The sequence below is a fragment of the Musca autumnalis genome, unplaced genomic scaffold (assembly GCF_047663935.1).
Source record: "Musca autumnalis isolate F117 unplaced genomic scaffold, ASM4766393v1 scaffold_5, whole genome shotgun sequence".
NCBI lineage: Eukaryota > Metazoa > Arthropoda > Insecta > Diptera > Muscidae > Musca > Musca autumnalis.
The window spans coordinates 158,010,401-158,082,489 of NW_027412088.1; the positions used below are offsets into that span (position 1 = coordinate 158,010,401).

Genomic DNA, 72,089 nt, shown 5'->3' on the forward strand with positions numbered 1-72,089 from the left:
GTTCTTTTTTCCAGGCCACAAAATTGCAGATAAGAAGGCATTCATGCCTTGGCTTTCAAGATGATTATAATGATGTTCTATCGACTTGAAGTATGTAAATATGCAATAACTATCAAACACACACACGTATGATGCATATGTAAATGTTTAAAGTCACTTATGTAAATATTTTGGTATTATGTATATTTGATGAAAATAAATCTTTACCTCATAATTTATGTACTTTCGGTCTGATGGATGGATGGATGAATGCAAAGTGACTACTGACAATATCATTAAATATGAACGACTCAATTTTAAATATCCAGTATAAAATAGTTTTTAAAGATTAATTTTAAAAATAAATTGACAATTTAAAACTGTGACAAAAAACGTATTCGTTTGACTTAACAATGCTGTATCCGAGTGTAGAATTACATTAGGCAATTTCCCTTGCTGCAATTGTCAGTTTTTCGGTGAGAGAGGGTGTTGAGAGGCAAAGGATTATCATATGCCTCACCTCTCTCTCCATCAAACTGACAATTGCAGCAAGGAAAATTGCCTTATATAAATATGGTCTTATTCTCTCTCTTAAAAATTGCTTTCAGTTTTGCTACTTTTTGGGGTAAGGACGCTTTGCAGGTTAAAAATTGTGACCTCGGGCACGTAAAGAAACAAAACTGTGGACAAGTCGTAAAAATAGTAAAAACTTTTTAGTTCTGAAACACAACTTCTACTATTTTTGAAATTGCTGTCAAAATTTATTACCGGCGTTCGCAAAACAAATTGAAATACATGTATTTTGTTTTTGTTTTGCGCACGCACGCTGTAATTTAGGTAATGGCATAATCCTTTAATGTAAAAAATTTCTAAAATAGTACACTTTTAGAGACTTGTAGAATAGTAGTGGAATTCTGTAACTTATTTTTCGAGTTACCGAAACTTTAAACGCGTGTTCCTCTAAATGACATTTTTGAAGTCGGTGCCAACGATAGCTTGAAAATGAATTAACCGATCTTCATATGATGTGGCGAGCTTATTAAATACATAAAAAGCTTGTCCTTAAGCGAGACAGATTGTTTTAATTTTTATTTTAATTTTGTCATTAAAATCGAAATGTTGGAACTGACAGTTTACAATTTTTTTAAAAATGCATTTTTTAAAATTTTGTTTCACTAAAAGGCAAGACTATTAGGTTCTTAAAACGCCCACAAAAATATACGAAGATCGGTCCATCCATTTTCGAGCTATCATTGGCACCGCAAAGCGCTTTAACAAAAAAGAGTAAAAAAACAAAAAAAAAGGTGACCATTTACCGCAAGACTATGCAATATTTTTCAAGAAAAAATTCCAAAGTCCGTGTTTATACTTTCAAACTGGAAAGGCAAATTTTCTTCTCAATTTCTTTTAAAATTTCCTAGCAGTTTAGACACGCAAATAATATTTATGTAAATTTTCTGATTCTTCTTAACATTCATTTTCTCGTTTGATCATTCAAAGGCAATACTAAGGCGATATTACTTATAGAAATTAAATTAAAGTCCATTAAAAATTAAATAAATACATATGTATATTAGGGCTATAACCAAAAAAATACCACCACATAGCCGTGTACAGCATGGAAAACTATTATGAAATACGGCGTCAAATTTTCTCTATCGCGAAAAAAATTTCCGCACCAAATGCATTGAAGTTCAGAAATGCATTTTTTAATTTTAGCTGTTACGACAACATATTTGCTTTTAATTAAAATTTTTATTTTTTGGTAATCTAATTTAAAATCATTATCAAAGCGTTCTGGACCAATTTGTTCTCAAATCGCGCCATTTCGGAGCATATTAGGAACTTTTGATACTATTGCAAATTTTGCTTTTTCTTTATAAACTCGTGAATTTTATGTTTATATTTTTTTTACCTACCGGACAAAAGAATATGGGGTCATTTGCAACGAAAGTTACAGGCTGTTTTTGTTGACTTTGCCTGTGAGAATCGTATATGTTTTTTACAAAAATACAACACCAGTATCACGCACAGTGCAAAATATGAGCACTTTACTTTACTTTACTAATAACTTTTAAAGGAAAAGGTGTAGATTCCTAAAATTTTGCACAAATGTTTATTATATTAGTGAACAGCGTGGGGCTCAAATTGGGCCACATAGACCCGCGGTTTCCTGTAGCGCTCATGTAACGGTGGCTGCCGTTTTTACGTTTTACATTCATTTTCAATCGATTTTGATACAAATTGGTATATTGAGTTTTCAGCGGATAGAAAACTTATGTACAAAATATTTTCAATATAGGTTCGCGTTTTGGAATAGCCTCCACATGCCGGGTTCCCTCATATTGGGTATTTTAAAAGTTAAAGACAAAAATTGCAGCCGATTTTGATGCAAATGTAAATTTTAAGATGTTAGCGAATAAAAAAACCTCCTCACACAAAAGCTGTCAACATAGGTCCACTTCTGGGTGAAGCCCCACAACCCTACACATCTATTAAGGAGTAAAATGTCAATATTTGTTATTTTCATTTGTATCTATAATGTTTATTGGTCCATTCAGCAGGTCTGTACCATTAATTTTGTTAATAATGTCTTTCAGGTCAAGTTCAGGTCTGCACTGCATTAAAATTTTTAACGTATTTTGGTATTTGCACCGCAGCATCTAAAAATGTTGCACTATATGTAAATCACCAACATTTAGAGGTCAAAACTATGAAAAATTGCGAGAAGTTTCTTAATTTTACAGAAATTATCATTGTTAGAATTAGAGAGTCCATTTCATCAAAACACAGTCAACAATGGCGTTCATTTTCGCGTTTACATTCCACTTTTGGAAAATGCAACTGAATGAAATTCCCGAAGTCTTTTTAGAAAATCTTGAATATCTCCAAAGACCGCACGATACCGCAGCACTTTTATAGCTTTGCGAACAGAGGAGATTCAATCTTTCAGATTATATATATCTTAACACGTGAATGTACGTAACTCACTTTTGAAATGTCCACGGAAAATAAAAAATTATAATTTTGAAAACTTCAAAAAATCACTCCTTTCCGAATAAAATTGCACGAAAACAATAAGGGTTTTTTGCATTTTTTAAAGTGTAAAATATCATAATTGTTTTGTAAAATATTAAGAAAAATAAATCGTGGCACTGACTTTGTCCGCGCTACTCCATGTTTTTTATGAACCAAAAATACATTTCTTACAAAAAAAAATATTAAACAAAAGTGCAACTTTAAGTGCATTTTTAAGTCGTTTCGTGGAGTATATCGGCAAATTGAGTATGGACCATTTGCAGTGAAGTACTTAGCTAACGAATTCAATAAAAGTTTAATTAATTTCATGTACTTTGAAAATCCCTTAAAGTTCCACTAAACTTCCCAAATTTCGCACTGTGCCACGTGGGGAATTTTGTCCTAATAATGAAAACGCGTTTCTAAGATCGATTCGGTGAAAAAAGTTTCCGCGCCGACTGTAATTACTAAAACCCTTTTGATATTTTTTGTACTTATAATTTTAAATTTGCTTTGTTTGAATAAATATTCATAGAAAAAAATACAATTCTCACAGGCAAAGTCATTAAAAACCGTCTGTAACTTTCGCGAATTTGTTACAAATGGCACCATATTCTCTTGTCCAATAGGTACAATAAATATAAATATGAAATTCGCGAGTTTATAAAGAAAAAACAAAAATTGCAATAGTGTCAAAAATTCCTAAAATGATCCGAAATGGCGCGATTTGAGAACAAATTAGTCCAGAACGCTTTGATAACACTGTGCAACATTTTTAAGGTGATATTTTGAAAACAATTCGAACTGAGGATTTTTTGAAAGTACAGACCCAAACGACAAGAAACCCTAGTTGGGTTTTGTTTTGTCAGATCCAGCTCGGATTTTATGGCCCCATCTAAACATGGTTAAATATTGAGTTTTTAAAGAAATTCGGGGCTATATCTCTGAAACCAATGCGAATCTTCTTCTGACCTCTGAAGCAAACTTGTAGATAAGAACAAGAATACAATATTTGGAGAAATAATGAACTCGAAAAACTACATTTATATCCTCAAATTTCAAAATATATGCAAAAATACCACAATTTTTATACATTTCGCCTCGTATCTCCAAAACCGTTAATTTTTTCTGAATATTTTCTTTTGGAAAATATTCCCTGGAATGTAATACACAACTCTTCAGAATATGTCATTGTTGTAAAATGCCTCTATCCCGTTGTTTTCAGTACATTTCTCAACGACGATTTAATAAAAATGTCAATAATGTAGTGAAATCCGAAATGCGTGAATAAACTGTTGGTGTGAACTGTGTTTGAAATACGTGTTGTAAAAGATATGATGCAAAATACCCCTGAAACAACATGAAGTAAGCATTTTAGAGTTTCAGAATGTTCTAAAGAATTGTTGAGAACTTTATTTGGAAGATTTTTGAAAAAGGTTACTTGGTTCAACTCCCAATAGTTTAGCCGATACAGACCAGAATTTCAGCAATTATGTAAAATTTTCTATATTTTATATATTGTGATGCCCTAGATGGAGTTTTTCTTATGTGGTTTCTTCAAAAGATAAGTTCTACTAGTTTAGGGCTACAATATTGCTGAAGCAAGCAAGTCCAAATTCCTATTCGTTTCTGAGATAAATGCCTCATAGATGCAAATGTCCACGGAAAATAAAAAATTATAATTTTGAAAACTTCAAAAAATCACTTCTTTCCGACTAAAATTGCACGAAAACAATAAGGTTTTTTTTGAATTTTTTAAAGTGTAAAATATCATAATTGTTTTGTAAAATATTAAGAAAAATAAATCGTGGCACACTGACTTTGTCCGCGCTACTCCATGTTTTTAATGAACCAAAAATACATTTCTTACAAAAAAAAAATATTAAACAAAAGTGCAACTTTAAGTGCATTTTTAAGTCGTTTCGTGGAGTATATCGGCAAATTGAGTATGGACCATTTGCAGTGAAGTACTTAGCTAACGAATTCAATAAAAGTTTAATTAATTTCATGTACTTTGAAAATCCCTTAAAGTTCCACTAAACTTCCCAAATTTCGCACTGTGCCACGTGGGGAATTTTGTCCTAATAATGAAAACGCGTTTCTAAGATCGATTCGGTGAAAAAAGTTTCGGCGCCGACTGTAATTACTAAAACCCTTTTGATATTTTTTGTACTTATAATTTTAAATTTGCTTTGTTTGAATAAATATTCATAGAAAAAACAAGTAAGCAATGGCTATAGTCGAACAGGGCCGACCATACGATACCCTACACCACTACCCTGCGAGTTAGCTTTCAGCAAATCAAGGTTTTTTGGACAAATATTATTGTAAGAAATAAATTTTTGGAGTCTGCAACCTTATCAGATTAAGTTTAAATAACAATATAATAATAATACAAATAATCACAGAAGGAACAGGGCGTGCACCACGATTCATAATACAGCAATAGTATGGGGCCTACTGTATATCGCTGAGTCCGAAAGGTATGTCTTAAAACACCACCTGTAGACAAGTTGTACATGGTTGAAATACTCAGAAAATGTCGCCAACTTTACTGAGGGTATTTTGCCATCGTTGGAAATTTGATGTTTGCTGGCCGGGAATCGAACGCCCGACATTTAGCGTGCAAGGTGGGTGTGCAAACAATTGTACCATGATGGCACCAATAAGTAATTTTGGAACGGACATTTAGTCTGGACCTAATTTTTTGCATATTTTGACATATTTGTTAAACCATATGCAAGACTTTGTGTCCTAAATATCCCATCGAATTGGCTGAAAGTTTGTATTAAGTATTCGTTCATCACAATTTTCGACCTGAAATCTATCGGTATAGGTCCAGGTTTTCATATAGCTCCCATAGAACCGTACCTCCCGATATCCGGTATTTTGAAGGTTGTGGCCTCAATATCAAACTGAAATGGCTGAGATTTTGTATTCCGTCTTCGTTGGAGGTAAAAAAACCTTCCACCTGAAATTTGTCGTTATATGTCCACGTCTTCATATACATAGCTCCCATAACCAGAACCTACCGATTTTCTGTACTTTGAAGGTTATGGTCACAATATCCCTCCGAATTGGCTAAAATTTGGTATTAAGTCTTCATTGGGGGTATTAAACTTTCCATCTGAAATTTGTCGGTATAGGTCTAGGCGTTCATATAGCTCCCATACAACGAAAGCTCCCCATTTTCGACATTTTGAAGATTGTGGCTCTGGTTACAGATTTCTCTATTTTATTGACTTGTCTGAAGTGAATTTCAAACAGAAAAATGTACAAATAAACATTTTAGAAGATATTATTGAAATATATGTAGCATACGAAAATATGTGAAATACAGAAATTTTCCATATGCAAAAATAATATTTGCATATGCCTAATTTTCGATTGGAATTTAATTAGAAGCCAAAAATATGCAAATTTTACAAAAATAGGTGTTGCATAAAATTCCGCTGTCTACATATCATTGAGCTGATATTAAACGGGGTCCTCCCATTGATCTGAGAGAAGGCTCCATTGTCCCTACTGGGATGTTTGTAGAACAATTATATACTGTACATTTTAAAAAAATATTCTTAAATTTGAAAATTGGCGTTGTTTAGCAATTTCTGCTACATCTTTAAATTTTGGACAATTGGACAGGTAATATGATATGATAGGGTTCCACGCAATTTGTAAGAACTGGGAATTTGTCTGTCATGATAGAGACAATTTGTAGCATGGGAGGAAGATGTGGTTCTCTTCACAAAACTCATTATATCTTAGGTAGTAGGTCCGTTACCAAGCACACATATTATTGCAATTTTCATCAGAGGAAAGATCGGCAGTTAATTTTTCATATATAGGTGACTTTGCCGGTATATGGCCCCCAGGGATTCAAATTTGGACCAAAAATAAAATGTTTTATTTAGCATACAAAAGTAATATTCCATTGCACCCGCTAAGTAATATCAGATCATCATCAAAAATTGTAGGCATCTTCTTCGACCTAAACCCCTACCTCGTGAAAAATTTCGTGACTATTGATCTATAATTGCGACCTCTAGTATGCTTTTGATTACATTACAAGCAAAACACTGGATATATTAGGCTGTAACTCTGTTATTTTTTTTTTTTTTTTAATTTTTCATTTACATCTTTGTGTTTATTTCAGCTTTAGTCCATATTTTGTTGTATTCAAGTATTTCATTTCATTTATTTATTAAAACAAATACATAATTGACTTAAAATTAGTACTTAAAGAGATGGTTAAAACAACCTTACATCTATATTACATTTGCTATTGATATATATAAATCAACATAATTGGCATTAATTGAAAGGGCAAGAGTGGTCCTTCCAAATATTATCTATGTGGGCGGAATGTGTGGTCCAGGAATAAAGATATTACCAGTATATTAAAAATTTTCACAATTTTCACACAAAAGTTGTGGTCCATTTAACCCTCTAAACATCATCCGATCACCATCTCAAATTGCAAGCTTCTTCTTTGTCATATAATCTTACATTATTTAAAATTTCGAGGCGATCGGACTATAATTGCGACATACAGAGCCGCTACAAAATCGGATAAAAATTTAGTTTTTGGTCCATTTCACCCGCTAAATATTTCTCGATCATCACCAATAAGAATAGGGATCTATTCTGGCCTGAACCCGACCTCCATACAAAATTTCGTGACGATCGGTCCATAATTGCGGCCTGTAGCGTGTTTACAATTTATAATGGACAGACGGACGGACGGACGGACGGAAGGACGGACGGACACACATCTCAAAATCGCTTTATCTCGTCGAGATATGAAGATTGATATACCACATTGGGGGTCTCCGACGAATATTTCGCGGTGTTACATGAATTTTTACCAAAACAAACTTATAATACCCTTTTCCACATTGTGGTATAGGGTATAAATACAATTCTCACAGGCAAAGTCATTAAAAACCGTCTGTAACTTTCGCGAATTTGTTACAAATGGCACCATATTCTCTTGTCCAATAGGTACAATAAATATAAACATAAAATTCGCGAGTTTATAAAGAAAAAACAAAAATTGCAATAGTGTCAAAAATTCCTAAAATGATCCGAAATGGCGCGATTTGAGAACAAATTGGTCCAGAGCGCTTTGATAACACTGTGCAACATTTTTAAGGTGATATTTTGCAAACAATTCGAACTGAGGATTTTTTGAAAGTACAGACCCAAACGACAAGAAACCCTAGTTGGGTTTTGTTTTGTCAGATCCAGCTCGGATTTTATGGCCCCATCTAAACATGGTTAAATATTGAGTTTTTAAAGAAATTCGGGGCTATATCTCTGAAACCAATGCGAATCTTCTTCTGACCTCTGAAGCAAATTTGTAGATAAGAACAAGAATACAATATTTGGAGAAATAATGAACTCGAAAAACTACATTTATTGCCTAAAATTTCAAAATATATGCAAAAATTCCACAATTTTTATACATTTCGCATCGTATCTCCAAAACCGTTAATTTTTTCTGAATATTTTCTTTTGGAAAATATTCCCTGGAATGTAATACACAACTCTTCAGAATATGTCATTGTTGTAAAATGCCTCTATCCCGTTGTTTTCAGTACATTTCTCAACGACGATTTAATAAAAATGTCAATAATGTAGTGAAATCCGAAATGCGTGAATAAACTGTTGGTGTGAACTGTGTTTGAAATACGTGTTGTAAAAGATATGATGCAAAATACCCCTGAAACAACATGAAGTAAGCATTTTAGAGTTTCAGAATGTTCTAACGAAGTGTTGAGAACTTTATTTGGAAGATTTTTGAAAAAGGTTACTTGGTTCAACTCCCAATAGTTTAGCCGATACAGACCAGAATTTCAGCAATTATGTAAAATTTTCTATATTTTATAGATTACGATGCCCTAGATGGAGTTTTTCTTATGTGGTTTCTTCAAAAGATAAGTTCTACTAGTTTAGGGCTACAATATTGCTAAAGCAAGCAAGGCCAAATTCCTATTCGTTTCTGAGATAAAGGCCTCATAGATGCAAAAACGTGTAGATTACCGTGTGTTTTGGATTGAAAGTTACGATAACACTGTACAACATTTTTAAGGTGATCTTGTGCAAACAATTCGAACCGAGGATTTTTTGAAAGTACAGACCCAAAGGATAAGAAACCCTAGTTGGGTTTTGTAGTGTCAGATCCAACTCGGATTTTATGGCCCCATCTAAACATGGTTAAATATTGAGTTTTTAAAGAAATTCGGGGCTATATCTCTGAAACCAATGCGAATCTTCTTCTAACCTCTGAAGCAAGTTTGTAGATAAGGAGAAGAATAAAATATTTGGAGAAATAATGAACTCAAAAAACTACATTTATTGCCTCAAATTTCAAAATATAAGCAAAAATTCCACAATTTTTATACATTTCGCACCGTATCTCAAAACCGTTAATTTTTTCTAAATATTTGCTTTTGGAAAAATATTCCCTGGAATGTAGAACACAACTCTTCAGAACATGTCATTGTCATAAAATGCCTCTATGCCATTGTTTTCAGTACATTTTTCAACGACGATTTAATAAAAATGTCAATAATTCAGTGAAATCCGAAATGCGAGAATAAACTGTTGGTGTGAACTGTGTTTGAAATTCGTGTTGTAAAAGATATGATGCAAAATACCGCTGAAACAATATGAAGTAAGCGTTTTAGAGTTTCAAATTGTTCTAAAGAATTGTTGAGAACCTTATTTGGAAGATTTTTGCAAAAGGTTACTTGGTTCAACTCCCAATAGTTTAGCCGATACTGACCGGAATTTCAGCAATTATGTAAAATTTTCTATATTTTATAGATTTTGATGCCCTAGATGGAGTTTTTCTTATATGTTCTGTTCAAAAGATAAGTTCTACTAGTTTAGGGCTAAAATTCCTATTCGTTTCTGAGATAAAGGCCTGATAAATGCAAAAAAGTATAGATTTAGCCCGGTTTAGATGAGGCCATAATATCCGAACTGGATCTGACAGGACAAACCCCAACTAGGGTTTTTGTAGTCTAAATATGTACTTTCAAAAAATCCATGCTAGAAGTTGTTTGCATTTTCAGTGTTGCATAGTGCAATGATTTTAAATTAGATTACAAAAAAATAAAAATTTTAATTAAAAGCAAATATGTTGTCATAACAGCTAAAATTAAAAAATGCATTACTGAACTTCAATGCAATTGGTGCGGAAACTTTTTTCGCGATAGAGAAAAATTGACGCCGTATTTCATAATAGTTTTCCATGCTCTACACGGCTATGTCGTGGTATTTTTGATATTTGCAAAAAAGTGCTAAAAGTTATAACCCTAATGTATATGTTTACTATTAATTTTTACAGATTTTTTTTTTTTTGTTAAATTTATTTTTCATCACAAAAGGTTTCAATTCTAATGCATGCGTTGATGTTTATTTGCCGGCGGAGAAAATAAAATGAAAGAAATGCAAAAAAATCCGCAAAGAATAAAGAAACAAAACAGAATTTGCGAGTACAGGAGTGTTTGTACCCCCTCTTATTCCTCTCTACTCCCTCGCCCATAAACTCTATTTTCATTCCCATCAACTTTCCCTGTATTAACACGGACAAAAGTAAAATGTGATCTTTCAGGCGAAAGAAAGAACTACTTAAAAATATTGGTAAGTTGTTTGAAAAAATTCATGGAAAAATGTTTTTTTTTTTTGGCTGCACAACTAGGAATATTCCATTAACGAAATTTGTCAAAATAAATTTTACACCACCCAACAATTTTGTAATTGTATTTTTTCACCGACATAGGGATATTATTTACATACTTACCCCCTGTTTTTGTAACTATTTTTTGTTCGTTCGTCTATATTCCTAATAATTTGGGCATCCATAAATCTGCCCCTAAATTACATACAGATCTTATTCTTCATAAACACGTTCTATATAGTTAAGAATTCCTCATTCAAAAATCAGAGTTCCACATTTGCGCTAAGGCGAGTAAATCGATCTAAAAAATTTGACAATTCGTGTGAGAACATACAATTTTTTTACAAAAACTGGGGGATATATCGACAAAAATTTCTAAAATCGTCTTTTCAATTTAAAAAAAATCAAAAAAAAATTTTGATAGACATAGATAGATACATAGATTAAGAAAAAAAATCGTCATTCCAAATCTGTTTTCGTTACAAACTTTGATCGTTGCGCGCAAAAGATATGACCGTTTTAATTATGATAATTAGAAAAAATTCTAAAGAAATCGCGGCTTTATTTAGTAAGCTGTTATATCCTATTATCGCTAACTGAATTCGCACCCTTTGCGATGATGCAAAAAAATTCGAAAAGTTTAAATGGATACGCGAAAAATTAATTTTGTTAAATAATTTCACGTATTTACAAACATATTTTTGAACCAATAGCGCTTATACTTACAAAAAAATATATAAAAAATTATAGCAGCATCCGGACATTGTGAGGAATAAAGTTAAGTTAAGTTAAAGTTTATTGAGACTCATATAAAAAAACATTACAAATGGTATTGTGAAACAAATACATAAATAAAGAAACTTAAAACTATAAGGTATTATTTTAATTTCCATAATATGTTTATGTTAACAAATTGTGATAATGTCGGTGTGAGAAAATGAATACAAAGTTACTTAGAAAATGTGTGAATAAAATGAAATCTACGTCGTGAAGTTTGGAGCTATAGTATTCATGTTATTTGCAAAAATACAAAGAAAATATGACGAAAAAAATAAAACTAATGTTATTCTAATTTTATTTTTTATGGTTTTATAGGAAAGTTTGAAGAAAAAATGTCTGAGTTCTTCGTCATTTTCGTCCAAATTCCACGCAATAATGAAAATATTCCGTTGCAACAAATTTTTCGCTTATAGTTTTCCTATTGGCGAATATTTTTAGAACATTATATTAAATCACAAGGATTTCCAATTGTGGCATAACATTAAAATAATGTTATATTGAATATTACAATATTTGAAACGCATATAAAGCGCGTAATAGTGAAAATGACATGATGCGCATCCGATTTTGCGACACAGCGAATCAATCCCTTTTATTTGGTGTACAGTTTGTGAAATTCTATTTGGCGGTCACGATGTAGCTTCTGTTGCATATTAGGGTGCAAAATACAGTTAAATGGTCATAATTTCCACGAAGTTCATTTAAATTTTATGCGCATCCGATTTCGATAATAACCTTTAAAAAATACATCATTTGATGTCTTGTTTCATTGCGATCCATCAAGAACCGTGGATGTAGCATCGCACTTAATTTTTAGAAAAAATCAATTGTATCTCCGGATTAGCGATAGTTTTGAAATATATGTTTTCGCACATTTTAAACAGGCATATAGCTTTATTAATTTCAGTAAAAATTACACTTCCAAGACGCGATTCAATGCGCGCAATTTTCAAAAACATTTTTTGCAGATTTTCGAAATTTGAGGGGTATCATATCCGCCGATCTAGTGGACGGATTTGGACGCGTCATGGCTTATTAGATTCAGACCGTAAAAAAACTAAGTTCACGCGGGTTTCACCGACAATTTAATGGCAGTTGCAAATTTTGAATCAAAAAAACAAGTTTTTTATAAAAATCTACGCACAAAAATTTCGACTTTAAGCTGAGATTGTTGTGAACCTTTGAAGGCTACATGCACGAGTTATACATCAAAAAATGCGTAATCGCGAGTACTACAATCGCATAATCAGTTCTTAAATGAGTACAGTTGCGCGTCCCAATTATAGCAAAAAATCAAAAAACCCAATTTTTCAGTCCTCAAAATGACAGCATCCATTTGAGATTGATGCAGTGGTTATATTAAAAAATCAAACATTAGAAACTTCATCTCTGAAGTGTATTCTTTAACTCCTTCTTTGAACATTACACTCTACATTGTACTGTAAAGCCACTAATTGAAAATTGACTTAAAAAAACTCGTTTCCTTCAACGATTTTTTCCTATTTTTTTACATTAATATGGCCACAGCCTCCACTCAAATTATAATTTTAAGAAATCCATCGGTGAATCGTGCTAAAACAGTTTATTTTACCTAAATGCGTTCAAAAGTTATGGTATATTACAACAATTCGCGAGTTACAATACCCCATACCTCAGTTTCAACATAAGTAAATTTTCTACAAAAAGGCCGATATAAGATATTGCAACCAAAAATTAAATAGAGGCCTATTTATGCGGTACACCGCACAGTGGAAAAAAGTACCTATTTAGCGCGCCAAAAATAAAAGTCGATGTTTATTGTATGTTTGTCCATAAATTCGATATAAACAGCTCTAGATTGACAATTTTACTTCATTTATTAATATATTTGGTAAATTTGTATTTTTAGGAAAGAACGGTACCTATCGATTTTCGGTATTTTAAAGATTTCTAACACATTATCCAACCGAAATGGCTAGGATTTGGTATTTAGACTCCGTTGGGGTTGTAGATACATTCCTATAAAAACTGTCGGTATAGGTCCACGTTTTCATATAGCCCCCATAGAACGGTACCACCGATTTCGGTAATTTAGACGGTTTTAGCCACATTATCCAACCGAAATAGCTGAAAGTTGTCATTTAGTCTTCGTTGGGGGTATAAAATATTCCGACGGAGAATTTTCGGCACAGGTGCACGTTTTGATATGGTCCCCATCGAAAGGTACCGCCCGAATTTTAGAATTTTTAGATAAAAAATAATAATAATAACAGTTATAAAATATTTTGTTGCAGCTAAAGTTTTACAAAATTGATAAGAACTATGTGTACTAAACATAAAATTAAAAATCTACGTGCCATCCCGCGACACTCCCCACTAAATAGCTTTAACAAAGTACACAAGTTTAAAGAACATCGGATGTCACATGTTTTAAGTGTTAACTCCGAGTTACAATAAATAACATCTTATATTAAATATTTTTTAACTCAACTGTCTTCATGAAATGTTAAATACAATAAAGCTTTAAAATTACTTTGTAGAAGACTGCATGCGACGATCGCAAATTTACTACTAAAATATAGTAGGTCTGTTCGATAACTTCGCAAGTAAAAAGTATTTGCAAGTTCTTGCAATTACTTCTCTTTTACTGAACAAGTTTGTTATCGAACAGCATTTTGCAAAAGTTTGTACAAACTTAAATTGTCAACAAAAAATTAACCGTTATTCCGCTCTAGCTGATGCAAAACAAATTATTTTAAATGCAGATAGATTCTGTGGACATTTTAGATCAATACTGCACTAATAATTTTTAGATTGGCGTATGTGATTTTTTTCATTTTTTGCGTGCTAGATCGTAACTTTTTTTTAAAAAAGTTTATTTTGACGCTCATTGTATTCTTTTCTGTGTTGTAAAAATTGAATTTCTTTAATTAGCTGTGTTCCTTTACGTTAAAGTTTCTTCAAGTTTTACCATTTTTAACTCGGAAAGCGTTCCTTAACCCCAAAAAGTAGTAAAACTGGAAGCAATTTTTAAGAGACTGAGAGTGTAGAGAGCGCCAAAATGGCTTTCTCTTTTACTACTTTCTGCACGACAAATTTCGTTGTGTAAAAATGGAAAATCTGTCAAACTGTTGATTTGACATTTATTTGACAATTAAGACAAAAGGAAAAAAGAAAACTACCCGCTTTGTCGAAGCAAAATTAAAAGAAATAAAAGCTTTGTTCCAGAACTAAAGAGTTTTTACAATTTTTAAGACTTTTACACATTTTACCCGGAAAACCGTTCCCGTACACAAAAAAGTTGTAAAATGTTCACTTCTCTTTAAACAAAAACGGCGCTGTATTACGCTCTCTTTAAAAGCTTTTACTCGACAAATTTGAGCGTGTAAAAAATAGTAACATGGTTGCCGGCGTCTGATTGGCTGGTACTCCGACTTTGACATTTGTTCCAGTTTTTTTGACGTATTTTCCATTTTTCCGTTCCCGAACTATTTCAAGAAACTTTTGTGTAAGAACAATTTTTTTACAGTTCTCTCTTTTACGAGTTTTACTATTAAAAAGTACGGGAACGAAGCTAAAATAAAATACACTTCACCCCGGTTATTTACCTCTCTGCTTAACTGCCTTTCCCGTTTAATTGCCTCATAATCTAAATCCCCAAAAGTTTTTCATATAAATGAGTTCAAATCGTCCCGGTTTATTACTTTTCTATAAGTACCCAATTCGGATATTTACCTGTCAAATATATTCCCAAAAAGAACATTTATAAATTCTTTTCTCGGTTTATTACCCGCAATGGTACATTTCTGAGACAATCGATTTCGATGACTACGTGAATTGTGATGAAGATGTCCAGTGTTATGATCACAGATGAATAAATTTCTTATTGATGAAATACTATAATTTACATTTATTTTTTTAGTTTTGTTACGTTTTATTTTATTTACGTTTACGTTTTATTTTTTTAGTTTTGTTTTCTAATTGTTGTCATTTTTTGTAAGGTTGAGATCAGATTTTTGCAACTACCCACATGAGGTAGATATGCGAGATTTTTGTAACTGCCTTTCCCGCATAACTAACCCAATTTTTTGGAATTTTATGAAAGGTAGTTAACCGGGGTGCAGTGTAATAAAAATTTAAACCAGTGAAATAAAAAAATAAATAATAAAATTAATTTTGTTTGTTATTATTTTTTTGTTTTTTTTTTTTTTTTTTGTTAAGCAGCCATGTTTGTTTTTTGACATTGTTGCCAGTTCTACTATTTTTCCGTTTCTTTACTTTTGTGCAAAACTTGTTACGTGAGAGCAATTTTTACAGTTTTCTGAGAGAAGGGATAACTTCTCTCTTTTGCTACTTTTACTACTAAAAAAGTAAAGGAACAAAGCTATTGTAAAAAAAGGAATATGATATGTCAAAACTTTCTTCATGTTGTTGGGGAAATTACAATAAAAATAATTTTTTTATAAAAGGATTTGACTTTTCATATTCGATCACATGTAGTGCGATTCTCTAACTCATTTTTTGAGTTACCGAAAAATGTCGGTAAAATTAAATAGTACTACCTGGGTAATTGTGTCATATTTCCCCGTTGTGTTGTTAATCGTACCAGAAAAAGTGAATAAAACACGTGGGCAACACAGCTGGCAATACGTTTACAACACACCACGGTAGATGAATAATACAACAAAAATGAGAACAACCACCATAGTCAATAAAATGAATGGTGAACATACATATTATCCACCGTACTCTACCTTATACAATTCACACACAGAACTACACGGCTATTTGTCAGCAAACGCATATGTGCCCGGGTAGCTCAGTCGGTAGAGCATTGGACTTTTAATCCAAGGGTCCAGGGTTCAAGTCCCTGCTCGGGCGAATTAACTTTTTTAATTTTCTAGTACAGTTAATTAACATTTTTTTACAAATTCTTTAAAGGTTTTTATAAAATATTCCTACTAAAAGGTCTGATTAACTCAAACGGAAACGGGATTTATTTCTAGCTATATCCTTGAAGTCAGCAATAAAAACGGTACTTTGTTTGATAAAGCTGCCATGTCACGAAAACAAGAATTTTTTGTGTCATATATAGAGGACATTGGGCATATCTGGGTTAATTTGTACTTTATCTTAGGTCATGTTCTCCTCATTTAAATTTAAAAAATAGACCTACATATATGTTGTGGTCCAATAGTCGGCCTTTTAAAGATTTTATTTTCCATCTTTCAGCCATCCGAGTGAAGATGTCCAATTATATTGAATTCAAATTGATTTCATTCAAACTTTTTTTTAAGTTTCAGATTTAATAAACATATTTTTATTTATTTTTTGTATATTTGTGATATTTGCAATTCTTTTTTTTTTTTTTGAAAAGTGTCTTTGTGCCATTATTCAGCCACATTCTCCACGACATTATCTTATAGTCGGTCAGTCCTATATTAAAACAATACATACATATTTCAATTCATATTGCGTCAAATATGTAACCCAGCTAACATTTTTTTCCGAATTCGTATCGAATTCGGACAGAATTTCTGAAAAAATATCCGATTCTGATGCCGAATTCGTACCGAATTCGGTACGAAAGTTGTATGGACGTGGTCACCGAATTCGGAAAGAATTTTCTAAGGAAATTCTTAAAAAATATTAGAGTTTCGCGACGAATTCGTTCCGTATTCGGAAGTAAATTCTTGGAAAATTCGGAGAAAAATTTAGATTTTCTGACAGAATTCGGTCCGAATTCGGGAGAAAATTCTGGAAAATTCGATGAAAAATTTAGATTTTCTTAAGAAAATCCGTCCGAATTCGGAAGGAAATTCTGGAAAAATTCGGAGAAAAGTTCAGATTTTCTAAAAAAACGGAAACAATTCTGACGCTGATGCCTTTGATATTGACACAACACGTGTCGTACTGTACTGAACAAACCCCACTCTGAGACAATTTTCTTTAAATGTACTATTTATGGAAGATTATAATTTCAAACTTTCTAATGATTTTGCCTGTTGTTATCATTTTATGATTAACAGTAGAACAATGTGCAGAAGTATGTCGAAGCTATCAACACTAGCTTGAATTATTATATGTTGCATTTATATTAAACAAATTGTAAATTTGTATATGCGAATTTTATGACCAGTAATTTTGTTCTTCGACATCAACCGAAAAAAAATTCCCTTAGAAAATCCATTAGAAATCGGAACGAATTCGCAATGACGATTCTTAAGATTCCTTAGAAAATGTGCAGAGATTCTTAAAATAAACTTATAGAAAATCGGTCGAATTTCTAGGAAAATATTAGAGAAATCGGCCACATTTCTAAAAAAAATTCAGAAAATCTCAGAAAAAATCTGATATCAGAGCCCTCGGAAAAAATTGTTAGCTGGGTAAGATTTAGAGACTTATCTTTAATCAATTAATGAGCTTAGTAGAATTTTTAAGGAGGCCACTATTAAAAATTATTGCACCAATGATCGACCAAACCACTCAAAACATATTATTGGATAAAATGCCTATTATTGGATAAAATCATTCTAAATATAGTTTTATTCAAACATTTCAATTTTGAGCCATGTTGTGCATGCTTCCACTCCCAATGTGTTCCTAAAGTTGGCCCCCATAAAAATTGCAAAATCTTCACTATTATAAATGACTTTCTGAGAAAAAAATCGTAAATTGTAGTATAATTGCAAGCTTTACAATTTCGACACCATCACTATTAAAAATTATTGCACCAATGATCGACCAAACCACTCAAAACATATTAACGTCAAATCATGCCTATTACACTGTGCAACATTTTGAAGGTGATCTTGTGCAAACAATTCGAACTGAGGATTTTTTGAAAGTACAGACCCAAACGACAAGAAACCCTAGTTGGGTTTTGTTTTGCCAGATCCAGCTCGGATTTTATGGCCCCATCTAAACATGGTTAAATATTGAGTTTTTAAAGAAATTCGGGGCTATATCTCCGAAACCAATGCGAATCTTCTTCACCTCTGAAGTAAATTTGTAGATAAGGACAAGAATAAAATATTTGGAGAAATAATGAACTCGAAAACTACATTTATTGCCTCAAATTTCAAAATATATGCAAAAATTCCACAATTTTTATACATTTCGCACCGTATCTCCAAAACCGTTCATTTTTTTCTGAATATTTTCTTTTGGAAAAATATTCCCTGGAATGTAATACACAACTCTTCAGAACATGTCATTGTTGTAAAATGCCTCTATGCCGCTGTTTTCAGTACATTTTTCAACGACGATTTAATAAAAATGTCAATAATGTAGTGAAATCCGAAATGCGAGAATAAACTGTTGGCGTGAACTGTGTTTGAAATACGTGTTGTAAAAGATATGATGCAAAATACCGCTGAAACAACATGAAGTAAGCATTTTAGAGTTTCAGAATGTTCGAAAGAATTGTTAAGAACTTTATTTGGAAGATTTTTGCAAAAGGTTACTTGGTTCAACTCCCAATAGTTTAGCCGATATTGACCAGAATTTCAGCAATTATGTAAAATTGCCTATATTTTATAGATTTTAATGCCCTAGATGGAGTTTTTCTTAAGTGGCTTTTTCAAAAAAAAATGTTCTACTAGTTTAGGGCTACAATATTGCTAAAGTCAGCAAGGCCAAATTCCTATTCGTTTCTGAGATAAAGGCCTGATAAATGCAAAAAAGTATAGATTTAGCCCGGTTTAGATGAGGCCATAAAATCCGAACTGGATCTGACAGGACAAAACCCTACTATGGTTTTTGTAGTCTAAATATGTACTTTCAAAAAATGCATACTAGAAGTTGTTTGCATTTTTAGTGTTGCATAGTGTTATATTAGTTTCATTCATGTTTTCTATTTTTTCTCACAATTTTGGTGTTTTCAGTACATTTTAAAATTTTTCTATTTTAAAAATTAACAAGAGAGAGACCTTCCAAAATAACTTTTTGGTATACAGACTTTCCGGCAGGCATTTGATTGTTGTTTCAAAATTCGAACGCGAATTTGAAACGATGGACAAGAAATGCAAGTGCAATGAAAGAGAAGACACAATTTGCTATGATTTGAATGTATACTAGTCGTTAACCCGTTTACTTTTCATTCATATTTTGCAGTTTTTCTAAAAATGTTTGGGTTTTTAATAAATTTTTAAATTTTGTACTTTTCCTGTCATAATTAATTTATTTCGATAAATTCTCTCATTTGTTAGATATGGGACATATCCCGCTTGCGCGATGGGCTAGTTCGGCATCGGAAACTCGTCGATTCTCAGCGTTACAGTAACTAGTTCCACTTCTGACCCCACACAGTGCAATCAACTGTAAGCTTTAACATGGGGGTGTCATAGGAGGTAACCAATTGACACTCTATGCATTACCTGTAGGTGGTATTGTACTAGTTCCAGGTTTACAGTCATATACCAGTTTATTTATAAAAAAGTGGTGGGAAATAGTCACTTGGGGGATATATAGGTGTCAATTGGTTCCTTTCGCATTACTTATGGGTCAATTGTGAACTAGTACCCACTTACCTCTAGTTTAGGACTATTTAAATTGCGACAATTGGAATTGCTAGCGGGTAGAGAGAAGAAGAGGGCGATTTGCATACATATTTCCTTCGTATTCCTTTTTTATACCAGAACAATATGAATAATATGTACGCAGATATTCAGTCCATCAACACTAACTTCTGTTATTGGATGCTTCATTTATATTAAAGTTATGAGGAAAATGTAAATGTGAATTATTTATACAACTCGTCGTTTAAGTTAAGTTAATTAAGTCGCAACTGACGCCTCCTCGTTTACTTGGGGATAAAAAGGTGACAATGGGTTCCCTTCGCATTACTTAGGGGCCAATATTTGTACTAGTACTGATTAGAACTAGTTCTGGACTACTTAAATTGCGACAATTGGAATTTTCGTCGCAAGCGGGATGTTATCGTCGTTCTGAGAGTAATATAAATTGAACAATGTACACAAATCGTTGTTCGTTCTCAATATTTTGTATGGGAAATGAAGTAATTACATCGTAATTTAGGGTAGAACAACGAATAGAGAGCGAAACAAGGTATTATTTAATAAAAATACACAAATATACGATTTACTTTACCGAAAAATGTTTACGTGTGGCTACTGACATATTTTCTAACATCCACAAAGCCGAAAAGTGGCGTAATTTCTATTAATTGTAATAGATTTTAGGTTAGAGGGTTTTAATCCGATAATATCGATAGACAAAACTATCTACCGATATTTAGTTTTTAAAAACGAATCGATATTATCGATAGTGCCATCGAGTTTTTGCCAGCTCTATCTCCCCTTTACAAAAAATGCAAAATTTTCGCTGAAGTGCAATTTAAGGTGTCGAAGATACTCCAGCACATTAGCCCGAATGTGCCAAAAATTCCGACCAATGCAACATAAGATTAACTATGCTTATGTTTTTGTAGGCTGTTTATGAACCTATTCCATAAACGCCAAAAGGTTTACACTAGAAATTTCAATAACTTCTTTTGTACCTACCCAAAATTAGGAATCTCTGCTGTCAAAATTCTTTGCGCGAAATATCCACAAAAGGTAGAAGAAAGCGGTAGAACATTCTTCGCAAAGCTTAAATAAAGATGTTGTGCACAGGTATTCTTTATAGAAGAGAACTATTTGTTATTTATTTTTGATTAAAAATTGTATGTTTTGACAGCAAATGAAGATACATATCAGTTTGTATGTATTATTGTATCAACTTCTTTCTTGCACCATCCACCATTCCTCTTCTCGTCTGTACCCTTTACCATGTTAAGGAAGGCAATAATAATCATGTGATGCAGTATATTCTTGATCAGGGTGAAAGTCTGAGTCGATTTAGCTATGTCGGTCTGTAGTAATCATTTTAGCGTCCACAATAATTGATATAAAATGCTATATTTTTGAACACGTGTTTCTTTTTTCCATAGGGAGGACAAGTTCAAATACGGGCTATATCGGTCCACGTTTTGATAATGTCCCCATATAAAGGTACCACCCTATTTTGGGTATTTTGAGGATTTTAGCTACATTTTTACACATATTTAACTTTTCAGGTTACCAGAGTTCACAAAATCTTCCAAAAAAAAAAAAAAAAAACAAGTAAAAAAGTATCAGTCTGTGTATATTGAAACCATTTTTTCCCAAAATACGTATGTATTTAGGGGGTTTTAAAAATTTTTGGCGTTTGAACAGACAAAAATGTTGATTAGGATTAAAGATCAAAAGTTTTGCGGAGGAGATACTAAAAGGAATAGATCGACATTGACCGTTATGGAAGTGGATCTCCAGCCACAACATATGGTGCCATAGGGGGTTTTTACACTCTTCAGGATGTTTGCTCAAGAAGTATGGACTTGCCCCTAAAAATACTTTTACCATCGTAAATGAGGCAGCGAATGCAAGTTGCTTTAACAAAAATCAAAGTGATTCGATATCAGGTCTTAAAGTGAACTTATCCGAAATTTTGTGTGGGAGGTACCGGATGGAGTGGACAAATATAGTCCATATTTGAACCTGATCTATATCTAGTTAGATATATTGGGATGTGTAAAGTATAGACCAATTCGGCCACTCCTTTCAAGAGTTACCGTACGAACAAATTTTCCGAACATTTTTGAACTTTTGTGGGAGATGTACCTGAAGGAGTGGACCGATATGGCTTATCTTCAAACTTAAACTATGTTTGGGCAAAATATTACTAAGGCCATATTGTGGACCGAATCGGCAGATCCGTTCGAGAGTTATCTTGCGCTCCAGTCACCTCATACGGTGTCATAGGGGTTTTTTGCAACTTTCATGCTATTTTCTCAGGAAGTATGGACTTGCCCCTGATGAAACTTGTACCGTCATATGGAGGGCAGTGAATACAAGTTGCTAAAACAAAAATCAAAGCGATTCGAGAGATGGCCCTAAACTGGATTTTTCCGAAATTTTGTGTGGGAGGTACCCGAAGGAGTGGACCTATTGAGACCATATTGGAACCTCATATTACTCTGGTAGAAAGTTTACGCTATACAAAGCATGGACCAAATTGGTCACTCCCTTCAAGAGTTATCGTGCGCACAAACTTTCCGAACATTTTCGAACTTTTGTGGGGGAGGTACCGGAAGGAGTGGACCGATGTAGCTCATCTTCGAACTTAAACTAAGTTTGGGCAAAATATTACGAAAGCCAAAATTTGAATCGAATCGGTTCATCCGTTCGAGAGTTATCGTGCGCTCCAGCCAGCAGGACAGACAGACGGACGGACATGGCTAGATCGACTCCAAATTGTCTGAAACACATTTCGTCCAAACATACTTGGGGTCTAAAACCATTATTTCGATGAGGCACATTTTCATCGTATCAAAGTTTATATACCCTCCTTAGCCTAAAGGCTGAGGGTATAAAAACATGTTTTGGTGTAAACCCCATATAAGGGTTTACCCCATATAAGGTTACCTCCCGATTTTAGGTATTTTGAGAATTTTAGCTACATTTTTTACCGAATTAGCTGTAATTTGACACTTTCTATTGTCCACAAAACTACTCCACCAAAAACTTTTAAAACCTATTTCGTATCGATCTTACCTCCTGGTAATAATACATTAGCGATTTCCATATTTTAAGTAAAGAAATGCCACATTGATAAGCATTCATAGATAATTTTCTTGTGAAGTAAAAAAATTGTAAATAAAAAAATTTTCAATCGCCCGAGCAGGGACTTGAACCCTGGACCCTTGGATTAAAAGTCCAATGCTCTACCGACTGAGCTACCCGGGCACATAGCAGTCTTGCCCAGACAGCAACGCGGTTCTGTTGGCTACTCGATGAGCACGTGTGTCGCAAATAACTTGCGACGCGACAGCGACGACAAGTAAAATTGCTACATGCCGGCTGTATGACTCACCCACCTTTTCACAAGTAATGAAACTAGTTCTATGCTGTTGTTGTTTCAATAGAATTTGCAATATATTATTCCCATGAATATCACATGTGTTGCTGATCGAAATGAACTGATAACACACATTAAAATTCAATTACACGGCAACAAACAAAGTGGGAAATCACTGATAAAAAACCCAATGCTTTGGGTAGAAAACTAAAGCCCAGTGGTAAATGAAGGCATAGAGTTGAATAAAATATTTTTTTAATGTAAACTAGGTATAATAATTATTTTTAATTAAAGTAAACGAAAAATCAAAACTTAAATCGAAACACTTGAAAATGCTGGAGGATACGTAGAAGAATAAAAACGAAAGGTATTAAATACCTACTATTGCAAGTAATTAATATTGAATTCCAGAACATTTGAGTAGCCAAGCCACAGCTGGTAAACTTTAAAAACTAAGACTTCACCATGAACTACAGCTTATTATTTCTTACGTTTCTGTGAGTCATATTTGCATCTTCCAAAACCCTCTTTTATTATTTTTCATTGAATTGGAATTGAGTTCAATAAATTTTTTACATCTTACTTTTATTGTTTTAAATATTTATTTGTTTTTAAAAGTTTAAAGTATTTAAGTTATTTATTGCAATTCCATATAAAATTAAAGAACATAACCTCACAAAGAAGAAATTCTGATTATCATCCCAGCTAGCATTTGGAAGTGAGTTACTCACTTCCTCTACCAAAAGTAATCGCATTCTGAACTTCTTTTCTATAAAAGAGCGATACTTTATCATTTTACAATAACAAATGTATTACTGTTCAAATTAGATCGATCTGCATGAACTACCTAGTGTCGCAGAAGAAGATGAAAATTCTGCATTTGATTGTCTACACAAACAATTTACATTGTTTTACTATTTCTTCTCGTGAGAGAGATACATACGGTGAGAGTTTTACAGCTATTCCAAGTATTTGCAAAGACCAACAACAAGAAAAATATCATTCAGTTTAATATTTCAAGTGCGAAAAGTACGGGAAAGTGAAATTTCAAAAATATAATTAATAATTTAATATTTAATCTTTAATAAACTGAAAAGTAAAAAAGTGCAGTGACTATATGATTGTGACTGATAACACTGGTCAACAGGACTTTTGTTTCAACCGAAGTTGCAGTTGTTTCTAGATGAAATCCGCGAGTAATTTTCAAATCCGGTCCCGGTTTTTCTCCATCAGCTCTTGTTTTTGAGATATAGCTCAAAATCTGTTTTTACGAGTTTAACCCAGACTTTCGTTATTTTCGGATACAAACAAATATTTTTTTGTGGGTTTTTCGACATTAATATATTGAGGAGATGTTGTACGCTCGATAAAAATCGTTTTTGAAATAGTTATGGTGAGTATATATCAAAAAATATAGAAAATATACGACGGACCTTGTAAAAAGTGCATATTTTGAGTACTTTAAGCTGTAATTACGTCATCGGGGGAAGTCATAGGATCTTTATATGGTACTCCGGATATGCTTAGGGTGTCTACTATATAGTCCAGTATTCCAATTTATAATATAAAGTTCATAGCGCCCATGATTCGGCCATAACCTAAAAATCGCCATGAAGAGTGCTAAAGGGAAATAATTTACCAGTGATATCATTACCACATAAGCCATTTACATTTCAATGGCAGTCTTCATGATGATTTTTAGGTTATGGCCGAATCATGGGCGCTATGAACTTTATATTATAAATTTGAATACTGGACTATATAGTAGACACCCTAAGCATATCCGCATTACCATATGAAGATCCTATGACTTCCCCCGATGACGTAATTACAGCTTAAAGTACTCAAAATACGCACTTTTTACAAGGTCCGTCGTATATTTTCTATATTTTTTGATATATACTCACCATAACTATTTCAAAAACAATTTTTATCGAGCGTACAACATCTCCTCAATATATTAATGTCGAAAAACCCACAAAAAATATTTGTTTGTATCCGAAAATAACGAAAGTCTGGGTTAAACTCGTAAAACCCGATTTTGAGCTATATCTCAAAAACAAGAGCTGTTGGAGAAAAACCGGGGCCGGATTTAAAAATAACTCTCCAATTTCATCTAGAAACAACTGCAACTTCGTCTGAAACATTCAACTTTTTCAATTTTGTTGAGCAGTGTAATAAGCAGACAAATAATATGTATTGTGTATAAGGTGAGTGATATTTAGATAAAAAAAAATAAATTGCATTTTCTTTATCATAGAGTGAATTTGAATATTAGAAAAAAAAAAACAAAAAATGGAAAAAAATCCAAAAAGTCAAAAGTGCCAACAATACTTATTACACTCATTCGACAAAGAAAATTAAAACAAATAAGTTTGCAGAAATAATGATAATATAATTTGACTTTTAAAATGTAAACATTTTCGATTTTAATTTTTGTTTTATTTATTTATTTATTTATTTATTTATTTATTTATTTATGTATTTATGTATTTATTTATTTATTTATTTATTTATTTATTTATTTATTTATTTATTTATTTATTTATTTATTTATTTATTTATTTATTTATTTATTTATTTATTTATTTATTTATTTATTTATTTATTTATTTATTTATTTATTTATTTATTTATTTATTTATTTATTTATTTATTTATTTATTTATTTATTTATTTATTTATTTATTTATTTATTTATTTATTTATTTATTTATTTATTTATTTATTTATTTATTTATTTATTTATTTATTTATTTATTTATTTATTTATTTATTTATTGGTCATTGCCACTATTTTATGGTAAAATATACAATATCTTTCAAACAATGTACTTATTTGTCGCCTAAAGGTACTATATCCAATAAGCATTTTCTATCGCCCATTACCCGAAGCAGTCACTCCCGGGCGATAGAAACACACATCCCCGATATCGCATTCTAGTTGATGTAGGCACACCGTACGGGAAGAAATGAACCACGCACTCGTTTCCTCATAAATGTGTCTCATGCGTTGTCTTTGAAAGAATCGCTTTAGTCCAGAGTCGAGAGTCACGATGGCGATATTTTTATGAGGAAACGAATGCGTGGTTCATTTCTTCCCGTACGGTGTGCCTACATCAATTAGAATGCGATATCGCGGATGTGTGTTTCTATCGCCCGGGAGTGACTGCTTCGGGTAATGGGCGATAGAAAATGCTTGCTGGGACCTGTCTTTTAAAGCAATTTCCACATACATACATACATATGTATGTATTCGTATGTTAAGTCTACTTGGAAAATCTACTGTTTGTAGGCTTAAATAAGAATCTTTATATGGAAATTGTTCAAACGAATGGTAACATTTTGAATGAAGCTTATGACAACGTACAGTAGGTTGGTAGGTTGACAAATATCCAAATACAGATGTTTTCCATTCAATAATAAAATAAAGATATTGTTACGAGGGAGATATGCCACGCTAGGTTGATGAGTTGTTTTTTACATCCTCGCCACAAATTTTAGCTATTTCGAACGGCTAAAATTTGTAGCCATAACCTTCAAAATACCTAAAATCGGGAGGTACCGATCGAAATGGCTAAAATTTGGTGTTTAGTCTTCGTTGGGGGTGTTCAGCCTTCTCCTCTATAGGTCCACGCCTTCATATCGCTCCTATAGAACGGTATCTCCCGATTTTCGGTATTTTTAAGGTTGTATCCACAACAACCCACCGAAATGACTGAAATTTGTTATTTAGCTAATGTTGGAGGTAAAAACTGAAATTCGTCGGTATAGGTCCGTACCTCCCGATTTTCGTAATTCTGAAGGTTGTGACCTCAATATCCCCCTAACGCCGTTCTTACATGCTTGGTGTTATACACATATGTATGTATGTGCTTAAAGTGACTCCAAACATTTTTCAAAAAAGCTCATACATAAAAACTTCAAAAGCTTTTTGTGCGTGGACTATTTTTATCGAATCACCTTATAATTGAGTTTTTATGCAATTTTAGGTAAAAGCTCATCACAATATATTACAGAGGGATATGAGGTTGTAAAAAAGTCATAACTTTAATATGCACGTTATCATTGGGGATAGTAAGATCAGTAGGACAACCTAACTTGTTGCGGCGGAAGTTTTATAAGTCTTACATAACTTTGATGGCACGGTCACAGCTCTATTTGCTTTGGCCAATGCTGATTGGAGATTTATATTATTCCAGTGGATATCCAAGCATTTGAGATCATTTGTGTCGTAATTCAGAGCTACAGATAATTCTTAAAAATCGTTAGGTCGGAACAATTGACTACTGAACCATTGATTAGCCCATGATTATGAAAGGAATGAACGAATTTTACGCAGGCATCAGAATAAACACTAGATGATATGTTTAGAACCTGCTTAACTTTTACATCTGCTATGAAGCTCATCGTTCACCCTTTACAACGCGAAGAACGCGGTGGGAGTTAATCTTTCTACTCGAACATTTGCTGCAGCCCAACTAAAATGCCAGTGTGCTTGCCGCTGTTCATGCTTGTTGTATCGGGAACAATCATCACAATTGATATACGAGCGTAGCAGTAAATTGTAGGACTGCCGAGGTAGATTTGCTTAATGTGTACATACCACCGATGGATAGCGGTGCCTTGAGTTATATGCTCGACATTAGTTCGCTTTTGGAGACAATGACCTTATGGCGATAGGTAGCTACAATGCTCAGTTCTCAGTTCTTGATTTTATACCAGATGGGTTGAGCGCTAGCCGAGCAAATTGATAGCTCCTCATTTTGCACGGTGAGCGAAGCTCTTCTACGAGCATAAGAGGAGACTGGCACAGCTCGCCAGACATGGTCTGATAAATGATGCTTCCTGGCAATCCGTTATTTCCCCTGGTTCGGACCATCTTCTGACCATTATCTTTAACAGACCACTCGACTTCCTAGCCTCTGATCGCTGAGAGAATTTTCCGGGATCATCACTGCTGTATCCGTTCGCACGTACCTGCTGGCCGAATACCTGAAATCAGAACAAAATTTCCCAGCAGAGGCGACGGGTTTAGTAAATGAGAGTGATGAGCTTCGTCGCACGAACCTAAGAATTAGTGAGTAGCAAAGATTATAAAGGCAATACTCCTCCCCATGATATGTAGCGGTTTCCTAGTTGCACAATATCAGCATGGATTTCGCAAAATGAACAGCATTACACGTCATATCTACACATATCAGCCGAGAACAGACCGTGTCACTGAACAGTATGGTGGCTCTCGACCAATCGAAGGACTTCGATACCGTCAACCATGCCAAGCTGTCCCAGGATATATAGAAGGCTTCCCTCCAGACGTGTTTGAAATGTTGGATATAGACCAATAATCAACTATAAGTGTGGAAGCTAGTCGTTTGTAGAATTCAGAAATAATGATGATATCTACGGAACTGTTTACCTCTACCTTTCTGAAATTCACACCCTCCAGACGGCATAGAGATCGTAATGTATTTGGATGATTACACTGGGATATGTTAAATGTCTATATAGCTGACTTAGTGTAGTTCTTCCATCTGAGAAATATGAAAATATCCGCCGCTAACCACTGTTCACCACATGTACGGCTGAAATGAAGATACCCCTGAACATATTGATCAATGGTGGTCTGGTTCCGACCACTAACTACCGCAAGATACTGGGTGTAACATTTGACAGCATGTTTAAATCGTCTACGCAAGCCACAGATTAGAAGTAGGAACAAGATACCCGGCCGGCAACGCTTGGGATGATGACAAAGGAAACTTGTTGACTTCGAATGAAACAATAAGTCGGTCTGCGGAAAAGTACGCGAAGCCAGAGTGGTATGCAAAAGATAGGGCTACGCAGTAGAAGAATATTCATACATGCTAGAATGCCGACCTTAGAACTGCAACAGGGTTCCTCCTCATGACATCAGTGGATCTTTTTCATGAGTAGACGAAGATTTTGCCAGTACATCAACACAACAAGATGTTGTCGATGCAGTACCTGCACGTCAGGAGAAATCTTCCTGATCTGGAGGAAGAGACAGGTCCAAAGGTACATGCTATAACTTCTAGATCAACGAGGCTATCATCTAGTCCAGGTTGCAGAACTTTTGAATCTGGACACAGAAAACCCGGTTTGAACTCATCAAACACATTTTGGAGTCCTTTTGCGGTTGTTTGAGCTATGGCACCTTTCATTCTTGAGGACCACGATTTGATATTCTAAGCTCTCAAAATGTTTGCCGTTTTCAAGAAGGTTTGTTAGTTTTGCACGAATGGCTTTATCAGTAGTGGGATTCTGTAACTCATTTTTGCTGTTACCGGCAAAAATGGGTAAAATTAACAGCCAGTTTCTGTATATCGAAAGTAGAATGTGTGCGAATGAAACACGCCCGAACTTTAGTTTTCGAAATAGTTTTACCTTTGCTTTTGCTTCAAAACAAAAAAACAAATTTGAAAAACACACAAGAGTTTGGACGTGTTTCTTTCGCACGCATTCTTCTTTCGGCATACAGAAACAGGCTGTAAATCGCAAAATTATGACTAAAAACATGAAGGAAAGTTGGCATCACTGTTTGTGTCGGTAGAAGCTAGCGACTACTTTTTATTCATCGTTAACTTACCGAACATTTTCGTTAATTATCGAAATTATAAGCATTTTAATTTTACCGACGATTATCGATAACAGCAAAAATGAGTTACAGAATCCCACTACAGGTATATGCGGGAAGTTCAATGTTTTGTTCCATACCACTATGGTCCCAAATCCAAATTTTCTGGCAAAAACTATTATAACGTCTTTTTTGTATTGAAATTGGTTATTATTTGTAATAAATGTGCAAAAATAGCAAATCTTAAGATTTATCGCCAAAAAGTGTCAAAATTCGTTGAACAGGGGTCTAAACCCGTTGTATGGGGTCTAAACCAAAACATTGAAATATTTTAATAATTTTTGGTACGGTGGATTGTTATCTTCAAGGAGTTCGAAATACGAAATTGGAGCCGAATCGGTTATAAAGTGTCGCTAAAACCCCAAAAATTTCAAAAATCGGGCGGTATCATTACATGGGAGCTATGACAAAAGTTGGACCTATTTTTCCAAAAAAAAAGACTATAGACTAGTTTTTTTACCCTCTAAACCTTTAAATTTTAAGGAAAATCGGTTGAAAAATGTCGGTGTTACCGACCAATTTCAATTGGATACGAGGGCTGCACAATGACTATTTATCTGGCCTAACAATGAAAACGCGAATGTTTACCATCAAAAATAGTTTTATTGTTTTCTTAAGTAGTCTCCAGCATGATTTATATACTTTTTTATGCGCTCAAACCAATTGTTGAATCACTTTTTCCACTCCGATTGAGACACCTCCAAAACATGGTTTTTACAGCATCTTCTTGCGACGAAAATCGGTGACCATGCATTTTTTTCTTGATATGCTGCAATAAAATGAAGTCATTGGAGCCCTATTTACGGCTGTACGGCGGATGGCCCATCAATTCCACTTTTTGTCCGGTCAAACAAATGCTGGTTTGAATCGATGTGTGAGAGCTCGCTCGCATTGTCCCGATGCAGAATGATTCGTCTTCTCTTGTTCGTTTTTAAAATTTCTTAGGAGACTTCAGCAAACAAATTGTAGTGTATCACTTAGAATTAACCATCCTACATTTCTGAAGCCGTATAATTGGCATATGGTCAGTTTTGCCGAAGAAACATGCGGCCATTTGCTTCGAAGTGCTTCTTACATTAACAACTTTCGTTGGACTTAAACGGTCGATTCCTGTTTTGTTTCGGGCTCCTAAGCATGGATCCAAGATTCGTCGTCTATGACGATCTTATAAACGTCGTTTTAAGCACCACGTTGGTCTATGCACTCTTGCCGTGATTATCTACGTCGAAAGTTGTGAAAAATGATCGGACGAAAATGTTCACAAGAAAATGCCATTTTTTTGAAAAGTGATTTTTTCATGTCACTGAAAACGTCCGTTTAGGCTAAAAACTGTCAAACTTTAAAAAACAAGTCAAAAGGTGCCTAGAAAAACGTCTTTAAAAAAAAAACGGGCAAAAAGTTGCAAGAAATGACTACTGGATTTGTATGTACAGATCTCCTGCTAGCTTCCAAAATCGATTAGTCAATGTTTTCAAGTTTAAATATTTTTTTAGAAAATATTTGTAAAAAATAATTTTCAATATAAATACAAACATTGATTTTACTACGCTAATTTTACAAATTTCTTCGTTGCTTTTTTTAATATTATGAAAGTACTCACCATAAGCTTCTCGATTCATATTAATTTTGACCTCACTTCTGTATATTTGTGCAAGGACACAACACAACAAAAAGGGTATATTTTATAACATAAAACCTTTTTTATTTATATACCAAAAGTGCCACCACCTTTGCAAAAACTAATTATTTTCGATAGATTTGAAATGTTTTTTATTACACCGCGCAAAAACAAATTAAAATTGTAAAACTTAAAAAGAAATAGTTTTGGCCAAAAATTTCCTGACTAAAACCATAGTGCATACGGTTTAAAGCTTTCTAGCAATTAGAATGATCCTCTCTGTCCGTCCATTGACTTCAATTTTTAGGAACATACTACTCCGTTCACTCAATGGTGCTTCGATAATTGCCACGTTGCCTCTTCTTGATGGCGAAACTGGACAAGGTTCTTTGTCCAGGTGTTCTTCTCCTTCTGTTGGAGAGCTCTTTTTGAATGAGATGTTGTAATCTAAAGGCCTTAAGTGCAGTACACCTTAGGTCTGTACGATAACCCAAAAGTTTGTACAAATTTGTACAAACTTTTACAAAATGCTGTTCGATAACAAACTTATAAAGTAAAAGAGGACGAATTTGGAGAGAATTGTGAGCGAATTTTGGAGACTTTTGTTACTCAGAACTAGACAGCGGAATTTTATGCAACCCCTATTTTTGGTCCGATTTATGTCAAATTTTGGGACAGGGCATATTTTTGGCTTCTGATTACATTGCAATCGAAACATATGCAAACAAATATGCAATGCAACAAATATTTCAATAATACGTACAAAAATGTTTGTGTGTACAATTTTCTGTTTAAAATTCTCTTCAGACAAGTCAATAAAATAGAGAAATATATAACCACAGCCACAACCTTAAAAATTCCGAAAATCGGAAGGTATCGTTCTATGGGGGCTATATGAAGGCCCGAACCTAAACCGACAAATGTTAGGTGGAAAGTTTTTTACCCCCAAGGAAGACTTAATACCAAATTTCAGCCATTTCGAAGGGATATTGAGGGCACAACCCTCAAAATACCAGAAATCCGGAGATACCGTTCTATGGGGGCTATATGAATGCGTGGACCTATACCGACAAATTTCAGGTGGAAAGTTTTATACCCACAGTGAAGACAAATTGCCAAATTTCAGTCATTTCGGTGGAATATTAAGGCCACAACCTTCAAAATACCGAACATCGGGAGGTACTATTCTATAGGGGCTATATGAAGACGTGGACCTATGCGGACAGATTTCAGTTGTAAAGTTGCATACCCCTAACGAAGACTTAATACCAAATTTCAGCCATTTCGGTGAGATATTCAGACCATAAATCCTTGAATATATTTTTGCATATGGTTTTGCATATGCTCATTTTATGCAGATATGTACAAATATGTCAAAATATGCAAAATATTCAAAAATTTCTGGACCTAATTCGTTTTATTTTGTAATAAAACGAGTTTCTGTCTAATCAGATTTTCTCTGCGACCATCCTAACCATATATGCATTTGCATAGGATTCCGCTGTCTACTGAGAACATACAAGTTTTTGCAAGCAAAATTTTCCTTGTAAGAATTTGAAAGTTTGATCAGCTGATTTAAATTCGAATGTTTTGTGACGGACTTTGCAATTCTTGGCAAAAACATAAACAACATATGGTTATTTAAATAATTACAAGATAAAAAGAGAAGTGATAACTAAATAAATTATGGAAAACGACTTATTTTGTACTCGTATAATAACTTATTTTGTAGTTTGTGATGATTGTTTTATTTCTAATGTATCAAATCCCAGCAAAAAGCGGCGCATCCATGGAATAGGAGGAACACTATGTGGACGGCCATCCGTTAATTTATGATATGGAAAGAGAATTTTGTAGCAATGGATAATCAAATAATTTTCGTAAACAACCTTCGATTGTTAAATTAAATCATATCGGCCAAACTTCTTGTTTGTCAAATCAGCTGACTTCTTGCAAGTTTTTGCAAATTGTTGTTTGATAACATTCTGCAAATTGTTAGCTTCGAGAGAGTAAAATTAGTGGTGAGAAGTTACTGAGAATTGGCTAAGTACTTGCAAGTACTTTTTACTTGCGAAGATATCGCACAGACCTATTGTCAGTTTTTAATGTAAAATTTTCTCAATTATCGATAACTGTCCAATGACAAAAATGAACGGCCACACTAGCAAGCAACCAATTATTTGAGCAAAGCTGTCATTCAAAATTGACAATGTGTACCCAGCTTAAGTGTTCATCGAGTAGCCAATAGAATCGCGTTGCTGTCTGAGAAACAGCTGTCATGTGCCCGGGTAGCTCAGTCGGTAGAGCATTGGACTTTTAATCCAAGGGTCCAGGGTTCAAGTCCCTGCTCGGGCGTACTTTTATACATTCAATAATCACTTTTAAAACAACAAAACGTTGAATGAATTACACAAATTGATCAATTGTGATCAATCCGATCAATTACTTTATGCTACAAAGCAATCCTCTAATAGGCCTTTAAACGGTAATTAAGCGAACATTTTGAACCTTTATCAGGGAGGTACCAGAAACAGTTGTTCGTTATAGTCCATTTTCCAAATTGATTTCAATTTGAGAGATATATTATGATGTTAGAAGGACCATTCGATATTTATCAAGCCCATAAGTTATTGGAGTTGGTGACCGTAGGATTTTTAGAGATTATGGACCATTATGTCAGGATAAACATTATATAAAATTTCTAAAAATATATGATTTATGTGTTCCCTTGTAAACACCAACTAAGAATAATATAATACCAATAGATATTTAATTTGTAATTTCCTCAGGTGCGGTAAATTTTATTCAACCCTCGTTGCGATGCATTTATGCAATATTTTGCACTTTCACTCTGGGACCAATCACAACAAATTGTGCATATTGAAAAAATAATGCCGTTGGACCAGCATACAAACTTGTAACACAACAAAGTGAAAAGTGTCTCTATATGTGACCCAACATCTTTTCCAAGGAATAAAAATACAGATTTTGTTTCAAATTATTGGACATTAAGATGGATCCAGAAAAGAAGGCCTTTAGAAAATTTTTTACATACATATGTAGTACATCATTTACTGAAGGGGTGTCATAAGACCGCAACAACGAGCTTAATTAGCTTTACAGTCGTGATTATTATTTAATACCCCAAAAATGTAGGATTTCAAGGACAACAATGGAAAATACATGTTACGAAGGAGAAACAAAGTTTAGAAAGTTTATAATTTTTATGTTGCATGTTTTGTCGACCCACTCTAAACCAGTAGCATAAAATCTGAATATTGAAATTTGCAACATATCGTTGTGTAAACTCACACACACTTCGGCACACAATTTACGCATAAAAACTCAAAATACTAACAGATTGAAAATACTTTGCAGTGTTACTTTTATTATTCAGCAAATAAACAAATGGCTGAGAGGACAAACAAAACGAAATGAAATGACAAACTTCGAAATGGTTGATGGCAGAAGGAACGAATGCATCGTAGGATTTGTGTGTCTGATAAGGAGAAAAGTGAATACAAAGCATTTGGGAACAATTAAATATCACTAGATTTGCTTTCGGGAATGATAGAGAGACTATAATAACTTCGGATTTTATGACATATCCTCATCAATTCTCTATATTTTAATCGAAAAAACATCTTCTCCGATTTTACTTCACCAATTATTTTACAAATAATAAGTACAACAAAACTTAGTTCAAACCCGAAGTATCTCCCTAACAAAAGTTCAAAAGTGTTGCTAAAGTGATGCACATGGGAAATTTGTCGCTCGTAATATTTCTTTCAGACATACATACATATATCAGGTTTGAATACCTCCCACAAAAAATTTCAACCATTTTCGGACAGGTGCAGTCTATGGACCAAAAGCGCTAGAAACCCTGCGCACACCAACTAAAATATCTGATGGCTATCAAATCCACGGCGCACAGTGGTTCAGAAATCGATTTTCCTGACCAAGACCCCAATTTTTTGTCGTCACCGATTGCCGATTTTTATATGGGATTAGATAGTGAAAATATTGAAACTAAGGAAACCAAAAAATTAGGTCAAAATATTGGAAGTTGTGGGAGTAAGGACGACATTTTCCCCAATTTTGGAAAATATGTAATTTTTGCAAATTTCTGGAGAAAGTAAAAGTTTTTTCTAGGAATAAATTACCGTAGAGTTTAGTTCCTGTATTTTTCCTCAGGTACTAAATTGTAAGTGAAATTCCAATTTTAGTAGGCTAGAACTTTTAGTTTTCTCAGAATGATGCACTCTTTCAGCCCATATATACTTTTGTACCAGATCCGTTCCGTCCGTTTAACACTTTCTTAAATTTATTGAAATTACATGGGTAAATAATTATAATTAATTAGTAATTAATTATAGCTTTTTACTTACTTACTTAGCTGGCCCATTACAAAACATTTGTTCCATAGGCCGAACTAAGAAAAGATCTCCATTTCTCTCTATTTGTTGCTCCGCCCTCTGGAACACCGCGCCTTTTCATCTCATCATCCACTTGCTTGCGCCATCTATTCCTTGGCCTGCCAATTCCGCGTGTACCGCCAAGCGGTCCGTATTTATACGCCTTTTTAGCGGGTTTATCATCGCTCATTCTTATGATATGGCCTAGCCAACGCAATCGCTGCATCTCGATACGTTTAACAATATTGATGTCGTTGTATAGCAGATACAGCTCGTGGTTCATGCGACGTCGATATTCACCGTCAACGCAGATTGGTCCGTAGATCTTTCGAAGAATTTTTCTCTCAAACACACCAAGCACTGCCATGTCTGCTTGCGCAAGTACCCAGGCTTCGGAGCCGTACATCAGCACGGGTAGTATCAGTGTTTTGTAGAGCGTTATTTTTGTTTGACGAGATGTGGCTTTGTTTTTAAACTGCTTACTTAAACCAAAGTATCATCTGTTGGCCAATACAATTCTTATTTTTATTTCACAACTGATGTCGTTTGTTGTGTTTACGGAGGTGCCGAGGTAGACGAAGTTATTTACTACCTCAATATTATCGGAACCAACTTCCACAATCGGTCCGAGCTCAATGGACGCATTGCGCGTCGACACCATCAACTTGGTCTTCTCACCGATTACCGCCATACCCACTTTAGCAGATTCTCCTTCGACCTTCATACAGGTATCAGTTACTTTTTTGCTGATCGGCCCATGATGTCTATATCATCAGCATAAGCAAGTAACATGTGACTATTGGTGTAGATTGTGCCACTTCTTTTGACGTTTGCCTCTCGTATAACCTTTTCCAGCAGGATGTTGAAGAGATCACACGAAAGGCTGTCTCCTTGTCTGAAACCTTTTTTGGTACCAAACTCTTCGGAGAGGTTCTTTCCTATTTGAACTGAGGACCTCGTGTCAGTTAGAGTCATTTTACAAAGCCGAATGAGCTTTGCGGGGATACCAAATTCAGACATGGCTTGGAATACCTTTTTACGCAGCGGGCTGTCGAAGGCTGCTTTATAATCGACAAAAAGGTGGTAGGTGTCGTTCTGCATCTCTTGGGTCTTCTCCAGGATTTGCCGCAGGGTCAATATCTGGTCAATGGTGGACTTGCCTGGTCTAAAGCCGCATTGGTATGGTCCAATTATCTCGTTGACCATAGGCTTTAGTCGTTCGCACAATATCCCTGACACGATCTTGTAGGCAATAGGGTGTAGACGTATGCCCCTATAGTTAGAGCATACAGTCTTATCTCCCTTCTTGTGGACCGGGCACAGTATACTCAGGTTCCAATCGTCGGGTACTCGTTCTTCCTGCCAGCTGATGAATACACCTTAACGCCTCCGGTTTTGAACAGCTCGGCTGGTAAGCCATCGGCTCCTGCTGCCTTATTATTCTTCACCCGATTTATTGCTGTCTTTACCTCATCTTGGCTAGGCGGTATAGATTCAATACCATCTTCTGGGATTGGGACTGTGGTATCTTCGTCGTCTTCGCTGCTATTGGATACCAACAGTTTCGAAAAAAGTTCTTTCCATATCCTGAGTACACTATCTGTATCAGTTACCAAATTACCTTGCTGGTCTCTACAGGAGGGTGTGCCTGTACCAAAGCCATCAGTTTGATGCTTGACTCTTTGGTAGAATTTTCGGACTTCATTCTGGCTCCTGTACATCTCGATTTTTCACACTCCCGCTTTTCCATCTCTCTCTTTTTCCTGCGGAAAAGACGTTTCTCCTCTCTCCTTTTCTCCCTGTATCTCTCTCGTGCGATTCCTTGGTGGAGGTCTCTGGTATCCAAGTATGGACTTTGCGGCTGTTTGCATGGAGTGGGCAATGTTTTGCCATTGCGCTGATATGTTATCGGGATGAGGAGTGCTTTGATTGAGCAATTGGGCTAGTTGAGTGGAATATGCTGTGGCTATCTGTTGTGATTGCAGCTTACCGATGTCTAACTTTCGTGTTGTGTCTGTTCGTACTTTGTTTGCTACGTTTAAGCGGGTGCGTACCTTTGCTGCAACAAGGTAGTGGTCCGAATCAATGTTTGCGCCTCGGAACGATCGTACATCCAACACGCTCGATGAATGTCTTCCATCTATCACAACATGATCAATTTGATTTCTTGTTTTCTGATCTGGAGACAGCCAGTAGCCCTTATGAATATCGAGATGCTTAAATCTAGTGCTGCTAACTACCATGTTTTTTGCCGCTGCGAAGTCTATCAGCCTCTATCAGATGTTTCACTGTGGAGACTGAATTTCCCGACTGTTGGGCCAAAGATATTCTCCTTTCCAATTTTGGCATTAAAATCGCCTAGAATAATTTTAATGTCATTGGCTGGGCAACGGTCATATGTTTCTTCTAAGCGCTCGTAAAATATATCTTTGGTCAGTTCGTCCTTTTCGTCAGTTTGAGCATGAGCTAAAATAAAGCTGATGTTGAAGAATTTAGCTTTTATTCGAATTGCAGCAAGTCTTTCATTCACTGGGGTGAAGCTTGATACCAGATGTTTTGGCCTCCGACTAACTACGAATCCGCAATCAAACTCATGCTTTACGTCATGGCAGCTATAATACAGTGCGTCACCTTTAGGTGTTGTTGTGACGCCTTTCCCAATCCATCGTATTTCCTGTATGGCAGTAATATCGGCTTTGCGAAGACTGCACCTTCTGCCAATGCGAAGACTGCACCTTCTCTATTAAGAGTGCGAACATTCCAGGTGCAGATTCGCAGATCATGGTCCTTAAAACGTTTGCGGGGTTCGTCAACTTTAGAGGGGTTTGTTTTTCTTTTCTTTCGTTTTTTCATAGTAGGCTGTTTTTTCTTGGGAAGGGTTACTAACCCGACGCCCAAACCCAAGTTTTTACGTTCTTATGGGTGAACGCGCGGCACATGTTAGCTCACTACCTTTAATGGGTGTTAAAGGCAGTTCCCCAGGTGACACCACGAGGAGGTCAGTGACCACTTGAGATGAAAGAGGGACCAAGATAAATCCTGGGCTTTGCCATGTTAAAACCGGTCAGGACCGTTCCTTGGTATCTTCCATGCCCTACGTCACCCTATAGATTTTTACACAAATTGGTATTTTTTAAATATATGCGTTTTATGAAAAGCCAATTCCATTGCATTGAATTCCTCGGCTACTACTAGACCGAATTTGATCGATTTTAATGTATCGGAAAGCTGCGCTATGTATCGAAAAGATACCAGATCACTATCCGTTCAAGAGTTACAGATTTTTGACCGTGAAAAATCCTTTCTGAAACACTGTGCGACGGACGGTTTTGGGAACCGGATTGACGTGGAGCAATTTTGGACCCCGGTGTCACCCCAACAATTATGTGTTTGTGTTCGTATATTTTATTCACCATGGGAGCGGCAATATATCTACCAGCACTGAGTTCTTTTGGTCCGTAACGGGATAGGAAAGAACCCCGCGCCCCCCCCTTTGCCAGATACGCATCAGCATCGGTGAGATGTAATGGATGTAGGCAATGGATGCACTCCCGAGCAGCTATGATCTTAGCCGCATCCACGAATACTGCGAGATGAGTTATGTTGCTGGACTTGGTCGGAGTACGATACGCCCCGCAGTCTCGACAATAGCAGCAGACGCAGTATCTTACATCAGATGTTGTTGTTCAGCGCCACAGAAATGCATAGTTCCTGTGATTCAATTACAACGGTCTCCGTAACAAAGTCAGACAAATTGTAAACTTTAGGAGTTGGAGAAATATCATGCTCGCCGTGATCCAGGAACAAATCTTACCGTAACCTGCAGCTTGCAATGTTGCGATAGTAGCAACGTTTTGTGGAAGGATCGTGCAAGAAGCGGAGGAGAAATTGCTTTCCTTATATAACAGTCTGTCAAGTACAGAAATATCGCGCTTGAGTTTGACTCTACAGCATTGCCGAACTCCCATTAGTCCCTGGTTACGAAGTTTTTCGGCAATTCACACACAAACGACCCGAACGCAAATAAAGAGCGTTGAAGAGAGAGCAAATGTTTTGATTTGTTTTTGTTTTGTAGCTTACGTGTATACAAACATACTAACATACTGTCATAAAATGCCAATGTTTTCAATACATTAACATTTTTGGCTGCCCTCTTCTTGGCCTGCACTGCTCATGAGACCCATTTATGGAATGTATGGAGGTAGCAGTAAAGTGTGTGATTGCCGATGAATAGTTGAGCCCTGTGTTATGTTCCTGACATTAGTACGCTTTTGGTGGGCAATTACCGCCAAGTGAACTTTGGCATTCCTATATGGTAATGAGTCATTACTAATGACCAGGGGGTACAGCTCTGGCCGACAAATTGATAGCTCTAACTTTTGCACGCTGAACGAATACGCTCCTACGAGGATAAGAAAAGAAATTGCCACAGATCACCAGATATCACCCTTGTGTCAAGCGGTCTGATAAATGACGTCACCTGTCAACTCGTCGTTTCTCTTGGATCCGACCATCTCCCCATAATTGTCTCCATTAGCAGACCGCCCGATTTCATCACTTTTGAATGCCGCACTTTCCTCAATCATGGGAAAGCTATTTGGCCGGGGGTCTAGTATCTCACTAAAGTTCTCAACCTGTCGCTAGCCAACCACATCGGTCCCGAAGTCTGCAAAATTCGCAGGGTGGTCCCGCTACTAAAGCCAGGCAAGAATGCCAGCAAAGGTGAATCGTACAGGCCGATTTCGCTTTTGTCGCCCGTAGTAAAGATCCTTGAAGCTTTAGTCCTCTTCAGCGTCAGAAACAGCTATCAAGTTGCCGATCATCAGCACGGATTCCGCAAGCAGCACAGCACGACAACAGTGCTGCACGCCATCTTCACACATATTACTCGTAGTCGAGGACTCAACCAGAGCAAGCCGTGTGACAGAACAATGATGGTGGCGCTTGACTTATCACGCTGTTTGAGGACATCGAGCAGACAAGCATACCGCCAAATTTGAAACCGTGTATAATCAATTATATATGTGTACGCCAACAGTGCGTGGAATTCAGGAACAAAAAGTCCAAGCGGAAATATCTGTTTAACCTCTACCTCTCCTGTATTCCACCCACTTCAGACGGCATTGAGATCGTAACGTATGAACGATTGTACGATCACCGCGTCAGGACACTAGTTAATCTATATACCAGCTGTTGTTCTTTTTCTTCCGCTGGGGGATTCATTACATCTTGTTGTTGGCAGTTCAGCATCGAAGTCCGCACAACCGGGAATCCCTCAGTTCACGAACCGTTGTAGTTCTTGTAGCAACACATACATGTTCGTTCGAGTATTATTTCAGTTATCAGGTTCTGGTTCCTCTGTATGCAGACTCAAGAATTCTGCAACCTGGACTGGTTGCGTCCATAAAGAATCAGGAGACAGCTGATTGGGGTTAGCTGGGCAGCTAAACAAAGACAGTGTGTCGTGTGGTCGCACTCCACATGCCGGGTATGTGTTGGGTATCGTGGCATCAATTCAGGCTGCATCGTCCGTATCATAACTGGGCTAAAACCACTCGTGTTTGCCATGGCAGCTGGTGTTCGGCATTCACACTGTATCTCTGTACTGCCTGTGCAACCATGTCAGTGTGAATGTTATACAAGCCTGCGTGTTAGGTTTGTTGGTTTAGAGGTTCCCTTTTATACCTTTTGACATTTCTCTCTCTCTAGATCGTGAAGATCTCTCCTGACGTGCCTGGGTGGGGAAGCTTGTCCATCGTGAAAGGGATGCTCACTGCGATAACAACAAGCACGTACTGCATCGACAACATCTTGTTTTGCTGACGCACCGGTAAAACCTTCGTCTCCTCATGAAGATGGTCCACTGCTGTCATGAGGATGCACCCTGTTGCAGTCCTCAGGGCGGAATTCTAGCAGGTTTGAATTTTCTTCCACAGTGTAGCGCTAAACACGGAGATAGATCTTCTCTATATCCTCCAAAAGCTTCGAGGATAAAGATCAACATAGCAATATTTTGTCAATGCAGTTCTTGTTTTTGGGTGTTATTACCGTGAGCATTTCTGCCACAATTTTGTGGACAGTCTTACCGCACCCAGGAATGTTAAGAAAGATCTTCGTGATGTAGAGAGAGAGAGAGAGTGCTCAGTAGGTATAGAGAAGATCCTTAAGATCAACGAACCTATCGTTGAGACTTGGACAGCATGGACTGTGTGAATGCCGTACCACCCACAGAAGAACGTCAGCTGTTAAGGCAAACACAAGTGATTTTAGCACAGTCGATATCCGGATGCTGCAGCCGCCTCAATTCGTATTGGGACAACACGATATTTACCTCATGTCGCGCATGTGGACTGTGACCGCACGGTACGATGCATGTTTTGACGAATTTGGAGTTGATTTAGCAATGTCCGTCCGTCTGTCTGTCTGACTGGCTGCTGCGCACGATAACTCTCGAACGGATGGACCGATTTGGTCCAAAATTTGGCCTTCGTAATATTTATCCAAACTTAGTTTATGTTCGAAGATGGGCCATATCAGTCCACTCCTTCAGGTACCACCCCGACAAAAGTTCGAAAATGTTCGGAAAAATGGTGCGAACGATAACTCTTAAAAGTAGTAACCGATTTGGTCCATACTTTACATATCGTGAAATTTCTACCAGACATAGAATAGGTACCAATATGGACTCTATCAGTCCACTCCTTTGGGTACCTCACACACAAAAAGTTCAGTTTAGGACCTGCTCTCGAATCGCTTTGATTTTTGTTGTAACAACTTGTATTTGCTGCCCCCAATTACGGAAGTACAAGTTTAATCACTTCCTGAGAAAGTAGCCCGAAGTTGTAAAAAACCCCTATGGCACCAAGAGTAGTAGCGCACGATAACCCTCAAACGTATCTGCAGATTGGGTCCAAAATTTGGATATTGTAATATTTTGTCCGAACATAGTTTAAGTTGAGAAACTCCTTTAGGTACCTCCTTCACAAAAGTTCAACACTTTTCACTAAAATGATGCGCACAAGGTAGTAACCGATTTGGTCCATACTTTGCACATCGTTATATTTCTATGGGACATAGATCAGGTTAGAAAATCGGCTATGCATGTCACAAAAAATTTCGGAAAAATACTGCTGTCGAATCGCTTTGATCTTTGTGGTAAAAACCTTTATTCTCTGTCATTACGACGGTACAAGTTTTTTTTTCAGGGGCAAGTCCATACTTCCTGAGAAAATAGCCCGAAGGATTTAAAAACGCTCCATATTATGTTTTTCGTGGGCAAGTCCATGCTTTCAGACCAACTGAAATGACTGGTGGGGACAATATATAACAGAAGGAATGACTCCCAAAATAAGATCCACTTCCAAAATGGACTATATCGGTCCATTCCCTCAAGTACATTCTCCGCAATCGTTTTGAGGTTCAAACCAAATATGTTTTTTGTCGGCAAATTCCTAAAAGGGCCACAAAATCCGTAATCCGTACATTCGATGTTGTTAATAGATGGATCAATTCACACAGGCTGAGGGTATATCTCTGTCGGCAAAGCCGACTGATACATTTTTACTCGTTTTTTAATTTTTTCAACAATGAGTACTAAAATATTTGCCTGCTATTTTCTTCACCTTCACTGTTTTCTTTATTCCCTTCCATTACCACTTAATTGGAAGAAGAGAAAGAAAAAATATTGAATTACGTTTGTGCTTGCATATTTGGTCAGGGTAAAAGATATATTCAATGTTGCAATATTTGTAGTACTTATTACAGGACATTTGTTTAAACATATTTCTATGATAGAGTTGTAATTACACAAAAATATACACAGAGTCGCACACACACGCACACATGAATATGAATATGCAAACATAGTGGAAAGGATGGAAAAAACTGGGAATTGCAAAAAAAGGATGTGTGGTCAGCAATATAAATACACGCACAAATCCGTACATACCGGACTCTCCATGCTTACACGCACGCACGTACGCACACACACTCACTCACTCGATTATGGTATACCCCCACCCAGTCAGCATTTTTTGAAAATTTTAATCAAATTCGAGTCTTTTTTGATCCGACTGCACGATTAAAAAGCTAGAATATGAGCTCATTTTCTGATCATAAATGACTCCTTTGTCGGTAGGAAAACATAACCTCAGGCGACTCTTCTAAACAAATCACAAATGAGTCTTTTTCGAGTCGTATTTCAATCATTTATTGGTGTTTTGTTGATTAATTTCGGACCCTTTTTCGAGTCTTTTTAGAGTCATGTTTATAATCATTTATGAGTCTTTAGGGAGTCATTTATGAGTCTTTTTGTTAGACGAAATAAATTAAAAAAATTTTCTTTTTATTCTTCTTTGTTTCTTTCCTTTGTTTTATAGTCTTTTCTGCTTTGTTATGTCTTTTAATTATCCTTTATGTTGCTTGGTGGTTAGTATACTGCTTCTTCATTTCACTTGGCAAAACCTGTTGTGTTGTGTTTGTCTGTACCTTTAATATTATACGTTACATTTATATCAAAATTTTGTAGAAAGTGTATATGAGAATTTTATTTTTTTATTTACAACCAAATAAAAATAAAACAAAGCAATCAGTTTTTAATCACCTAACTGTTCAAAATATGATCAGAGTATACATAATTATAATCACTTTTCAAACACCTGTATGACCCTTTTTTGATTAAGCATTTTTCAATCTTCCAGATGATCAAAATGTGACAATAAATAACAAAAAATTGTCACATTTTAAACACCTCAATGATTTATTTGTGATTGCTACACATTTGTTGTTGTATTTTAAATTGAACTCTTTTTAATCATTACAGGGAGTCACTTTCGAGTCCCTTTCTGATCACACAAGCGACTTAATCAATTTTTGATCACCAAAAGGACTCTAAAAAGACTCCTCAATGTGATTTTTGAAAAAACAGTCTTCTAAATGCTATCTGGGCATTTTTGCTGGGAATACAGACAACAATTTTTAATTGAAATAATTTACTTTATGCTTTTGGGAGTTTTGGGAATTAAATTTGCACTCGCATTCAATTGAATTTTAATGTCCAACCAGTGGCAGTTGCAATTTTACAAAGCAAATGAAAGACGGCAGGCTGGCTGGCTACGGCATTGACAGTTGCATCATGTTCCGTATATTGAACGATGAACGAACCCCAGTTCAGTCAGTCACTCACTCAATTTCATATTTACGATAAGTGTTTGTATGTAGCGTATGTTTTTAGGGTTAGTCCTTTCAAAATGTCAATAAAAATATATATTTTTAAAATCGGACCTAAATGGTTTGCATGTGTCTGTATTCAATAAATTTATCATTTATTATATTTACTCTTCGAAGTACATGAAACCATTGCGTACAGACGGACGTCTCACTTTAAAGTAATATTTATATATGAATGTACATAGCGATGTTCATGCATATGACTTGGACTTTCTATATCATGGACAAATAATCCAATCACTGGATATGTGTCCACTGAAAATTATATTTAGATTTATATTAGAGATTGCAATCAATGTTTTTGGTAGGAATTCAAAACTATTTCGATGTGAAAATCTGATTAATATGGTTAATTGGGATTTTATTTTAAATGACATTGTGTTCATCTACTCTTCTAGTGGTCATACTTATTGACAAGACCTAGGCAACGTAATCGTTGTCTTATAGAATGCGCTTTGATCAATAAAATCGGCAAAGTAAACGAGAACGCTTGAATTAGTAGACGTTCAGCGTTTAATATTGTTACATATATAACAGCAACCATCTAAAAAATAAAGAGTCTAAATTAAATAAGAAAAAAACTATCAAGTTGAAGTACTTAATAGCAGAGCAAGGTTTCGATCCTCGGACCTCTGGGTTATGGGCCCAGCACGCTTCCACTGCGCCACTCTGCTTACGAGTATCAACGAGCTTATCACACAACAATGGCGCTTCAATCATCTGTCCACAATGAAGATAAGAACATACAAATCTTCTGAACCACATTCGACTTTAAGTCGATTTAATATAATTGTCCAGATTCTCTCGTTGAGTCAAAGTAAATGCTAATTTGAATTAATTATACATATGTACATTCAAACGGATAACTTAGCTTTGTCAATCAATTAAACTATACATACCGTTATACATACATACATTTCATTATGTAGGGGCTACACTAAATCGTAGACCTATGTACATACATGTCGACAATTATTGGTGGTAAAAGCTAAATTACTGTTTATTAATCGTATAAATGACAGGTCCTCAAGGCAGCGTTGCCGACAGTTTTTGGTCTGAAATCGTCAAAAAAATCGCCAAATCGTCAACAAAATTTGGAAAATCGTCAAAAAATCGTCATCATGATCCAAAACTATGTTTGGTTACCGTTTAATGCGATTTTTTAGCCGATAGGTTTGTCAATGAGACTGACAACATAAAATATACAACCCACGGCAATAAATATAACCCAATCGTACATGTTTGTAAGCGTTTTAAGAACCTATTAATCTTGCCTTAAGGCGAAACGGAATTTTACACAAACTTTTTTATAAAAAAATTTAACTGTCAAAGTCAAAATTTCGATTTTAACGAAAAAAAATTGACTGTTTTTGTCAAAAAATCTGGCAAAATTTTTTTTAAAAACTGTCTCGCTTAAGGGCAAGTCTTTTCTTTATTTAATAAGCTCACCAAAACATGTGAAGATCGGTCAATTCGGTTTCGAGCTATCGTTGTCACCGACTTCAAAAATGTCATTTCGAGAAAAACGCGTTTAACGTATCTATGCTACAAACAAATCTCAAGAAATTGTTCCCTTCTTGAATTTTTTTGCGGCATACTCTACACTACCTTTACTTCAAAATAAGCCAATATTTTTGTTGTTGTTTGAAAGTGACAAGTCGAGGTTACCCCCTTTGTTACCGCTATAAAACGTGGTTTTCTAATTTGCAGTAATGCAGCAAAGTTAAGCTGGGTACACATTGCCAGTTTTGAATGACAGATTAGCTCAAACATCGCTTGCTTGACTGTGTGACCATCCATGTTTGTCGGTACACGTACATTTGGTTGATGGGCAGTCGAAAATCGACAAAAACTCTCATCAAGGCGGCCAACAGACCATCTGCTTTTTCACATGTATGTTGTCACTTTGGGTATACTAATATACAGAACAGCTGATGTCATATATGTGAAAAAGCATATGGTCTGATGGCGGCCTTAAGAGGACATGGGTCGGAAGTATTATATCTCGAAAAATTTTCAAGGAAGATTTTCATTCATTAACAATCCTATATGAAAATTTTCAGCTGATGTAAATCCAATATGAGGCAAAAACTATGAAAATACCTCTATTCCAGATATGTGCCTAAATAAAGCCAATCCGTCTCGAAATTGTTTAAAAACATTAAAATGGTTCATGAAACCGAGTTTGGAATATTGCTTTCCTTAAAGACATTCATGAAATTCTGGTCAAAATATTGTTATCATGTTTTATTTCATGCAATTCGGGATTACGTGAAAAATCGTCATTTTGGACCATAACATTTTCAAATCGTCATTTTTCAATTTTAGGCCAAAAAATCTTCAAAATGACGATAAATCGTCAAATTCGGCAACACTGCCTCAAGGTCGTTAGTCCTCAGTCGACCAATACGAAATCACGTCCAGTGGATGTGAAAAGGATGTTGTCGTCTGAGGAACAGAAACATGCCACGAAGAAGTTGAAACTGTCACAACCGGTCCATTTGTCTGTGTCGTATACCATGGTGGCAAAGATTGCCACTGGTGAGACCAAAATCCCTTAAGTAAGCGCAAAACTTTGTATATCTGCGAAGGCGATCAAGGACAGTTTGAAGTTCTTCCTGTTCTTCGCAGAAAACATGCTCGTCTAGTTTGGCGACATTGACAAAGCTGATGCCAATGGATTTATCAAAGATAGTCATTGGTTTTAGGTCAGGGACATCCTCATTTTAGACGTTGCAGATCAGAGCAACGTACGAGCTCTTTACAAAGGAGTCAAGGTCAGAATAAGGAATCGGCAGGCAGGATGATAACCTCAGAATGGGTACCGGTTAACTGGTTTTGAACACCCTAGTTCTAAATCCCTTTCTGACGAATATCGGACTTGTCATACATTTTTCCACCGATCATACCGAAGAAGACTACCTAACAATAGTGTTGGGCAATCTCGTTCATTGAGCGGATCGATCTTTTTCATTCCGTTCACCAAAAAGATCCGGGTCTTTCACCTCGTTCGTCGGCTCTTTTTCGTTCGAACGAAACGATATGAGCCACTTTGTGTGTGTGCAAATTTTGATGCTAGCGCTGACGCAGCTTGTGTGAGTTTGTCTGTGTGCCAAAAATGGTGGTGGTTAGTGTTTTGTATATGAACGAAAGAAACAAAAAGAAACAGAGGAGCTTAAAGAACGAGATGAACCATATGAGCCATTGATTTACTGAACGATTACGATTGTAGCTAACTGAATCATTGATTGTTTTGCGTGTGCAAATTTGTGAGTTGATTGCGTGAGTTTGTTTGTAAAACTAATTAAAATCATAAGTTTTACATAATATCATATCAACTCTATCTAATTATAACGTTTGTAAATGAAAGGCCAAATAAATTAAATCTTAAATCTTTGTAAAACAAAAGGTGATGGTTCTTCAGGGATCTAAATGAACGATATAAAAGAATGTGCTGGATACGGATCCGTTCGTTCCTTTCACGGAGTCGTTCTTTTAAACCGGTTCGTTCAAGAACGACACAAGTCTACCTAACAGCAACAGCTTTGGATTAAGAAGATTGTGCTTCCGAATCTCTCCACTAGTAGGACAGAAGCAGTAAGAGCATAGCTTTGTTTAGATAAATATACATCCTTGCAAAGCGTCTGCTGCTAAATCCTCGACCTTAGATATCGACATCGTCCTAGTCAAGGAACTTTATTTATACATTAATTAAAGATATGTGTACTAAGCAGCAATACCTATACTGTGTTTCCTGCCTCCAATGGGGGAAAGGTGGGAACATGTATAGGTCCTAAAAATAACCTTTATTTAATACTTCTATATTCTAGTATAGTAGAGGTGACATTACAGTGCGGATGGAGGGAGGGAGGTTTGCACAGAACCTGTTCAGCACTTCCACTGGGGTTGTATTGGCGCGAATCCATATTTAACTTTAACTTTTAACTTGAGGGTGACCTGATTCCATTTCGGACTGAAGAGGATGAACAGCTGTTACACAGATTAACTTGTCTTCCAAGACTTCAATCAGCGATCAACAGCTTTCAGCCTAACAAATCGACAGGACCGAATGGAATAATTGCAGCTATGCTTCAGAATGCAGAAGACTGTTAAGGTCTGTTCGTGTTTCTCGCACATCCAAGGTTTATGGAAAAAGATGAAGCTGACCTACTTTCCCTAAGCGGGGAAACCGAGTCACACACTACTCGGTGTGTCTGAACAAACATTAAATGGAAGGTGCTTACACCTGGGAAGTTTTTGCGGATTCTGAAATTAAAATGTTTATAGATGAGAAAAAACAAAAATAAATCGCCGTCCTAAAGTCTATGGACAAATTAGTCTTTCCACCTTTATATTAAAGACGATGGATAGATTCCAAAAAGGTTAGTGGATCTCGGCGAGCTTACATCAAGGCAAGTCAGTTAATTCTGATAGGGGTAATAAAAATCGTCTCAGGCTGATCATTCTGGATCTTTAACCTTTGGATAACAAGATGCGAGGACGCGAGTTTTACATTTTGTCCATGTGAGGGTCTTGAACTTAACTGATAGTCAGCTTGAGCTTGGCTATGGTAATCACACTACCGATTATATTCTCAACTCTTTCAGGTTTGACTCACATTTTATAACTACTCCAAGCAGAGACATTTGGACCAAAGGTAATTCTCCTCTGGATGGTCCATGAGTTTAAACTCGTGAGGTATCCATGACTGCACAGGGTCTGTATATGATATGCGCAATATCCTTCAACTTTGCTGTGTTCCATGACATAATGGGGGAAGAATTAGCTGATGAACAAATTCATAAATCTGTTAGAAGACGTACTACAGGTGAATTATGATCCATCTCCAAACACAGAAAATCACTGTGGGATTCATTACAGGTCAGGTCTATTAGTTCATGATGGAATGACAGTCGATTACTATAGATTATGTGGAGAAGCAGAAGAGATAGAGACAGACGGTCGAGCATCTACTTTGGAGGTGTCCCTTCCTGCACACAGGAAGACGCCAATTACTGTGTAGATATGAGGTAGATACTCTCACCTTCTTATCAATCATAGATCTCCTTACCATGCTCATGGACATAGCTAGAAATATATTTCGGGAACACTTCGATTTTTCTAATTAAAAAAATTAGAACTTTTGAAACGTGGCATCCTCACTGGCAACGTCGATGACCCTGTTTATGTGTCAAAAACCTATAATGATTTGGAAAACGCACAAGGAATGGTGTTATCCTTCTCTCCCAGTACAATACATCGAGCGAACAATAACACAACACCAATCCGCACGCTTCTTTACCTTCAACTACACCGAATAATAACCATTAAATTTTTTGATCGTCATCATCTTTTTTAAATCCATTCAGGATGAACTCAATGGACCAAAGGTCTCCGAGTTAAGTAACCGATGTTATGGTGGCAACAGATCTCCAAAATCTACACAACGGCTCGGGTGACCTGAAATTAATGGCCTGTTTCACTGAGACGATTCGAATACAAATCCGTTCGAATTACTGTTAAACTTCTGGTTTTTTGAAAAATATTTGATTCAAACATTTTCCACAACAGCCGGAGTTTGGTAGTAGTTCGAACGAATTTGAATTACAATCGTCTTAGAGAAACAGGCCATACAACTTTATGATAGTGTCAACTGAGAAGTTTGGCTGCTATCTGTGGAATAGATCTGGGGGTTCTGTGAAGCGCTTGATGCAATTAATCTGGTATTATTAATAATATATTCTTTTTTGAGAATTTGGTAGTCGTAACTAATTACAAAAGCCCCTACTAACCCATTTTTTTTAACAAGTGAGCCAAGGCTATAGTCGGGTTGGGGCCGACTATGTGATACCCTACACCACTACCCCTGTTCATAAGCTTTTGAATAATAAAATTCAAAATATTAAAATTGGGATAGCTTAGAGCCTTTGCTCTGAATGTCTTCATTACCACAGGTAAATTTTTTTAACGCATTTAAGTGCATCGACAGTACAACCCAAATAAAGAATGGAAAAGTGGGATGTATGCCAACCATCAATAGGCTTCTTTCTCTGTTAGACCCCCATCAACCCCCAAAATTTTATGAGGATCCGATCAAAATTTCGTAGTGTGATTGCACAAAAATGGAAAAAGGAATGCATTACCGACTATTGCGATATCTCTGTTGTTTGACCACCTATGACAACCTACTTCACATCGTTGTAAAGGAGATATTTTCTATTTTCCTTGCCAGGTTTTGTTTCGATATACCTCCTACAGATGTTAGATATTAACTTTGAAATAAAACGTTGGTCTTTTTTCCAAATATTTTTTTCACATTCCGACCCCTGAATAATATCCGAGCATTATCAAAAATCAAAAGGTTTTTTCCTCTATGGGACCCCCAATAATACCCAAAATTTCGTGACGATCCAATTAAAATTGCGACCTGCAGCGTGATTTCCAAAAAAGTGGAAAAATGGGATGTATTACCGACTATTGCGATATCTCCGTTATTTTGATACCCATGCCAACCTCCTTTACATCATTGTAATGATGGGATTTTTTACTTTCATTGTCAGACTTTGCTTTTGGAAGGTCCCGAAGCAAAGCTGTGATATTCGTCATTATTATTAAAATCGCAAAAATGAAAAGTTGTGTTCTATTAGCGGCTATTGCGATATCTTCGTTGTTTGACCATCTACGACAACCTACGTAACATCGTTGCAACGGTGATATTTTCTACATTCATCAGCTTTTGATATACCCCTTTTAGAAGCGGAGATATTCGCTTTGAAATAAAACGTTGATTTTTTCTCCAAATAATTTTTTTCCATTTCGACCCCTGAATATTATCCGACCATCACCAATATCAATAGGATTCTTTCTCTGTAGGATCCCCATTAACCCCCAAAATTTCGTGACGATCCGATCAAAATTGCGACCTGTAGCGTGATTACAAAAAAAAAAAATTGAAAAATGGGATGTATTACCGACTATTGTGATATCTCCGTTATGTGGCCACCTACGCCAACCTACTTTGCATCACTGTAAAGATGGGATTTTCTACTTTCATAGTCAGATTTTGTTTTTGGAAGATCCCCAACCGAAGCTGTGATATTTGCATTATTATTATTATCGCAAAAATAAAAAGTTGGGTTTTAATAGCGGCTATTGCGATATATTCGTTGTTTGATCACCTACGAGAACCTATTTTACGTCATTAGAAAGGCGATATTTTCTACTTTCATGGCCAGGTTCTGCTTTTGGTATACCCCATACTGAAGCTGAGGTATTCGCAAGGAAAAAACATTGTCTTTTTTTCCAAATAAGTTTTTTGCCCATTACGACCCCTAAATATTATCCGACCATTACCTGTGTGACCTCCATTAACCCTCAAAATTTCGTGACGATCCGATCAAAATTGCGACCTGTAGCGTGATTTCCAAAAAAGTGAAAAAATGGGATGTATTACCGACTATTGCGAAATCTCCGTTATTTGGTCACCTACGCAGACCTAGTTTACATCATTGTAAAGATGGGATCTTCTACTTTCATAGCCAGGCTTTGCTTTTGGAAAGTCCCCAACCAAAGCTGTGATATTCGTCATTATAATTAAAATAGCAAAATTGAAAATTTGGGTTTTATTTGCGACTATTGTGACATCTTCGTTGTTTGATACCCTACGAGAACCTACTTTACATCATTAGAAAGGTGATATTTTCTACTTTTATTGTCAGGTTTTCCTTTTGGTATACCTCGTATAGAAGCTGAGATATTTGCTTTGGAAAAAACGTTGTCTTTTTATCCACATAAGTTTTTTGTCCATTCCGACCCTTAAATATTATCCGACCATCACGAAAATCAATAGGCTTCTTTCCCTCCGGGACCCCCATCAACATCCGAAATTTCGTGACGATCCGATCAAAATTGCGACCTGTAGCGTGATTACAAGGTTTAGATGGACAGACGGACGGACTGACGGACGGACACACATAGCCAGATCGACTCAGCTCGTCGAGACATTCATTTTGGTATATATAAGTATAGGTCTACGACCATTATTTCGATGCGTTACAAACTTTTTGGCCAAAACCAACTTATAATACCCTCCCCACATAGTGGTGTAGGGTATAACAAGGGCATGTCGCACTGAATTACTAGTCAGAACTGGTTATTCTGTGGGCACTAGAAATTTAAAAATAAGTTAAAAAATTCTATTTTTATACCCTCCACCATAATATGGAGGGTACATTAAGTTTGTTTTTCAGTTTATAACACATCGAACTAATCATTTGCGACCCTATAAGACGATCTATCCATGTCCGTCTGTTCTACCGTCTGTTGTAATCACTCTAGGGTTCGCAATAATTGACCATCTGCTTTTTATTTTGTAGCTCTGAGCGTTGAACACCCAACTCTTGGATTTGTAGTCGGATACACATGCTCTGTACCACCATACTCATTATTTAGTAAGTAGTTTTAAGTTGTTACATTTCTTTGTAATGGATTACATAATGACTAACGAATACGAACTTTTGCTGGGAATATTCGCTGACAACAGAAGTCAGCTGCGGCGAGCATAAGCGGAAAATGTGGATAGGTCATCTGATGTGTTGCAACTTTGAAATAGGTCCTAGTAAACTGTGGACAGCGCTTATTTTACTCTTGAATCATGGAAAAAAAGAGAATAGGATTTTAGTGACGTTCGACGACGTCACGTTCACTGATTCGAAGAGTTGCCTAAGTCATTCGTCGAGTGCCTCGGGAATGACGGGCAAGGCCAAAGTGGTTGATGGTGCACATACCATCCGAAACGCTATGTTTCCATGGTAATGCTGAATCAGCTGGATCCACGAGTGAACGAACTGAAGAAAGTACTCGATATGTCGACAGTCAGTCTCGTCGTTCTTGAAGACTGGATACGGAAGGGTGGAACCGCATATGTAGCCGGGATTCCATCAAAAGTAAATCGAATGTTGAGGCATTAATTCTGCCCAAAAATTAGAAATAGCTTTCCAGCAACAGCACGAGGACTTAGCCAGAACAGTGCTGAACATATTTCTCATTATTGAATTTGTATACCTGGCAGCCACCGTGGTGCAGTGGGAAACACGTCCGCCTTGCACTCAAATGGTCTGCAGTTTCAATCCACTGTCGGAACATCAAAATTTTCAGCGGTGGCAAATCCCTTTAGTGTAATTCTGGCTTACATTTTCTGAGATTTTCAGTCCAGAAAAACTTCTTCGTTAAGAAACAGGTTCCGTATCATTGAGTCAATATAAATCGGCGTGCACTCATTGATATGAGAGAAGTCTCCATTATTCCTTCGGGGATGCTGTGGGAACATATGTAAGTATGTTTGTATGAATTTGCATACCTACTGGACAAATTCCCCAAAATTCGCATATTTTCAAAAAATATTCGAACGTGACTGACTTTTGCATTTTTCATTTGACCACAAACAATGGCAACAACAACAGCAGCAGCCAAAAACCTATAACTAAATTGTTTAAAACTTTTCTTCTTTGCTTTCAAATAATATTTTATAATTTGAAAATTAAATTTTCCTATAAACCATAATTGGCCAAACTAACTGTCGATTAGAGAGACAGAGACTTCGTTCGTTTGTTCATTCTTCTTCTTTATCGTTTGGTATTGAGGTTTTTAGTGTTTCGATCATACTGTCACTTTGTGTTACAGTTTTGGTTTTTTGTTTTTTCTGTAATTACCTAATGAAGATAAAGAGAATATTTAAATAAAAACCAACAACTTAAGTTTAGGCACGTGCTGTGTGTGTGTACAGGTGTATCCTGCAGCTAGTAAATGTATGTGCTATTTTCGGCACACTAATATGATTAAGTTCTTAACAAATAAAATCCAGGCAAAAAATCCTATTGGGACAAATTGAGAGATCGATAAATGAAAGTGTGTTTCTAATGTGTTACATTTAGCCAGTGAATGTTACAGTCGTTTAGCATACATGCACGAACACCTTTGCGTATATATACATATGTATGTATATGTGTGCTATGTACATGTGTGTTTGCAAATGTGTTGTATATACATATGTAAGTTAGCCAACCATGTGGTATATAGAGTAAGTAGCATGTACCACATTTATAGAGTTGATTACAAATGGTCCGCACGCACACACACACCACACACTGGCACACACGTGGAGCACTACTGCATTTGACTACTCCATTCTAATCAATGCGACTGGTAAATTGAAAATCCCTAATACTGCAGATTAGAAGTAATTAAAGCCTTGGTCAGTCATCCAGCATCATCTGGTCACACTAGTCAATGGAAATTGAATTTATGTTTCACATGTTGAAGTTCAATGACCAAAATGAACTAGAGGAGGCTCTGTTTTGCCAATCTGTAATTTTTTAAGGTTCTTTAATTTTATTTTTTGCTGGAAGAGAGGTCACCGTTCTTTGGAATCAACTTAACTCGGAGACCATAGGACCATTGTAGTCATTCTGAAAATATTTTGCTTTTCAAGATAGTAAGGCTTAATCCCATATAAAAACGCCAACCCTCCTCATTCTGAAAATATATAAGAAAGCGGATAAAAAATTATAGAAGGGCGTACAAGAATCACAGAATCTAGCAGATGCTCAACGGTCTCCATCTACATATTCAAAGAACCAGCAAAAGTCCATGTTATTAGTTCTGGTCTACTTACATGTATTTGATCTAATGTTATCTACCTGTTATCACTCCTACCGCAATTCCAATCTCAAACTTTCTAAGGATAAAGTTCAACACTTAGATTCGTTGGACCAGACCCGATGAACTTTATCGGAGAAGAGCTTGATTCGTTCCACAGGAAATCTTTTAAGGTAGCTGTCGGGAGACAGGTGAGTGGTTTCGTTGGGTGTTTTATAATATTAATTAAAACAGTTGCTCTAATATGAATTAAAACAGTTGCACAGCCCTGATTTAGAAAGACCTAAAACATCTCAAGTGTGCTTTGCCAGTTGGCATTTTTTCCTGCGATGCATACATAGGTGGTGGGTTCAAAGTACTGGGCGACTAAAAATGGAAAATTTCTATTTAAGCCTGCCTGATCTAGATTTTTCTCTCTATAGATATGAAGATATTTCCTGATGTGCTGGATGAGGAAATCCTGTATACAAGGTTGTGTCAGGGATGTTCGTGGTCATAGCAAGTGCTCATTGCGGACCAAGATTTAACGGCGGGTATTTTTAAATTCCTTAGATGAAAGAACTGCACTAAGTCATAGGTAATGATCTTAACAACCAAGAAGGCCACCCGGTCCTCCTCCAAGGCTGCGTCGGTGATCCCTGCCTAGCTGAAATGGAAATACCTGTCAGTGAAATTCTCATTTTAAGAACAGGAGGAACCAATTCCAATGCGCATATATGGATAACGACCTAGGGAATGGAACCAGTGGAACCTCTTTTTCAGGTAAATATAAGTCTTCGACCAAGGCGACTAGGTCATAATTTTTTAAGAAGACTGAAACAACAACAAACAAAACAACACTTCAAATGTCGCTAGTTCTCAGTAGACCACTGCGAAATCACGACCAATGGTTGTGAAGAAGATGAGATCGTCTAAGGAACAGCAACCTGTTGCGAAGAAGTCAAAGCCGGTCCATTTGTCTGTGTGTATGCCTCAGTGACGAAGAAGGTTAGTGAAAAGAATACTGGGGAGACCATCCCTTCAGTCGGTACATCTTCGCAGAAGCCTTGCACATCTTTGAACCGAACAAGAACAGAGTGACACCTAGTTCTTCGCAGAAAACATGCTCGTCTAACCCGAAGCATGCTTACAATGCTGTGCGGCGGATAGTATCGAATGATATCAGTTTGACGATCATTGACCCTAATAAGTGTATTATTGATAGTCTTTGGTTGCTGGTAATGGGTCATCTCAGGACGGTGTGGCGCCAGAAACTGTTGCTGAGATCGCGTGTGGGATGATAAGCTCAGCATAGGTACCTCCTCCTTCCATGAAGCTTGCAAAAAGTCGGTCTATGGATGAAAAAGGGGAATTTCAAATTCATTTCCGAAAATGACGAACTTTTGTTGAAGTTTATCACCTATTATAACAGACTAAGACTATCTATAAAGAAGAGGGAGTGCTTGACTTTGGATTGGGTAGGTTATGTTTCCGAAGCACTAGTATGAGTGAGGCAAAAAGAGTTTAGCTTTGTGTAGATAAATATGCATTATGGCAAAGCGGCTGCTGCTGAACTCCTGCATACTCTCCCAACTCTAGAGAAGTTTTTCATGGCTGAAATACTCAGAAAATGTCGCCAACATTACTGAGGGGTATTTTGCCACCGTTGACAAGTGTTTTGATGTTGCCTGGCCGGGGAATCGAACACACGACCTTATGTGTGCATTGCACCACGGTGGCACCCAAACAAATGATAGATAGATTAAATAGTCTCCCAAGATTTCAATGGGCAATTAAGAGCTTTAAGCCCTATAAATCGCAGGGACCGGATGGTACAATACCAGCTATGCTTCTGAACGTAGCGGATCTGGTGCTAACAATCCTGCGGAAATTCTGCGTTTCTCGCACACACCTGGTCCGTGGAAAGAGGTAAAGGTGACCTACATCCTCAAAGCAGGGAAACCGAATCACACAGTACCCAAAGACTATAGACCAATTAGTCGTTCTTCCTTTCTATTAAAAACGATGGTAAGGTTACTGGCAGGGTTGTCAGATTTTGTTCTACCTAAATCGCCAAATCAAGTGTCAGAAATCACCAAACCGAACATTCTTCAGTTTATTTTAAAAGTTTTCTCCGTTTGTCACGCAATGAAAAAATAATTTGCTGCCCTATATAGTATACCAGAGTGTAATTCTGAGTCGATCTATGCATGTCCGCCCATCTGTGGTAATCACTTTAACATCCGGAAAATTTGAGATAGGACATTAAAAGTTTGCACAGATGCCTTTTTTTGTTTGCAGGCAGATCAAGTTTGAAGATGGGCTATATCGGCCTACCTTTTGTATTGGATCTATATAACAGTACTGTCCGATTTCAGCTATGTTGAAGTCTTCCCTACATAGGTAGGGATTGGCAATTAGCTAGAATTTGGCAATTAGGGTTCCTAGTGGCCAAGAAACTTCTCTATCACAAATTATATGGGGCCTTTTCCACAATGTGAACCGATATATCCCACATTCGAAATAGACCTTTCTGCAAACAAAAGACTGATCTGTGTAAAATTTTAGTGTACTATCTAAATAGAGTGATTACCACAGACGGAGACACACGCATAGAGCGACTCAGAATTTTACTCTGGTCAAGAATTTATAAACTTTATAGGGTCGCATATGATTATTTCGATTAGTTACAAACTTAATATACCCTTCATACTATGGCGGAGGTTATAAAAATATATTAAGCCATGTTCACATGCATGGATTTTTTGTGCAAATCTATTACAAATTGAATTAAGTATTTACTGTCTCATATAAAAGAACAAGATACAAAAACAAAATATCCGACTATTCTAAATACCGCTAAAAAATCGCCGTGTCGCCAAGTCAAAAATAAAGTCGCCAAACGCATTGAAAATTCGCCACGTTTGGCGAGAAATCGCCATATCTGACAACACTGGTTAATGGATCTGAAATTCTGAGCACAAGTAGGTTCCAAAGAAATCAGTAAATCTCTGCACGCTTACATCAAGGACAAGTCAGTTGAAACCTCACGCTTGTAGAAGGGGGTTTGCTCTAGACCAGAGTGAGGCAGAGAACATTTTTGAGTCTCTCTTGTGCTCTCAATGAGCGTAAATTTGTTGTTGTTCACAACGTGTTAGCATCTACACAGGCTGTGAGCGATAACAAATTTACGCTCACTTAGAGCACATGGGCTCTCTTGTGAGTCACAATGCCTCCTCCTGCTCTAGACCCTTCTCAGCAATATTTAATACAATAAATTGTATTATACTTTGGATTAGATCCCAGGCCAGACGATTAAGGTCAAAGCTGGATCATAATCCTTAGTACAACACAATAAATTATATTTGTTGAAAATATCCCAGGCCGGACGATCAACGTCTAAGCTGGATAATTTCCAACATATACTTGCCGACGGGTAATGAAAACACAAATCCGCTTTCGTTTTAAGTTGATCTTTATTCGTCAATAGTTAAACGGAAAAAGACATGAAATTAAACATTGTTCTGCCTTATATAGGTAAGAAAATGAGTAATAACAATAATATTGAGTTATAATCAATAATTGCAAAGAGAAAGAGAGTATTTACATGATTTAAATGAGTGAGAGTATTTAAATAATTTGAGTATTGGTTTGAGAAATTAAACGATAACTCTGTTGAGTAAAAGAATGAAATAACAAACAATGTTCTGAGTGATGTATAGTCACAAGAGAAAGGTAAATAATAATTACAGTGAGTGTCAATAATAGTTACACAATGATAATAATTGAAATGTATCATATTAATCAAACATTCACATTTAATGCATAATAATAATTAAAATATTGAAATAATATTCATGCTAAAATATGCGGCTGCTACACGCTGAGAAGAATATGGAAAATTTTAAATTTATTTTGGCGGCCTTTCTCGATTTAGGATGCTTGAATCCATAACGCTCTTAGGAATTGCCTCCATCTTAGTGGAATTGATGAGATGCTGAAATTCGCGTAAGAGGAGGGTGAAAAATGGGTATTGCTACCGCCCAGACAAGCAAGCCACCCTTAGTGGGTCAGACGCTGTTGTATTTATTTGTAGAATGAATACCCTTCCGAGAAATAAAATTTTTACTATGGCATGGGTATTTGCGAAAATTGACGGGACAAAGGCTTTTACATATTTCTCTTTCTTTGATGGATCATAGCATGATATACCACTGCACGTGGGCAGCGTCGGCCAAAGCTCCTTTAGAATTGCGTTGAAGGCTCCTAGAGTATGGTGGTCCTCTAAAAAGCTTCCAGGCTCGCAGGCACCAATTTTGAGATCCACTGTATGGTTTTCACTTTCCACTTGGTAGGGTATTCCATGCAATGTCTGAATTTGGTATCCCCGCAAAGCTCATCCGGCTTTGTAAGATGACTTTAACTGATACTAGGTCCTCAGTTAAAATTGGAAAGAACCTCTCCGAAGAATTTTGTACCAAAAGAGGTTTCAGACAAGGAGACAGCCTTTCGTGTGTGACCTATTCAACATTTTGCTGGAAAAGGTAATACGAGATGCAAATGTCAAAAGAAATGGCACAATTTACACCAATAGTAGAGTTGTGTCGTTCATGAACGAACCGGCTCAAAGGAACGATTCCGTGAAAATAACGAACGGATTCATATCCAGCTCATTCTTTTATATCGTTCATTAGATCCCCGATGGACGAGTCATTGCTGCTTACAAAATTAACAGCATTGGTTTTGCAGTCAAACTCTAAACAAACGCTGCGTTAGCGCAAGCAGCACAAATTTCCACACAAAACAAACAATGATTCAGAGAGCTACTCTCGCTCAGTCACTCACCTCATTCAGTAGCACATATCGGTCATATCTTTCTTTTGCATCATTCGTTCATCTGGTTGTTTCATATCAAAACCACCACCACTACGTTCAGAAACAAAACCACCCCCATTAGCACACAAACAACAGTTGTGTCATTCGTGAACGAACATTTTCAAAAGAACGATTCGGTGAAAAGAACGACGGAGTCATATGCAACAGAGAACGAACGACTTCAAAAGAAAATAATACAGTCAAATGTATTGTTGAACGAAAAAGAGCCAACGAACGAAGTAAACGACCCGGATCTTTTTGGTGAACGGAATGAAAAAGATCGATCCGCTCAATGAACGAGATTGCCCAACACTAACCAATAGCCACATGTTACTTGCTTATGCTAATGGCATAGAAATCATAGGACAATCAGTAAAGGAAGTAACTGATACCTTTAGGAAGGTCGAAGCAGAATCTGCGAAAGTGGGTCTGGCGGTAATCGGCGAAGACCAAATTGATTGTGTCGACGCGCAAAGCGTCCATAGAGCTCGGACCAACTGTGGAAGTTGGTACCTACAATTTTGAGGTAGTTAAAAACTTCGTCTAGCTCGGCACTGCCATAAACACAACAAACAACATCAGTTGTGAAATAAGAAGAAGAATTGTATTGGCCAACAGATGCTACTATGGTTTAAATAAGCAATTTAAAAACAAAGCCACATCTCGTCAAACAAAAATAATACTATACAAAACGCTGATACTACCCGTGCTAATGTATGGCTCCGAAGTATAAGATAAGGCAGTGCTTAGTGTGTTTGAGAGGAAAATTCTTCGAAAGATCTACGGGCCGATTTGCGTTGACGGTGAATATCGACGTCGTATGAACCACGAGCTATATAAGCTATACAAAGACATGAATATAGTTAAACGTATCGAGATGCAACGATTGCGTTGGCTAGGCCATATCATAAGAATGAGCGATGATGAACCCGCTAAAAAGGCGTATGAATACATGCCTCATGGCGGTGCACGCAGAATCGGCAGGCCTAAGCTTGGATGGAGCATACAAGTGGGTGAAGAAATGAAAAGGGGCGGTATTCCAAAATGTCAAGCGAAAAACAGAGAGGAATGGAAATCTTTTCTTAGTTCGGTCTATGGAACAAATGTTCTGTAATGGGCCAACTAAGTAAGTAAGGGGGATGAGGTCTATCTTTCACCAGAAAAAAGTATCCGGTCAAACCTAGTAGTTGACACTACTACCAGTTTTAGTTCCATAAAAATTCGGACTGGTCGCACAGTGCGTGATAAGGTAGGCACGATCAGTGAATAGGGAAAATGAAGCACAAGTATTAGTGATAGATCACGACAATTACAGGGTAGTAGCCTTTTCATTGATAGGAGCGATGCCTATTTCAGTCTTCCGCTCACTCCTCCGACAAAACCTCAAAATTGGTGATGGTTGAGTGTTGATTAATTAATTCTCCACTCCACCTGCTGTACCAGAAAATGGACCTCTGCTTAGATCTTATAACCGATTTACTTCTCGTTTCTGTTTCGACCAGTTGAAGACTATGTTGCTGGCATATGCTGATAACGCAGTAGTACAGATAAGTGAAAAAAAATTTACCAACATTGTCTGATATTATAAAAGGAGCTCTGTAGTGCGATTCTCTAACTCATTTCTTGAGTTACCGACAAATGTCGGTAAAATTAAAATGCTTATAATTTCGGTAATTAACGATATTATTCGGTAAGCTAGGGACCAATAAAAAGTAGTCGTAAAGTTCTACCGGTAGCAACAGTGTTGTCAACTTTTATTTAGCCGATAGCCTTAGATGCTAGTGCTATTTTTTATATAATTTTTATTGTAATTTTTTATTATAATAAATATTTGAAATAAATAAATAAAATAATTTGAACTTTTCATTCATAATTTTGGTTTTAATGTTAACGATTTCTGTCGGTAACTCAAAAAAAGAGTTAGAGAATCGCACTACTGGTACAACTGTCAAGCCGAGCCCATGACAATGGTTTTGGAGTGACCTGAAGAAGATGGAACTCGTAGTATTCAACAATAGTTTTGGATTGAGTTCCATTAGATTTTTCTTCTAAAGTTAAATACCTCAGTACAATCTTGGACCATCGCCTGACATGGAATGGAATATCAAGGGGCGGACTTTACTCCTGCATGAAACTTATTGGGAAAAGTTGGGGACTCAGGCAACAAGTCTTATACTGGCTATATGCAATAGTAGTTCTGCACATCTTAATCTATGGTGGAATTGTGAGTACTTGGGAATAAAGCGCGCAAAGGACTGCGTCAATTCTGATCAGCGGAGCATTGGAATTCAACCCAGTTTCAAGCTGCCAGGACGGCTTTTTGGTTCCGAGAATCAGAAAAGTGGCAAGTTTCACTGTTGGGACATGCGAGAGTTTAAACATAATTGAAAATCAGTTAAAGGTCTCGAAACCAGTCTCATAGGAGCCATGACTATATACATATGTTTGTCGATAGTCAGGCGACCCTTATGACTCTTAAGTCATGGACCATAAACTCTCGACCTATCCTTGCTTACAAAATAGCTCTATGTGTATACGGAGTGGGTGTCAGGGTGTCTTTAATTCGATCGATTTACCAAATGATGGGTCAGTTAGGCCTCCAATGTGCTCCTACATTGGCAAACTTCTTGAGATCTACCTTAAGAAGGCCCAACACAGATTGCACAAGTTATCTGGATGCAGAATACCCAAGGCAAACTGGACTGCGATTTCTCAAAGTAGAAGAATTTCTCTTCGCTCATTCAATAAGATAAGTGTGAGGATCACTGTCGAACTTATTACAAGTCACTGTATGATTAGATCTCTAATTTCGAAATGGGATGACAGTGAAGATTCATGAAGATGCAGAATTGCGCACAAGAAAACACCGACTATTGCGTAGTTACGAGATATACACTCTCACCTTCTTATCAGACATAGATCCATCACCTTTTTTTGCCACAACACAAAGATTTTCAATGAAACCTCTTTAAATAATAAATTTGTGTTCTAAATATGACTTTTATTCCTTTTCAAAATAATTCAGATTAATTTCACATTTGCCTAATATTATATACCAATCATCAAATAAATTTGGATGTTTTCTTTAATATGAATTACAATATTTCTTCTTGGTAAAGTTTTTCTTACCGAAATTGCTGAAGACATTAGAGAAAACATTATTACAATTCCAAGATTTCATCTTTTATTTTTTTGTTATTTCAATTCTCCATATTGGCCACCTAAAAACTATTCACTCTTTCTTCTATGCCATGCTACTGCATTCATATGATTGTCGATGATGATTTTCATATGAAACCATTCTTCTTCTTCCCGAACTACTACTGAATATATTTGATTAGAAAACTATTTCGTTTGCACTCAAATTGATTTCGGGTTTTTTGATATTCATTGCAATTCGCCCCCTTTTTCTCAGTCATTCATTCAATAAATTTACATATTCCCAATAACAGTTTAATATTTTTCTTTGAATGCAAGCAGAACGAACAAATTTGCAGCCAGCAAATGCAGCAGCAGTTCAAACAGCAACAAATGCCCACATTGAGGAGAACAAGTAAGATATGCTGTTATGGTTAGGCAGGGTAGAATATTTTATACCCTATGACAAACTGTTTTTTACATTAACTCAGAAAGATTCTGTACATGATTTGGAAAAGTTTTAATAGTGCATTTTTAAGTATATCTTGGGAGATTCCCGGATTTCAGGTTAGGTTAGGCTTAAGGATGCGCAGTCACCAAAGCAGTGGCAACTTTACTCGCAGACCTATGGTCTATTGTATTCATCCTGGATAGATTTGTAAAGATGATTTTAATTGTTATTGCTTGTTGAATTGAAGATAAAGAAGTTTCCGAAATATCGCTGTATTGCTGCTCGATGGTTAGTACTGGAACAGAAAGCGAAAATAATTAACTGTCTTGCCAATTCATAATAAATTTTTGGCAAATTTAAACAGTGTAATGAAATCTACATATGGTAAACGATGCTTTCTTATGTACAGCAAGGGACCCCTGCAAAGTGGATGCTCGGGCGTCTCAATCTCTTCTGCATCTCCATCAACGCCATTGTCATCCCATCATGCAGATAAAGATCTAAACATGCAGTGACTCGCAATGAGTCCAACAGTGATTTCTGCTGCATTCAGATTCCCTAAGACATCTATGGTGCGGCTTTTCATGGTAGATCTCAAGAAGTTTACTGATAAAGCAGCACAAACGTGACCTAAAAAATCATCGGCGGTGGGTTCTTCGATAACGCATTGACCTGGAACGAAACAACACCCGTATTCCGGCCACCTCAGTGTACACATGTTTGTATTAGTATAGTTTCTCTGTGTTGAGAGCTGCTTATCCCGGAATGTCTGCTCCGGATACTTTTGGTCCGTGGTGGGACGGAGGAAAACCGAGGACCTATATATGTGTGCTCGGTTTTTCACATCCGCATCTTCACTCAAATCTAAAGTTCGGTTAGATGCAACGGATGTCGAGAGTGGGTACATCTAAGGAGTTGTTCTGGCTTGTACATGCGATGGACTACGACAGGGAGTATGTTGCTGCATGCTGCGTGAACACAGCCCCAATGAGTAGAGGTTATTGGTCCAACAGTTGCCCACGTTTGGAAGGTCATAACCGTCTGCTCTTGGGGGACTTTAATGGTCATCGTAAGTTGTGGCTTTCGGTCTTCAGAAACGACCAGAAGGGTATAGCACTGGCTAAGTAGATAGATAGCTCTACGTTTCGCACGGTCAATGAAAACGCCCTTACTAGAATTAGCGGAGAGTGTCACAGTTCCACAGACATTACATTCACACGGATGCAGTCGCTGGTGTGTAACGTGATAATATGATCACGTACATAACACAACAACTTCTACCAAGAAACCCACCTACATACAGCGCTTTGACAACACTTCACCATACACTGTGTCTACCTGACACTAGTGCCATTACAGGCCACACACTGCTAAATTTAACTCCAGTGTATTTTTGCAACCATCGTAGTTTGTGTTTAGGGTGAATAATTCACATTCACTCCATGCCTCGAGTCACTCATATATTTCAGAGTTGGTTGCTGATGGCGAGCTGGCTACTTCAGGGAGTTAGCTACACGGGTTAGAACTAAAGGCTGTTCTAAATCCGCCAACGTACACCTTGGTGTTACCGAGTTGGGAATACTTTTTGGAAGCTACCCATTAAATTGTGGTGGCTAAAAAATTGCACTGGACCCTCGGGTTTTCCAGTTCCACAGGGGCTTCGGGTCATATGTTCCATTCGGCACTTGACCTGCGGGTTTTTCAGTTCCACAGGGCCTTCGAGTCATCTGTTCCATTCGGCATTGGACCTTTGGGTTTTTCAGTTCTACAGGGCTTCCGAGTCATCTGTTACATTCGGCACTGGGCCTTCGGGTTTTCCAGTTCTACAGGGCCTTCGGATCATCTGTTCCACTATTTGAGTAGGAGTACATGGTAGAAAATGGACCGTAGTGCTAGACTAACACCCGAGCGACCAATTTATAGCGTCAACACCCGAACGCCGTATATATCGTCTTCTCGAACGCCGATACCCGAGCATCAACACCGGAATGCCGTGTTCCCGAACATCAACAGCCGAAACCATCGTGTTGCCGAACATCAACAGCCGAAGTCATCGTCTTCAATATCATCTGCAGCCGAATTCATCGTCTTCCGATCATCTGCAGCCGAACATTGAATTGATCGTCTTCCCGATCATCTGCAGCCAAACACCGAATTCATCGTCTCCCCGATCATCTGCAGCCGAATACATCATCTTCCTGATCATCTACAGCCGAACACCGAATACATCATTCACACCCGAACACAAACAAGAGCGTTTTCCCCGAAGAAGAACCCGCTAATTCAACAGGAGCTGCTCAGCTGCCAAACCCCAGCGAGTCTGCATAATACTTACGCAAACTATTAATACAAATATATACCCATAGAATTCATTCTTATCGCTTTTAAACACATGTAGATTGTAAATTAGTATTTAATCAATAAATCCCCAATTTAGCCCCCCCCCCAGGAAAGGGAGAATACTAGTCTGTCATTTCGTAAGATTTGGTGGGTCCTTATGGAGACCCTGGACGCGACTGAAGTTACCCCAGCCGACGAGAAAACCACGTTACAGATGCCATAAACAACTATCTGCGAATGCGGTTCTCGGAGAGGACCCCATCTATCGCAGCTGTCACGACAAAGCAGAGTAGGTTTGGCTCAACTACGCTTGGAATGGTGAACCGTGAATTTCTATAATGGCAAGGATCGATGATACCGTGCAAAAAATGTGTCCAGCATGCGGCACAAACCCGCGCAACAAACAGTACCTTTTCAACTGCCCTGTCATACCCTAACTTCAGTAGATCTGTGGTTACATCCCACATTCCTAGAACTGGAGATAGACCCAGAGCCAGATTAAGTAGGTTACAACAACAAAATTCATCAATTGATATATAGATTAGAGTGGGGCGATTTGAACACCATCGCGGGCGCCTGGAGTTTCTGATTCTTGGGATTGTACTGATCAAAAAAGTCAACTAGACCCTATGTCTACGGTGAAAATCGAGCCCCCGGATTTTGACTTGAAGTTTTTTTTCAACGATTTTTGGATATTTTGGCATATAACAACCAAACCACTGAGATTTTCGATCCAACACAAAGACAACAATTGTAGCCAAGACAATAATAAAGAACTCTCTAGTACATCGGAAAAGCATTGGAACGCTCCTTCAGGTAGTTATGGCCTCGAGAAGGTGCACATTTTTCGGAAAATATCGATAAATGACACTGTGCTACAAAATGGGACTCAAAGTCAGTGGGTGGAAAATTCCTTTTGGAGATGAAAGCCCTTGGTGAGTGTACTAAGAACCCAAAAGGAAATATTCACCATAGGTCAAGTTTCCGAGATATCGCGAGATTAATGGTTTAATTTTGGCCCCTTAATTTGTGAGAAAATAGCTTCATATCGCTCTAAAGCGTTATTGTAGCTTCATTTTGACATTACATTTCTTCGGCCAAATCGAATGGTGAATCTTTTTGTAGAATATTTCATCCCTCTAACTCAATTCCTTTCATGTCCTTTTCGTCCTTTATTTTTTGAACCGTAGTAAAAGTACCAAAAGGCGAGATTTTACAGCATCCAAATATTCTACAAAAATGTTGTTCAGAAGATTTTAGGTACGGTTCTCATTGATGACCAATCGATATTTCCCCGTTTTCATGGTTCTTTTAGACATTTTACCGGTTTTTATTCAGAAAACTACGTTTTGTTTTTATGTATATTCATTATTGGTCTGTGGTGCTTCTGAAATACTTACCATAAATAGCTCTTGTAATGACGAACACGTTAATAACAAATTTTATTGGAGGACAGATCCGGTTATCTAAATTTTTGAACCGGATATTCTGATATTAAAACCGATTTTGGAACCGGTTTTAAGTAACCGATTAACCGAATATGTGTATCATTAGCTAATAAAATGGTCAATCAACGTAGCGTAATGGTTGAGTGTGTGGTATTTCGCTAGAATTCATTTTTCAATACAAAACTCCTTAGGCCATGTTAGCTCGATTAATCCAATTAATTAATTATAATGTTTTTTGTTTTGTTCAATATTTATTTTGAAAAGCTTCGTAACCGACAAAGTTATAATCAGCTACTTGCTGTCATTTGATTGACCATTTTATTAGCTTTCTAATGATATACATATTCGGTTAATCGGTTACTTAAAACCGGTTCCAAAATCGGTTTTAATATCAGAATATCCGGTTCAAAAATTTAGATAACCGGATCTATCCTCAAATAAAATTTGTTATTAACGTGTTCGTCATTACAAGAGCTATTTATGGTAAGCACCAAAGACTAATAACGAATATACATAAAAACAAAACATTGTTTTCTGAACAAAAACCGGGTAAATGTCTAAAAGAACCATGAAAACGGGGAAATATCGATTGGTCATCAATGAGAACCGTACCTAAAATCTTCTGAACAACATTTTTGTAGAATATTTGGATGCTGTAAAATCTCGCCTTTTGGTACTTTTACTACGGTTCAAAAAATAAAGGACGAAAAGGACATGAAAGGAATTGAGTTAGAGGGATGAAATATTCTACAAAAAGATTCACCATTCGATTTCACCGAAGAAATGTAATGTCAAAATGAAGCTACAATAACGCTTTAGAGCGATATGAAGCTATTTTCTCACAAATTAAGGGGCCAAAATTAAACCATTAATCACGCGATATCTCGGAAACTTGACCTATGGTGAATATTTCCTTTTGGGTTCTTAGTACACTCACCAAGGGCTTTCATCTCCAAAAGGAATTTTCCACCCACTGACTTTGAGTCCCATTTTGTAGCACAGTGTCATTTATCGATATTTTCCGAAAAATGTGCACCTTCTCGAGGCCATAACTACCTGAAGGAGCGTTCCAATGCTTTTCCGATGTACTAGAGAGTTCTTTATTATTGTCTTGGCTACAATTGTTGTCTTTGTGTTGGATCGAAAATCTCAGTGGTTTGGTTGTTATATGCCAAAATATCCAAAAATCGTTGAAAAAAAACTTCAAGTCAAAATCCGGGGGCTCGATTTTCACCGTAGACATAGGGTCTAGTTGACTTTTTTGCTCAGTACAATCCCAAGAATCAGAAACTCCAGGCGCCCGATAACACTTTTTTCCTTCCACACAAATCGCCCCGGCCTAATATAGATCGACTTAGAGCCACCCAAGGTAGTTCATCAGCTACTTCATTACCCATTGTACTATGTTTGATGGGCGCATTTTGGCAGCATATACCAGCGCTAGTGCCTTTTTTCATTGTAGATGCATTAGTATTGCAGAATGTCCAGAGGGGATTTCCTTTCTTCCCAAATGTCTCTGCTTGGAATACTTACAGAAGGTAAATAAAACCATAAAAAGGTGGGTATATAATCCTCTGCCCCAGTATGTACTATCGCATAGCTGAAGTTTACTTTCAGTTGAGTTCAAGACCTTCGCACGTCCAAATTGTTGCAATTGACACATTCCTGGCTCTTGAAGTCGAAAAGCCGCACTCTCAGATTCAGGCAGAATCAGGGTTGTATAAAACCTGTGCTCTGAATCCCCACCTTTTGCCAATGGTGTTCTGGCCTGCTCTTCGATGTACCCTTTTCAGTTCATGTAGTGATCCATGATTGTACCGAGGAATTTATCTTTGATGGTAGGCTCCAGTTCAACTCCATCCAGAACTGGTGGCTGGAAATCGGGAAGTTTGCACTTTCTGGTTAACAGAATGATTTCCGTCGTCGCCGTGTTCACTCAAAGACCAAAGACCTGGGCCTAGCATAACAGCTGTTCCAAAGCATCTTGCTTCTGGTCCGACAATGTTGTTGAAAATCATGTAACAGTACTACAACATCATCAGGATAAGCCACCACCTTAGTTTTCAGCTGATCGTAGCGCAAAACAAATTGGTAGATTAAGAAGCCAGAGAAGGAGTAATAGAACTACCCACTGTGCTGCAACGAATGGACTGATTGTGACAGTGTCGGGTCACTCCAGCATTTGTTGAGCATTCGCATAGCATTCTAAAATTACCAGGCCTGTGCTCCCCAGCTCCCCCAACAGTTTATGTGTGATTACAACTATAAATTTGTATTTTTATGTAACATCTAAGTAGTCAGGTTTTGGCACCTGAGATAGGTGATATTAGTATTTTGCGACTTTCAGGTGTATGTGACGTAGGGGATGAAAGATACCAACCAAGCAACGATCCTTACCGGCTTTAACTTGGGAAAGCCCAGGATTTATCTTGGTCCCTCTATCATCTCAAGTGGACCCTAACCTCACCTGGGTAGCTGCCATTAACACCCGTTAAATGTAATGTGCCGCGCGTTCACCCATAAGAACGATAAAAGCTTGGGCTTGGACGTCCGGTTAGTAATCCACCCCTAGAAAAAAGCCTTATAAAAGCCCCCTGCAAAGAACCATGATCTGCTATTCTGCACCTGGAATGTTTGCACCACTAATTAGAGCCAGAGTTCCGAATACATGCTCTAATTCGCTCGAATTCCATTCGCGAGTGAAGCTCTTCGTGAATTCGATCAATTTGAAGGGGGCAAATTGCCCCCTTCCCCCACCCAAAGAAAAAGTTACCCCACCCTCAAATAATCTTGCCCAACCTTCACCAAAAAAATTGCACCCAAAAAACGTACAACCTCCCCCCAAATTTTCACACGCGAGTAAATCGGAGCTCTGATTAGAGCACACAGTTTCGTCTCCTGCATAAGTCTTCTCCCTATTGCATATAAGATAGTACCTGACATATTGTGTGAGCGACTAAATCCTATGGTCAATGAAATGATTGAAACCTATCAGTGCGGCTTTAGAACGGGCAAATCCACCATTGACAGATGCTACTTGGACTTAAGTAAGCAGTTTAATAACAAAGCTACATCTCGTCAAAAAAAACGTAACACTTTACAAAACGCATATACTGCCCGTGCTAATGTATGGTTCCGAAGCATAGGAACTTGCGCAAGCAGATAAGGCAGTGGCACTGCGATTGCGTTGGCTAGGACATGTCATAAGAATGAGTGGTGATGAACCCACTAAATGGCTTACAAATACGGGCCGCATGGCGGTTCACGCAAGGCCAAGGCTTCGTGGGTGCGAATAAGTGAAATGCGGCATCACAAAACTCCATATCCCGGATTGGGCAAATACAACAACAAACAGAGAGAAATGGAGATCTATTCTTAGTTCGGCTTATGGAACAAATGTTCTGTAAAAGGCCAGCTAAATAAGTAAGTAGGTGTGTATAAATATTTTGAGGCACTATGCGGTTAACGTGGGTATATTAATTATCTACAAAAATTACAAATGCTTGCGGCAAACTCAATATACCTTCCATTCCATGTTGGACGCAATGCAAACTGAAACTAATACCAGTTTTAAATGATTTGAAAAGGCAAATTTGCATTACAAATTTCCCAACGTATAGTAGTTGGAAGAATGAGGACAACAACAACACAAAATCAAATGCAAAATACAAAACTTACTCAAAATAAAAAACAGACAAACGAAGGTATTGGAAGAAACACACTATTTCTAAATGCTAGTCTCCTTTAAAAATAAATATTCTTTCCCTTAGTGCTCCCCTTGTCTAATATACATGAAATTATTCCTTCCCTTAGTCCTACGCTTGTCCAATATGGTCTAAGAAAAAATCACATCAACTAACTTCAACAAAAACCATCTAAATTCCAAGTCTTAAGGTCTTCTGTTTAATTGGTTCTTATTTTTTAATTTTCTCCAAATTT

At 36.7% G+C, this 72,089-nt stretch overlaps 4 non-coding genes across 4 annotated transcripts; 2 read left to right on the forward strand and 2 right to left on the reverse strand.

The window, feature by feature from the left end:
• The first annotated feature begins 16,251 nt into the window (after nucleotides 1–16,251).
• Nucleotides 16,252–16,324, forward strand: TRNAK-UUU (transfer RNA lysine (anticodon UUU)). The gene has a single exon. It is a non-coding gene; the product is annotated as a tRNA-Lys (tRNA).
• Nucleotides 16,325–23,156: 6,832 nt separating this feature from the next.
• On the reverse strand, nucleotides 23,157–23,229 carry TRNAK-UUU (transfer RNA lysine (anticodon UUU)). Its single transcript has one exon. It is a non-coding gene; the product is annotated as a tRNA-Lys (tRNA).
• Nucleotides 23,230–33,899: 10,670 nt separating this feature from the next.
• On the forward strand, nucleotides 33,900–33,972 carry TRNAK-UUU (transfer RNA lysine (anticodon UUU)). The gene has a single exon. It is a non-coding gene; the product is annotated as a tRNA-Lys (tRNA).
• Nucleotides 33,973–45,865: 11,893 nt separating this feature from the next.
• Nucleotides 45,866–45,937, reverse strand: TRNAM-CAU (transfer RNA methionine (anticodon CAU)). The gene has a single exon. It is a non-coding gene; the product is annotated as a tRNA-Met (tRNA).
• Between the last annotated feature and the right edge of the window lie 26,152 nt (nucleotides 45,938–72,089).